The sequence below is a fragment of the Malania oleifera genome, chromosome 10, assembly GCF_029873635.1.
Source record: "Malania oleifera isolate guangnan ecotype guangnan chromosome 10, ASM2987363v1, whole genome shotgun sequence".
Taxonomy (NCBI): Eukaryota; Viridiplantae; Streptophyta; class Magnoliopsida; order Santalales; family Ximeniaceae; genus Malania; species Malania oleifera.
Window position 1 is genome coordinate 43189273 of NC_080426.1, and position 72089 is coordinate 43261361.

The following is a 72089-nucleotide window of genomic DNA, read 5'->3' on the forward strand; positions in this document are numbered from 1 at the left end:
GGTTAATATCATCAAAACATATAAACCATGATTATGTATCCTTCCAAGGCTAACAATCTCCCACTTTTTAATGATATCTAACCTATTACTATTTTACTTAATTTTTGCATTCGTATTTATATTTATCATAACTTATTATGTAAAGATAAGTTTATCTAAAACCACAAATGAGTTGTTATCATCAAAACAAGACAATAAAGTTCATGTAGCCACTAAGGCTAACATCAACTTCTATTGCTTTCTCATAAATAACCATACAAGGATGATCTCTTACTTATTCAAATTTTGCAGTGGACTTAGGAGCTATTTAGTTAGGGAAAATGATTTTCATTTTCTAACTTTTGATTTTCAAAAGAACTATAAAATATTAGTTTATTTTTTAGTTTTCCAAAATTTGAATTAAAAGGTCAAAAAAAAAAAAAAATAGTTGCGGAATATAATTCATATTTTACTTTTAGATTTTTAAATAATTACAAAAATGACTTTTTTTTTTTCATTTTTCAAAAATTATAGAAGAAATTAGAAATCTAGAAAACAGTAAAAATGATGTTTTTCTATAAACCTATACAATTTTAGAAAATTGAAAAAAAGAAGGTGGCAATGAGTAATTATTTGAAAAAAAAATCATAAATTTAAAATAAACTACTTTTCTCAAGTGAATAGTGCAAAAATAATTATTATTTTCTAGTCCTTTTTATAAAAATGTTTCAAAACTCAAAATATGCTGAATTTTTGATTTTTTAAAATAATTCTTTAGAAAACTAAAAAAAATTGAAAATCAAAATATTTTTCCACAACTAAATAGGTCCTTAGCATTTCTAGCCCCAAATGTATTTAGGCATATGTAAAGGCAATAAAACTTGTGTCTTTTAAAGTTTTCCACGTACAAATGGTGCCCAAATGCTTCTAGATGATGTGGCATTTGGGTGATTAGTTATGGAGGGGAAATGTGTAGATTTGTTTGTAATAAATGGGTACCCAAATACTTCTAGATAATGTGGCATTTGGGTGATTAGTTATGAAGGGGTAGAGAGAGAGAGAGAGAGAGAGAGAGAGAGAGAGAGAGAGAGAGAGAGAGAGAGAGGCCTAGCACTAGGCTAATTGTATTATGTGTAAAACAAAAAACTAGAAACAACAAACAACAATAAAAATCATGAACAACCAAGAAAAGAAAATTTTCAAGCTACTTTGGGTACACATTTTAGCACTCTGGTATTGTATATTTTCTTGATTATGTTTATATGAATTCTGCTTCTTGTTGCTTAGGTTGATGGATTGGTTTGATCAAGTAGGTATCAGAGCATTATAAATTTTGCAGTATATATATAACCCCAGTTAAATAGCAGGTCGTTATAATTTAGTATCAAAGCCTAGGTTGTTAGGTTCTGTAGACTTTAGAGTGCAGTAGAAGCAATACTAGAGTATAGGAAAGGATTTGAGGTTTGTTCAGTGGTCTGGGTATAGGATTACCATGGTGGTTTCTGTGTTTTTCCTAGGGTGACGATTTCAGGAAAACCATAGTAAACTATTGTCGGGTTGTGTGTGTAGGTGACAGAACTAGATATTGAGTTAAGGTCAGGGAAGACAACTAATTTTGAATTGGTATAAGATTGTTCAGTGTAGGAGATAAGGTGCTTAAGTGTGTTTCTTGTTTCAGGATGGACCTGGGAAGCAGTGGCATGAATGTTGGGGAAGACAGGTCAAGACCTTCTAGCATGGGTGGAGATACAGATGTTGTACTGCGCAGGGTCACTCAGCAGGTGATGGGTGAGATGGCCAAGAGCTCTGGGGAGCATGGTTGTTCGATTGAGCAGTTTACGCGGATGAAGCCCCCATCCTTTGCTGGAGGAGATGACCTGATTGTAGCTGAGAATTGGGTCTAGGACATCAAAGAGGCGTTGGTAGTGTTTCCCTGTTCGGATGAGCAGAAGGTAGTATTTGTAGCATTTAAGTTAATAGGAGAAGCGAAGCGCTAATGGAGATTAGTGTGATTAATAGAGGAGCAAAGTCCGGTTCCAATACCAATGATGTGGGACCGATTCAAGGAGCTATTCTTCGAGCGGTATTTCCCTGCTATCGTTCGGAGTGCAAAGACAGTAGAGTTTATACATATGGTACATGGGTAGATGACTGTATCCCAATACGCTGCTCGATTTATCGAGTTGTCACGTTTTGCTCCATATCTAGCACTTGATGAAGAGAAAAATGCCAGGAAATTTGAAAAGGGATTAAGGCAGAACTTGTTGAGCAGGTGATTGGCTTTAGAGCTCAGACATTACGGAGGTTGTAGATAGAGCTGCGGTCATTGAGAGTGGTATATAGAGGAGTATAGAGGCTCAGAGCCAGAGGAAGAGGCCTGCACCTCAAGGCTTTCAGGCTGGCTCCAGTATGGGTCCATGGAGAGAAGGTCATGATAGGGGAGATCAGAGGCAAATGACAAGACCTCGTGGGAATCAGGGTGCGTCGAATGTGCCAGTATGTCAGACATGTGGAAGACGTCATTTGGGGGAGTGCTTGGTAAGGAGAGGTGTATGTTATAGTTGTGGGAGTCCCGACCACATGGAACCTACATGCTCAGGTCCGCCAGACCAGGTCCTAACTCTTAAGCCCTATCAGGGAGGACATCAGACACCTCGTGGAGGTCAGTAGAGGAATATGGCCCCGGCGAAGGTTTACGCGTTGACGTCGGGTGATGCTGAGGCTGTTACGAATATGGTGACTGGTACTTTTACTGTTTTATCACATTCCATTATTGTTTTATTTGATTCAGGTGCTACTCATTCCTTTGTCTCTACATCATACGTTAAATTATCTGGAAGTGAGACTCAGTTATTAGATTGAGAACTGTCAGTGGCTACATCATCTGGGTCAGTGTTGAGGTGTCAGAGGGTGCTTAGAGGGTATCCTATAGAAATTCAGGGGAAAATGCTACCAGCAGACCTAATTGTGTTTGAGATGTGTGGGTTTGATGTAATACTAGGTATGGAATGGTTGGCAACTAATCACGCTAGTATTGATTGTAATCAGAAAGAAGTAGTTTTCAAACCCCCTAGTGAGCAAGAATTCAGGTTTATTGGTTCGCGTGTACATGCTCCGTTGCAAATAGTATCAGCTGTACAGGTAAGCAGATTACTCAGAGATGGAAGTCAGGGGTTCGTGGCTTTTGTAAAGGAAGCGTCAGAGAATGAATCGAAGCTTGACAGTACCCCAATTGTACGAGAATTTCTAGATGTTTTTCCAAAGGAGCTACCAGGGTTGCCTCCCGAACGCGAGGTGGATTTTCCTATAAATTTGCCTCTAGGGATAGCGTCAATCTCTAAGGTTCCTTATCGTATGGCTCTAGCGGAATTAGGAGAATTGAAGAATCAGTTACAAGACTTGCTGAATAGGGGATTTATATGACCCAGTGTATCATCATAGGGAGCTCCAATGGTGTTCCTAAAGAAGAAAGACGGGTCTATGAGGATGTGCATTGATTACAGAGAAATCAACAAGGTTACTATTAAGAATAAATATCCTCTATCCTGTATAGACGATCTGTTTGATCAGCTCCAGGGTACACGGGTATATTCTAAGATCGACCTCAGATCAGGGTATCATCAGGTGAGAGTAAAGGCAGAGGATGCTACAAAGCCAGCTTTCAGGACTAGGTATGGGCACTACGAATTTCTCGTTATGCCTTTTGGTCTGACGAATGCCCCAACTGTGTTCATGGATTTGATGAATAGAGTTTTTCACCAATATCTAGATAAGTTTGTAGTAGTTTTTATTGATGATATACTAGTGTACTCGAGAAGTTTTGAGAATCATGAGGTACATTTGAGACAAGTTCTTCAGACTCTTAGGGAGGAAAAGCTCTATGCCAATTTTAGCAAGTGTGAGTTCTAGCTTGAGAAAGTTGCATTTTTAGGTCACATGATCTTAGTAGACAACATTTCAGTGGATCCCAGCAAGATTGATGTGGTAGTGAATTGGGTCAGGCCGAAAAACGTGCAGGGAGTCAGAAGTTTCTTGGGAGTAGCTAGTTATTACCATTGATTTGTTGAGGGATTTTTAGCTTTGTCAGGGCCTCTTACACGTTTGATTAGAAAAAATGCCAAATTTGTGTGGGATGAAGAATGCGAGCAGGGTTTCCAGGAATTAAAGTAGCGGCTCGTCACTGCACCAGTACTTACGATTCCATTAGGAGATGATGGGTATGTAATTTACAGTGACGCGTCTTTGAAAGTACTTGGTTGTGTATTGATGTAGCATGGTAAGGTGGTGGCATATGCATCTAGGCAGTTGAAAGAATATGAAAAGAACTACCCTACTCACGATCTAGAATTGGCTGCGGTTGTACATGTACTAAAGATCCGGAGACATTACTTATATGGTGAGAGGTGTTAAATATTTTCTTATCACAAGAGCCTAAAGTACATCTTTACACAGAAAGAGTTGAACATGCATTAGAGGAGATGGTTGGAACTCATCAAGGATTACGACTGCACCATCAGTTACCACCCAGGTAAAGCCAATGTGGTGGCTGATGCTTTGAGTCGTAAATCAGAAGATACAGCACAACTAGCAGCAGTAGTTCAGCATCCAATTTAGATGGACTTGGAAAGGCTCGGTGTGGAATTAATAGAAGATGATCCTCAGGCGCTTATTTCCAGTTTGGTTGTACAACCTATACTATATGAAAGGATTAAATCCGCTCAGGGGAATGATCCAGAATTGACAGAAGTGATAGCTAGAATATAGGACAGTCAGGGAGAAGAATTCAACATTTCTGACGATAGGGCTTTGAGATTTTGCACCAGATTGTGTGTGCTTGTAGATGACAACATGTGGAGGATGATTTTAGAGGAGGCACACAGATCTCTATACACTGTTCATCCTAGTAGTACGAAAATGTATAGGGATCTGTAGGAGTACTTCTGGTGGAGTGGCATAAAGAGGGAGATAACAAAATTTATGCAGCAGTGCTTGATGTGCCAACAGGTTAAGGCTGAGCACCAGATACCGGCTGGTTAGTTACAGCCACTTTTCATTCCCGAATGGAAGTGGGACCATGTATCCATGAATTTTGTTACTGGGTTACCGCCGGTGCCGCATGGTCAGAATTCCATCTAGATAATTGTTGATAGGTTGACAAAGACAGTGCACTTTCTGCCCATTAAGGTTAGCTACCCTATGAACAAGTTAGCAGAGATTTACATACAGGAGATTGTTCGACCCCATGGAGTGCCAATATCCATAGTCTTGGACCGTGATCCACGTTTTACATCGCGGTTCTAAAGGAGTTTACAGGAGGCAGTGGGGACTCAGTTAGCGTTCAACACCGCTTTCCACCCTCAGACAGACGGTCAGACAGAGAGTGTAGCACCTCAACCCAACTTGGGTCTGCTAGGGAGCACTGCATCTCTCCTCCTCCTCCTAGATGAGACAATAGGGGGGCAGGCCTTATCGGACTAATGACTGGCCCCACAGATCAACACGTGCCCTTTTCAGTGTGTTTTGTCCTCACTCACACACTTCCTAAGAAAACTTCCCAAGAGGTCACCCATCCCAAGATTGCTCCAAGCCAAACATGCTTAACTCTGGAGTTCTCATGGGAAGACTCCCGAAAAGAAAGGTGCACCTTGTTGATATGGGTAGTAACATCTTGTCTTTTAAGCCTTTCATCCATGGGGTATCATATTCTCCCTCACTTATAAAATGCAGCGTCCTCGTTGCGAACCCACATTTCCAAACCCAGGCGATGTGAATCTCATCACACTTCCGACTGGGTGTTGGCTCAGATACCATTTGTAACACCCCAACCTGGGTCTACCAGGAAGCACTGCATCTCTCCTCCTCCACCTGGACGAGACAACAGGGGGCAGGCCTTATCGGACTAATGACTGGCCCCACAAATCAACACGTGCCATTTTTAGTGTGTTTTGTCCTCACTCACACACAACCTGAGAAAGCTTCACAGGAGGTCACCCATCCCAAGATTGCTCCAAGCCAAGCATGCTTAACTATGGAGTTTTGATGAGAAGACTCCCGAAAAGAAAGGTGCACCTTGTTGATATAGGTAGTAACATCTAGTCTTTTAAGCCTTTCATCCATGGGGTATCACAGAGAGAACTATTCAGGCACATGAGGATACGTTGCGAGCGTGTGTATTGGAATTTGGGGGTAGCTGGACTCAGTATATGCCATTGGTGGAATTTTCTTACAACAATAGCTACCAGGTTAGCATTGGCATGGCTCCTTATGAAGCACTTTATGGTAGGAAGTGCCGTTCTCCTTTATATTGAAGTGAGCTAGGTGAGAGGCGAGTTTTGGGGCCAGAGATAGTTCAGCAGGCTTACGAAAAAGTTCGACTCATTCGAGATAGAATCAGTGCAGTATAGAGTCAGCATAAAAATTACGCAGATACTCGCCGCCGGGAACTGGAATTCGAAGTGGGTGATCATGTATTTATGAAAATAGCACCGTTGAAGGGAATCATGAGGTTTGGGAAGAAGGGTAAGTTGAGCTTTAGGTTTATTGGCCCATTTGAGATACACGAGAAGATTGGGTCAGTTGTCTATCGGCTGGCTTTACCGCCATCTCTATTCAGGATTCACGACGTGTTTCATGTTTCCATGTTAAGGAAATACGTCCCAGATCCTTCCCATATCATCAACTATGCAGAATTGAAACTTAGTGGTGATCATCATACGAAGAAGCTCCAATACAAATCTTAGATAGAAAAGAACAAGAATTGCACAGTAAGAAAATACCACTAGTAAAAGTCCTGTGGAGGAATCACACAGTAGAAGAAGCTATGTGGGAGCTTGAAGATGAAATTAGACAGAAATACCCCCACTTGTTTAGTTGGTAATAGTAGTAATGTGTAATTAAAGTAGTGATAATTTTGTTTTGTACAATGTAATTGTAATGTAGAATATATGATAGGTAGTATTTTGGTTTTGGGGGAATTTTCTTTTATAATTGTTATCTCCCAGAACTACCCATGTAACCACGATATTCCTTCACCATTAGTGAGGGCAGGTAATAAAATAAGTAGACCGTTTTGCCTTTAAGGGATGATGAGCTATATAAATAGTAAATTTCGAGGATGAAATTTTATAAGGAGAGGAGAATGTAACGACCCGAAAAATAATGGTATTTAAATAATAAAGAGGGAGGACAAACGAGATTGCATTTTAGAGGTAATAATCCCAAGAAATTTTTCAGGCCTCGTCGACGAACACAAGGGTTTCGTCGACGAGGGTTCTTCAGGATCTCGTTGACAAGGTCCCATCTCGTCGACGAGAAGATACCGAGAGAGGATTTTTGGGAAGTCTGAAATTCATCCACGAGAGTGCAGATTTGTCGACAAACTTTCTACAGGACTCGTCGACGAGGTGACGTGGCTCGTCGACGAATCCCACAGTACAAATAGCCTAAATCCGGGTTAGATGCATAAATTTTTAGCAAAATTCACTTACTCTCTCTCTCTCTCTCTCTCTCCTACGGCTCCACCTCCATCTCTCTTCGATTTCGGCCCCGTCGTTCTCCGGATCGACGATCTGAGGCCACCATGACGCTCCTGGGGAAGTTCTCCCTAAGTCTGCCGAAGCGGATCGTCAGTGGAACGAAGTTGGATTTCATCCCTGATTTAGGGTAAGGTCTTTTATTCAAAAATAGGTTTTTCGACAGTTATAGGAAGTGTAGAAGACGTAAAAATAATGATCTTTTGTTATGAGATTTGTGATTTTCAAGGTGTTGAGTGGAGAACCCTGTGGGTGTAAGACCCGCTATAGTAAGGGGATTTTAGTAGAAATCAGGTAAGAGAAATATGCTATGCTAGGTAATACTAGTATGATTTTAGTATGAAATATATGTTTTTATTAGATTATTATGTCATAGAAGGAATTTATACAGTTTATCAAATATGTTTAAAATGTTTTAAATTACTGTGTGACATGAGAATATGGATATAGTACGGAAACATGTTTTTTATAGTATTTTCAGGTTTATATTTTACGGATTATACATACAGGAAATATGTTTTATAGTATTTTCAAAATACCATGATTATACAGTTGATACAGATACAGTTTATCACAACATCATGGTTAATACAGATATTACATAATCATGGTAAAACAGATAGATTGTATATAGTAAGGTATTATTTAGTATCAGACGCTGATGGATCAGATTCAGCAAAGCAATGTAATAACCTGAATAATAATGGTATTTAAATAATAAAGAGAGAAGAAAATGGAAATAGTAACAGAAGGAGGCAGTCGAGCGTTCATCGACGACGTTGCACTTTGGGATACAATAACCCAAGAAAATCTATCAGGTCCTCGTTGACGAACGTAGGGGATTCTTCGACGAGGGTACAAGAGTTCCTCGTTGACAAAGACAAGTTTCGTCGATGAGAAGATATCGAGAGAGAACTTTTGGAAGTCTGAAATTCATCGACGAGGGTGTAGGTTCGTCGACGAACTTTATACTGGACTTGTCGATGAGGTGGTGTGTCTCGTCGACGAATCCGACCCTATAAATAGCTGAAACTCATATTTTTAATGCGGAAAATCAAAATCTCTCTCTCTTTCTCTCCTCCCTAGGGTTTCTCTCTCCTCTCTCTTCGATTTCAGCTCCATCGTTCGTTGAATCAACGATCTGAGGCCACCACGACGCTCCTGGGGAAGTTCTCTCTAAATCTTTCGGAGCGGATAATTGGTGGAAGCGAGTTGAAATTCATCCCTAGGTTGAGGTAAGGCTTTTTATGCCAAATTTGATATTTTTACAGTTATAGGAATTGATACTTACGTGAAAATGTTGAAGTTTAGTTCTGTGAGTTGTTGGTTTTAGGGTGTTACTTAGGGAACCCTGCGGGTGCTAAACAAGTAGGTTATTAAGGGGTTTTTTTCTCAGTGTCAGGTAAGGGAATAAAGTAAAGCAGTTATTTTTCCATGCAAAATAGTATTATTTATCACTAATTAATTTTGAGGAAAGCATGTGTTATATTGAATATTATTGAGAAAATGCATATTTGGGAAAATACTGCTGTTATACAGGAAATGTAATTTTAGAGTGAAATGTATGAATTTGCTCAGCTATGTGTGGTACGAATATTATTTTTCATGAAAAGTATTATGATATGGTTATTTTACGAGTAAAGCATGTTTTCAGGAATATGAAATAATACAGTACTTGATGATGTTGAAAATACATGATAATTGATTTATTATTCAGAATGATATGTATGAGATATTCGGTGCAAGGCCGCGATTGATAGCCGGCGCGAGGCCGTGTTTTGCATATGACTTCGGTGCGAGGCCGTATTTATGAAATGTTTGGCGCGAGGCCGTGTTTATGAAATTATAGAAATGCTATCAATCTATTTATGTTAAATGTTATATTATCATGTACTATATGTTATCAGAACCTGGATGTTAGTTTAGATAAGTTTCAGAAGCATGATACCGTAGCTTATAGATCAGATATTTATGTTCAGATTGATGCTAACCACCCCACGAGGAGGTGGGAGATGACTAGTCGATGTGGCTTTCAGTGTAGAGTTGTAGACGTCCACCTGGTAGTCCGGACCAGGATGTGGCGGACCCATTGTACTTACAGACATTTTTGACTCGGCAGTGGTCGACCAGCCATTGTCGGGTCCCGCCTTCGGGCAGCACAACCCGTCATGGGGCGTAATACATGACACTAACTAGCTATTCATCCTAGGTATGTTTTCAATATTATTAGCTATACCAGACAGTTATTATTAGTATGATTTATTAGAAATATGAAAGTATACGTTTTTGTAGTTATTAAATGATGAATGTTTTCTGGTATAAAGATTGTACTGTATAACTATATTATCATTAAGTATTCATGTCGCCACACAGCTGTATTTAGTTTATTTTTCCTTATTGAGAAGTGTCTCACCCCCGAACATTAAATGATTTTCAAGGAACCCAGAAAGACCGGCGGATTGAGGCCGCCGTTGAGATAGAGTGGTACTACCCTATTAAGAGGGTAAGTTCTGATCTAGGGGTGGGAAATTCATGTTGTAGGTCCCTAGATATGAGTATATTTTTGGTATTTTTGGAGATTGTATATAAATACAGTGTTTTGGGATTATAGTTAACTCTAGTATTATGTATTTTGTGGTAACGAGGTTGATGATTTACATTTACTGCTGCTTAGGTTCCGCTGTATATGACAGGTGTCCCTGCTACCCACGGGTTCGGGTTGACTATTTTAATTATTATTTTTTATTATATATTAAGATAAGCATGTCGTTACAAGCACGGTATCGTTGCTATATACAAATATTCAGTATAGAGTTCAACCACCTATTTAGATAATATGTGGTAAGTAGGTCGATCAAATGCCCAGGAGCGGATAGGCTCCCCATCATATATGGGTTGAGGAGGGCTGCTCAGACTGATGAAGTATAGTGGTTTATCCTCATCGACTAACCAGGGTAGATCCCTCCTTCGGGCCGCACAACCCTGTCATGAGGGGTTAAATCATGACATACAGCCATCTAGGGAAGTTTTTAGTTATTATTATGTATGTATAGTTTCATAGAAATAGGGAATATATGTTAATGTATATTAAAAGTATTATGGATAGAAACCTAAAATACATATATATTAAGCAACATGGGAAGGTGGTTGGTTTATTATTTGTACTATATTTTTAGATCCTCTTAGTATTGTAACTCATTTGCCATATACTAGCAATAACACATTTCATCTTACTCAGCGTCGTCTCATCCCATTACCTTAACATTTTTCAGGTGATCTAGGTAGGCGAGCAGAACAGGCTCGCGGATAGAGGGGGCTTCAGTACTACCCTGTTAGTAGAGTGAGTATTTTTGGGGATATTTATGTATAGCCCTAGCCAGTTGAGGGTATTTTGGGAAACAATCTTATATATATACTTTGGGGACACATTTTAGCTCTCTAGTATTGTATATTTTCTTAATTGTGTTTATATGACTTCAGTTTCTTGCTCTTTAGGTTGATGGATTGGTTTGATCGAGTAGGCATCAGAGCATTATAAATTTTGCAGTATATATATATAAACCCCAGTTAAATAGTAGGTCGTTACAGATTGAGCATAGATTTATGGGAAGATAAATGGGTGCTCATAGCTTGAGCAATAATAGAGAGTTCCCCTTAAGTTAATGATGAATGAATGAGTGATCACAAATTGGGCATAAATGTTAGGGTGCCAAAGATTAAGCACAGATGCAGGGGTGCCCCCTAGGTTAAGGATAGATGGATGCTCACAGAATGAGCATGAATAAGAGCATGTCCTACACTAAGGATGGATGGTAGATGCTTAGATTGAACACTCACATCTAGATGCTCAAGGTTTGAGAAGATGGATAAAAGCTTTGGGATTGAAGTACAGATGCTCATAGATTGAGCATGGGTCATGGCTTGATGTTCATAAGCTAATCACAAATGGGTTAGTGCTTCAAAATGAGCATGGATATATATAACCTCAAAGATTAAGCATAAACAATGGGATGATCGAAAATTGAACAAGGATGTGATGCTCTCAAATTGAGCATGAATGGGCAGACAGCTAGTGATTGAGAATGATCAAATAGATGCTCATATATTTGAACATTAATGACACAGATGATCAAAATGGAGGTATGCGTAATCATAGAGATGGAATGCTCTCAAGTTGAGCATAAATATATAGATATTTAAAAATAAATAATTGTAAGAAAATAAAATTTTAATCAGTTTAACATTAATTGTACCAAAAAAACATTAATTTACAACTTTAGTTAAATCCTATTTAGGAAATGTTTTAACTTTATTAATTATCCTATGGTTAACGCAGAACACCTGCTTTATTAATTGTAGTCTTTATTTCCATCTTGAAAGGTGTTCTTAGAAAGACTGCACTGCAAGTTTGACCTAGGATAAAAAATCTAGTCTTTCAAGAAGACTAATGTGGAAGAGCAAAGGAGAGGATCAGTGTAGTTCTCCCATCAAGCCCCCTGGTCCAATGAAATCATTCTAAAAAGTGGGTCTCATATAGGTCCCACATGTAGTTTGCTCGGACACATTGTTCATAGTGATTTCATTGGAGGAGGAGCTTAACGAAGGACTCTTTTTTTCCAATCAAGGGTGATAACTTTCATGACATTTTCCTAAAGAGTGAGATTTTTAATAATTATATTTTTTATTCATCAAGAAGCTAGTATGTGAATTTAATTATGTCACCAAATAATCAATACATCATTGAATGATATATATGATTTTAGAAAAATCTAACTTGAACTAATAATCATCAATTGAAAATCTCTCAAATCTAAGGACATATTTGGTTGGTCTAAATGTGACGTGTTTAAGTAGCCTAACATAATATTTTCTCCAATAGTTTACTGTAATTCACTCTGACCCATTTATTTTTTTTTTCTTTTTTTACTTTGCTTATTTGTTTGTTTCTTCTTTTTCTTTTTTCTTTTTTTACACAAATCCATTTTGATTTCCTTCCTAATGCCTTTTCTTTTCAATTTTTTTAGATTAAAAATAAAAGATGATAAATTCCACATGAAAATATTTTCCTAAATAAGATGTTGCTTTTTAATGTTTGAAGAGGAGGATGGTCCCATAGATTGTAGCTAATTACCATACCTCATGTATAAATTAAAAATAAAAAAATTATTTATTTAGTAATATTATTTTTCTTAGTTTCTATTTTGTAGCATTCAAAAGAAAAATGAAACAAGATTCTCATCTACTAAAAATATTATTTTTATTAATTTTTTCAATATGGACTCATACATGTGTCAATTTTTCTCCAAACACCTTTATTAGGTGTTTCCTTGTAATGATTATTTTCAACTCTCACTACCTTTTTTATTTATTTATTTTTTATTTTTTATTACATAGGAACTCCAACCACCAATAAGTTTTTCAGACCCCTTAGCGTGACACCAAACTTACGGATCAGAGTCCTCCTCTTAGGTTTCACTGATCAGGTAAAGTCCAAAATGCAGATACGACTTCCGTGCATCAGTTGGACGTTCGGTCAACTTGACTCCCGGAACATATCTCCATTACCATGCACGGTTCCCACTGACTCACAGAGTAAATTCTCACAATCCGCAGGTACTGTTGGTTTCGTGAGTATATCTACCTGAAATTGAACTCCCGATTCTTTTTCTTACGTGCTGATGCCTTTCCACCACGTCATACCCGTGACTACTATATTTCTATTAAAAGGACTTGCCTAATAATTAGAAATGAGAGAAAGTAGTTGTGCAATTGTTGGTTCTTGGGTACGACTAGCTTCAATGTGGAGTCATTGTTTAGGGACTAAACACCCTTCGAAAGGGCGTATAAGAATTAATGCCCTCTGCATCGCCCTCTCTTTCATTATCTTCATTTGCCTCCTATGGATTACTTTTGTAAGTTTCTATCATCCTCTTCAACTTGTTCCCTTTACTTTTTTTAGTTCTTTAATTTTTAGCTTCTTAAGAGATGCTTTAGATCTAAATATATGGTAAGCATTTTCCTGGAAGAAATGAAAGTATTATAATATTTTTTGTTTGGTTCGCAGTTTGTGATCAGAGGTGATTCAATTCGCCAAGTGATTCCAAGAAACAGGAATCCTAGAAAGTCCCTAGAGAATGTCAACCGAAAATACCCACCGATCAGGTGCGCCCTCGAAAACTCCACCCAAACATGCCCTGTAGAAAACTATCAAGTGAGATTCGAGACCCGACAGGAGGCGTCGGGCGGGGCGTGCCCGGAATACTGCCGATGGATCCACGAAGACCTCTGGCCGTGGAAGAGCACGGGAATAACCAGCGACATGGTGGAGCGGGCCGTAAACGGGTCGGACTTCAGGCTGGTGATAGTGGACGGGAAGGCGTACGTGGAGAAGTACCAGGATGCGTACCAGACGAGGGACGTGTTCACCATATGGGGAATTTTGCAGTTGCTAAGGTTGTACCCCGGAAAGTTGCCGGACTTAGACTTGGTGTTTCACTGCGGCGACGAGCCGTTGATCCTAAAGAGCGACTACGACGGACCGGAAGCCCTGACGCCGCCGCCCATCTTTGATTATTGCAGCAATGAGTCCAGCATCACCATTGTTTTCCCTGATTGGTCCTTCTGGGGCTGGTAATGTCTTCTCCCTTCCTTTCCCAAAAAGATCTAGCCGTTTAGATTAAAGATTTTGATTGATAAAAAATTAATAAGAAGGAAATTTAATTTTTACTATAGTTTTCTTAAATATCATTTTTAGCTAAGAATAAAATTTGTTTAAATATGATTAAAAGTTAAAAAAAATTAAATCTAAAAAATGTGTAAAGTTGTATTGTATTGATTACTTTTCTTGATAACCAAATATAAAAAAGTAAATTTTTTCATATTTTTCATACCTTTCACAAAGATTTTTCAAGTTTCAAACAAGCACTAAATTTTTTTTCGGGTTTGATAGAAGTGTTGGATGTCCCTCCTTGTGGGGCCCTTGACTTGAAAGTTGTACCATTCTTTAATGTTGTTGGCTTTTGAGAAAGGAAAACGGCCGCAACATGTTTGTTGATTTAGGCTCCAAGGCCTCACGCGCTGGGGCAACATGCTGCCCCTTCATCTCCTTTTTTTTTTTTTTCTTTCATCTGCATTTCTTTCTGCTAGCTGCGACTTCACTCTCAGTTTTTCAAAATACAACTTCCTCTGCCTGTAGCCAGTATTAGAGCCACTCATCCTCTCCATTTTTCTGCAGCAGCTCCGCCGGTCACTCCTGCAATTCATGCTATTTTTATTAACAACATATTGGTATTTTTGCTGGATGTGCTCATTTTGGTTAGTTCTTTGGAACTTTGTTCAGAATATTTGGTGAGGCATTTCCATCTTGTTACATTTGTTTATACACTCTTGTGTATTTGTAAGGCTTATGTCTTTTGTATCCACTTTATACAACATATTTGATGATAGTGGATTTGGACCGTCGTGCCCCGTGGACGTATCTTAATATTTGAGGAAACCACGTTAAATTTTGTGTATCTCATTTTATTTATTCATTTTTGCATTACTCCATTGATTTACTTGTGGGAATTTGTTCGTATATATATATATATATATATATATATATATATATATAATATTTCCCTAACAAGTGGTATCAGAGCCGTATTATTTGTACGTATTAAATTTATATAAATCATGGATGGTAATGTTCGCCGTATGATTAGCTTCAATGGAAGCAATTGGGTAACTTGGAAAACAAAAATGCAAGATCTTTTATTTTACAAAGATTTGGATGGGCCTATTGATGGTGATAGCCGAAAGCCTAAAGACATGAGTGATGATGAGTGGAATAGGCTTAATAGGAAAACTGTTGGTGTTATTCGACAATGGATTGATGATAGTTTTTTTCATCATGTTTCTACCGAAACTTTGGCACATGAATTGTGGAAAAAATTAGAGGGTCTTTATGATAGAAAGTTGGTTACAAATAAAGTTTTTTTTTTTTTTTGCGAAAATTGGTAAATTTGAAATATAAAGATGGTGGTCTTATTACCGAACATTTGAATGAGATGAAAAATATTATCAATCAGCTTGCTACTATGAAAATAGTTTTTGATGATGAATTGCAGGCCTTAATGCTTCTTAGCTCTTGCCAGAAAGTTGGGAAACTTTGGTTGTGACAGTTAGTAATTCGGCTCCCGATGGAATTGTTACTATGAACCAAGTAACTAGCAGCTTGTTGAATGAAAAAAATTAGAAGAAAATCAGTTGGCTCTTCTCATTCAGAGGCACTTGTGACAGAAAACCGGGGGAGAGGCAGAAGTAAAAGCAAATATTCTCACCCTAATGATAAATTAAGAGGTCGGTCCAATTCAGTTTCGAAAAAAGATATTGAGTGCCACTATTGTCATAAAAAGGGGCATATGAAGCGGGAGTGTAGAAAATTGAAATTTAAGGAGCAAAACAAGGAGAAATTTTTTGAGAAAAAGCATGAAGACACAACTTCAGTTGCATCTGATGGTGATCTCATGGTTGTTTGTGATGCAAGTTGCATTAATTTGACAAGTCAAGAGACTGATTGGGTTATTGATTCTGGTGCGTCATTCCATGTCACTTCTCACGGAGATTTCTTCACTTCTTATTCCAAAGGAAATTATGGAGTTGTTCGGATGGGAAATAAAGGTTTGTCAAACATTGTTGGCATGGAAAATGTTTGTTTGGAAACAAATTTGGGATGCAAGTTGGTGCTCAAAGATGTGAGACATGTACCCGATATTCGACTAAATTTGATATCTACCGGAAAGCTTGATGATGAAGGGTTTGACAACCATTTTGGTGATGGAAAATGGAAACTCACAAAGGGCAATTTGGTGGTGGCTAAAGGCAAGAAAACTGGTACACTTTATATGATGTAAGGTAAAATTGGTAATAGTGTTGTTAATGCAATTGAAAGTCACTTTTCCACCGATTTGTGGCATAAGCGGCTTGGGCACATGAGTGAAAAAGGAATGCAGTTTTTGTTCAAAAAGAAGCTCCTGCCCCGGATGAAAGGTACCTCTCTGAAAGCTTGTGTTCATTGTTTGGCCGGTAAGCAACATAGAGCTCCTTTTTGTACAAAGTTCGTTACTAAAAAATCTAATATTTTAGATTTGATACATTCAGATGTATGTGGTCCTTTGAAAGTTAAATCTCATGGTGGTGCACTTTATTTTGTTACCTTTATTTATGATTGTTCAAGAAAAGTTTGGGCTTACACTTTGAAGACTAAAGATAAAGTCTTAGATGTGTTTAAGTATTTTCAGGGTAAAGTTGAAAGGGAGACTGGAAAAAAGGTGAAATGTGTGCACCCAGATAATGGTGGAGAGTACATTGGCCCATTTGATGCATATTGTTACGGTTAAGGAATTAGACATCAAAAGACCATCAAGAAAACCCCTCAACAAAATGGTATTGCTGAAAGGATGAACCGCACTATACTGGAGAGAATGAGATGTATGCTCTCTTAAGCGAAGTTGCCAAAATCATTTTGGGGTGAAGCAATGAGGACGGCGGTGGACTTGATTATTTGTCTCCTTCAACTCCTTTACTTGGTGAAGTTCCTGAAAAAATTTAGAAAGGTAAGGATGTCACTTATGATCACTTGAAAGTGTTTGGTTGTTGTGCATTTGTTCACATTCCAAAAGATGAAAGATCCAAAGTTGATGACAAGACAATGCAATGTATTTTTCTTGGCTATGGGCATAATGAATTTGGATACAGATTGTGGGATCCGGTTGACAAGAAAATTGTTAAAAGCCAAGATGTTGTATTTTTTGAAGATCAAACAATTGAAGATTTTGGCACAGTTGAGCAACCACAATTTAATGGGAATGATTTTGTTGACTTAGACTTACCTTCTCCACCTTTGGCACATGGTGAAAATATGGAAGATGTTCTTCCACCTCTTGAAGATGTTGGAAATGATGAAAATCCTAATGATGTTGAAGATGAAAATGAGAGGGAGCAACAAGTTCAAGAGCAAGCTCAATTGAGAAGATCTTCAAGAGAGTCAAGACCTTCTTCTAAATATCCATCAAGTGACTATGTTACTCTAATGGATCAAGGGGAACCTGAAAGCTATCAAGAAGCCATGAACCATAAAAATAAAGTTGAATGGATGGAGGCTATGTAAGAGGAAATGAATTCCATAGTTGACAATCACACTTATGATTTTGTTAAACTTCCTCCTGGAAAGAAAGCTTTAAAAAATAAATGGGTGTTTAGGCTGAAAAATGATGAAAAGAATCTTCGGTACAAGGCTAGACTTGTGGTAAAAGGCTTTGGTCAGAAAAAGGGAATTGACTTTGATGAAATATTCTCACCGTTTGTAAAGATGTCATCTATTCGGGTTATTCTTGGCATGGCAGCATACTTGAATTTAGAAGTTGAGCAACTAGATGTGAAAACCATTTTCTTACATGGTGACTTAGAAAATGAAATTTACATGGAACAACCGGAAGGCTTCAAACCAAAAGGGAAAGATAATTTAGTGTGCAAATTAAAGAAAAGTTTGTATGGGTTGAAGCAAGTACCACGGAAATGGTACAAGAAATTTGATTCTTTCATAATTGATCATGGTTACTCAAAAACCTCTTCGAATGATTGTGTGTTTGTGAAAAAATTTTCGGATGGTACTTATGTTATTCTCTTACTCTATGTTGACGATATGCTCATTGTAGGACAGGACTTCTCCAAGATTGAAAAATTAAAGTTGGAGTTGAGCAAGTCTTTTGCCATGAAAGACTTGGGACCAGCAAAACAAATTCTTGGCATGAGAATTGTTCGTGATCGTGAAAAAGGGAAAATTTAGTTGTCTCAAGAAAGTTACATTGAAAAAGTGCTTGAGAAGTTAAATATGGATAAAGCAAAACCCGTTGGTTGCCCACTTGCTAGTCACTTCAAGCTTAGTTCAAAACAAAGTTCTACAAGTGAAAAAGACAAGGAAGAGATGAAGAAAATTCCTTATACTTCGGCCGTTGGTTCCTTAATGTATGCAATGGTTTGCACAAGACCAGATTTAGCTTATGCTATTGGAGTTGTTAGTCGGGTTCTCTCTAATCCAGGAAAGGAGCATTGTTTAGCGGTAAAATGGATTCTCTGATACCTTAGAGGCACTTCAAAGGCATGTTTGTGTTTTGGAAATTTTAAATCTATGCTCCATGGATTCACGGATACCAACATGGCTGGTGATGTTGATTCTAGAAAATCCACTTCGGATTATTTGAAGACTTTTGCAGGGGGAGCTGGGGCATGGCAATCTAAATTACAGAAATGTGTTGCCCTATCTACTACGGAAGTCGAGTTTGTTGCCATTATGGAAGCTTGCAAAGAATTACTTTGGTTGAAGAGATTCTTAAAAGAGTTGGGCATGGAACAAGAAAGGTAGGTTCTTTATTGTGATAGCCAAAGTGCAATTCATTTGAGTAAGAATTTTATCTTCCATTCAAAGTCAAAACATATTGATGTTAGATATCATTAGATTCGGGATGTGTTGGACAAGAAATTATTGCAGCTTGACAAAATTAACACTGATGATAATGGTTCAGATATGATAACTAAAGCATTGTCAAGAGACAAGCATGTGAAGTGTCGAGTTTTGGCCGGATTGGTGGAGTCGTCCCCATAAGTCGGGGGGGGGGGGAGATTTGTTGGGTGTCCCTCCTTGTGGGGCCCTTGACTTGAAAGCTGCACCATTCTTTAATGTTGTTGGCTTTCCCGGAAGGAAAATAGCTGCAGCATGTTTGTTGATTTAGGCTCCAAGGCCTCACCCGCAAGGGCAGCATGCTGCCCCTTTATCTCCTTTTTTTTTTTGTTTCATCTGCATTTCTTTCTGCTAGCCATGACTTCACTCTCATTTTTTCAAAATACAGCTTCCTCTGCCTGCAGCTAGTATTAGAGCCACTCGTCCTCTCCATTTTTCTATAGCAGCTCCGCCGATCACTCCTACAACTCAAGCTATTTTTATTAACAACATATTGGTATTTTTGCTGGATGTGCTCATTTTGGTTAGTTCTTTGGAGCTTTGTTCAGAATATTTGGTGAGGCATTTCCATCTTGTTACATTTGTTCATAAACTCTTGTGTATTTGTAAGGCTTATGCCTTTTGTATCCACTTTGTACAACATATTTGGTGATAGTGGATTTGGACCACCGTGCCCCGTGGACATACCTCAACATTTGAGGGAACCATGTTAAATTTTTTATGTCTCATTTTATTTATTCATTTTTGCATTACTCCATTGATTTACTTGAGGGAATTTGTTCGTGTATATATATATATAATATTTCCCTAACAAGAAGAAGAGTTCTTGCAAGGACATTTGAGAGTATGGTTGTTAAACCTTTAATTTTAATTTGTATAGATTTGAAAGAAAAAACACCAAAAATTCTTCCTTCTTAAATACTATTTAGGTATTTGACTTTTTAAGTACATAAATCTCCTTTTGCATTTGATGCTAATTATGAGCATTATGATTATAAATGTATATACTTCACAGGCCCGAGGTCCATATAAAGTCATGGGTGCCATTGAAGAAAGAGCTGGAAGAAGGAAACAAGAAACTAAAGTGGATGGAGAGGGAGCCACATGCTTACTAGAAAAGCAATCTTTTCACAAGTTATGTGTGATTCAACCTTTCCTTTTGCAACGTCAGGGAGGATTATGGTTCAAATGCAAGAATCTATCACTTGGTACATACCTTATCACAACTTAATTTCTTGCTAAAAGCTAGCTAACCCTCCCAACGAGTGCTCCCAACTTTTGAGAAAAACTTGTCGAGATCAATTCCCCGTGTAGGGTTTGAAATTCACCAATGTCTTATATTGCGTTTGGGAGTATTGAATTCGAATGCTGGGTTTGAATTTGGATAAAAGTATTACAAAATTGAATTGAACTTATTCAAAATCCACACAAATTCAAACCTATGCTGTAAAATTCATACTCCCAAATACTACCTTATAGTCATATGCATGAATTTGGAAGATGTGGGTCTTACACCTCTTTGGTAGGTCCAAACATCAATGTAACTTCTTGTAATTAGAAGGTTTCAAATATGGAAAACCAATTCATTGTAAATATTTTTTCTCTCAACTCCAAGGCACATATGTTTGGAGACTTATTGGGCAAGGTTAGATGAGAGTGAGCTAACTAGTCTCCCATCCATATATACCCCTTCTTAATTCCTATCAAACTTAGAATTCAAAACATTTAATGTTAAAGTTTTACATAGCCTTTGATAGAATGAAGCGTTAATCACTAAATGTTGAATATGATTATAAATTTGTGAACCAAGTTCACAAGATAACTGAACTAGTTATGAATTTGAATGTAGAGTTGTTTTAGTTGTTTAGTAAGGAACTATATATATATATATATATATATATATATATATATATATAAGATTTGGGAGATGAGGGAAATGTTTCATAGGTGAGATTTAGTCAGAGGTGATTTACCAATAATATTTGAGACGCTCACCAAATAAGGCTGGTTCATTGAATTTCACATGACTAAGAGTCGTGCTAACAATATCATCTGTTTAGGGGATGGGAGAGAAGAGCGCTTTGAAACTAACAATAGCTATGTATATAATTTACAGGATTGGCGGGCTGCATATTATTGTGGATACAAAGGCACTGATTTTGCAAGCCAGTGCACACATAGGTGGGCGTTATTTTAAAATCAAAATTTGAGTAATTTTCACATCTCTATTCCTTCATTATCTTCTCCTTTTATAGCTTCATGTCTTCTCATCCCCATTATTATTTTTTTTTTTCCTACTGATAATGTTTTGAGCATGTTTGATAAATCAATTCATATAGGTATAAGATTTATGTGGAAGGAATTACATGGTTAGTCAGCGAAAAATATATTCTAGCTTTTGATTCCGTCACCCTATTAGTCACACCTAGATATTATGATTTCTTCAGTGGAAGTTTGGTCCCATTGGTTCACTACTGGCCCATCAATGTTACAGACGAGTGCGAATCTATTCAGTTTGCTGTTGACTGGGGCAATCGCAATCCCCGAAAGGTTTGTCTTCCATTTGCTTTCAATTCATATAGTTGCATGTTTTAATAGTTCTAGAAATATTTTATTAGAAAATTATTATTATTTAAATTAGGGTTTCTTCAAATTTGAAAAATAACTTCAATTTTTTGTACAGAACTACCAAAGCCTTATTGTTATTTTTTTTTTTAATCTTTTTAGTACCAGTATAAAAAATTTTGAAGTTTTTTTAACATGTGTATAATAAAGATGGAAAATAATTAGTCCCATTAAGTTGGTGATATACAATCTTCATATTTTATTTTCACTTTTCTCAAAAAAAATATATTTCCATCATTCAAATTAAAAAGTTAGAAACCATGTTTTAATTTCTTCGAACTTTTCTGCACAAATATTTTCTGCAAGTTAGCAGGCCCTTAATATACTATACATACATACAGATGTGTATGATTGAATATTTCTGTACCAATTTCTCATGTAGGCACAAATGATTGGAAGGGCAGGGAGCAAGTTTATTACAGAGGAGCTAAAGATGAAGAATGTGTATGACTATATGTTTCATCTCTTAAATGGGTATGCGAAGCTGTTGAGGTGCAAACCAAGTGTACCTCTGGGAGCTGTGGAATTGTGCGCGGAGGCAATGGCTTGCACAGGGGAAAAGAGATAGAAAAAAAGTGCAAAAGGGAATCCATGGTGAAGGCTCCTGCAGATACAGGGCCATGTGAGATGCTGCCTCCTTGTGATCCTCCTACTCTTCGAGCTTTTCTTGATAGAAAGGAAAATTTATTGAAGCAAGTGGAGAGTTGGAAAGAGAGAGAGAATATTGCAGGGAAGATTCCATGAAGGGTATTCAGAGTAACAGAGGATGTATGCTTTTTGAATGAGTAAAAACATTTGGTTACTAAACATCGCGAGGAAGAAGTTGCTAAACCAATTCTTTTTCCTACAAGGGATAGTATTTGGGTCTCTCTTGGCCGGACGAATCCATGAGGTTAAGGAATTGTTTCTTGATTTTTACTGTCTTCGAGCTTGGTAGGAACATGTATGATTTAAGATTCTAACCATGCAGTAACTTAACAAATGTTTTCTTTGCCTTCATTAGTGAGCTCAGAGGGAGCTACATGGATCAGACTCCTATTTTCCACAATGAGTAGAGCAATTAATGGACTTGTTCTGCTTTTATAACATATCAGTAAGAGCTAGATCACAAAATGATCAAAGGCTTAGCAAGTTCATTGACTAATTTTTATTTATTTATTTATTTTTATTGGTGGGTAAAACATCCATTCTTCTACAAAATTACGTGGACATTAATGCACCAATTAATAATTTACTGCTTAAAACCAACTCTAATTTATCTAGCTTCAATAAATCAATAAAAAAAACTTAGGGAAATAAATCAATATTGCTTAAAACCAAGTCTAATTTATCTAACTTCAATAAACCAAGATTAATAGCTATGAAACACATACACATACACCTACACATATTTACTATTGAATATTATTTTACTTTTTGAAAATACATAAAACACATGTTAAGGTCGGTGGATCTGTTTCGTTATTAAAAATAACGAGGAAAAACTATTTAAATTATTGTCAATAAACAAATTGGTTGGGTGGACCTTAAAACAATGAAGTGATGAGTGATCATTCAATATAAAACTTCAAGAACAGAAACTGTAAAACTCCAAGAACAGAAGATCTAAATAAACTTGATCTTGTTTCTTGAATCCAATTGAGCTTACAAGCAAAAAACTGAAAATACAACCATTAAATCTCCTTATATACAGAATCTGTTACCCTAACTAAAATAACTAACTTTCTGAAGAAAAGAAAAATACAAAGTTTAACTAATCATAACAAATAACTAATCCTCCCAAAGCTGCTTATCAATTTTAACACCCCCCTTCAAGAGCAATGCTCTTGCATTTTGATCCTCCTTCACATAATCAGGATATTCAATCTTAGGAGCATATATGTTGATCAATCCCAACTTCTTGATTAATCTGATATGGCTATCTACACCAAGTGCCTTAGTAAAGACATCTGCCAATTGATTCCTGGAAGCAATATGAAATGTTTCGATAGTACCATCAAGAACTCTATTTCTCACAATATGACAATCTGCCTCTATGTGTTTTGATCTTTCATGAAACACAGGATTCGCAGCAATATGCAAAACGACTTGGTTATTACAGTACATTAGCACTGACTTATCACACTTCACTTGAAGATCTTTCAATAGATACAATAACCAAGTTACTTCACAATAGTACTTGCAATTGATTTATATTCAACTTCAGCCGAAGACCTTGACACCATTAACTGCTTTTTTGATCTCCATGAAATTAAAGCATTCCCAAGAAAAACATAATGACCAGTTAATGATATTCTAGTGTCTGGACATCCTGCCCAATCAGCATCACAATAGGCTTTCAATTGTAAATATGAATCACTAGGGAAAAATACCCCTTGCCCTAATGTTCCCTTGATATATTGCAATATTCTAGTAACTGCTTGCATGAGTGGATGCCTTGGTTTAGCCAAAAATTAACTCAATCTATTTACTATATATGTCAAATCAGGTATGCTCAAGGTTAAATACATTAGTTTGCCTATGAGTCTTTTGTATTTGCTCGAGTCTGTCAACAAGTCTCCAGAATCCTTGGACAACTTCAGCTGTTGTTCCATAGGAGAATTAACAGGCTTGCCATATCTGTTTATTTTAATATATCAAGAGCAAACTTCCTTTGATTCAAGCTGATACCCTTCTCACTTCTAGCAATCTCAAGCCCCAAGAAATATTTAAGTGAACCAAGGTCCTTAATCCCAAATTTGGCATCCAAAACTGTCTTCACTTCAACAACACAGTCTAGATTATTTCCTGTGATGACCATGTCATCCACATATACTAATAAAGCTGTAAACAAAGGACCTTTGACATGCACAAACAAGGAATGATCAACAGTAGATTGAATGAAACCAAGTTGTTGAATAGTGGTGGAAAGTTTAGTGTACCATTGTCTTGAAGCTTGCCTTAAACCATAAAGAGATTTGAGTAGCTTACACACAACAGGAGAAGAAGAACTCCCCCCTTTACTGTGATAATCAGGAGGTAGAGACATATATACTTCCTCATCCAAATCCCTATGCAGAAAAGCATTATTGATGTCCAATTGATGAAGAGGCCAAGCTTTGGCAGTTGCTAATGCAATCAAGACTCTAACAGTGACTGTTTTGGCTACTAGAGAGAATGTTTCTAGAAAATCTAAACCTTCTTGTTGAGTGTAACCCTTTGCAACTATTCTTGCCTTGTATCTTTCAATTGAACCATCAGAATTTAATTTAATTTTGTATACCCACTTACATCTAATAGGAGATTTACTAGGTGGTAAAGTAGAAAGCTCCCAAGTGTGAGTTTTCTCAAGTGCTTGAATTTCCTTATCCATTGCCTCTTTCCACAAAGGATCTTTAACTGCTTGAAAGAAAGATTAAGGTTCTTGAGGAGAAGAACTGACTGTCATCATGTATGACTAATAACTTGGTTCTAAATGTGAATAAGTAAGGTATTGAGATATATCATAAGGTGCACCTGGAATGTGAGTAACAATACAAGAATAATCCTGTAAGTAAGCAGGTTGTTTGGTGTGTCTTATTGATTTTCTAAGAGGTGCAGATGGTGGTTCTGCTGTTGTAGTATGAATAGGTGCTTTTGAGAGTATATTAGGAACTGTATGGTCGAATAAAGAATGAACCAAAGAATCAGTAGAATTATGATTAGCAGGGGTAGTAATAATAGGAATGACAGAAGAAGAAGAATGATTAGAATTATAATATGGAACCTCAACTGAAATAGAAATATTAAGTGAAGTTGAACAAGGAATATGATTTTTAGGAATGCAAATGGGAGTAACAAAAGTGCTATTACCTGAGCTGCAATGTCCTCAACTTTAGAACTAAAAAGAAAAGGATCTAAAACTAATTTATTAGCATCAACAAAAGGAAATATTTCTTCATGAAACACTACATCTCTCGAAATAAAAACAGTATTTGTAGTTATATCTAGGATTTTGTAACCTTTTACACCAAAAGGATATCCTAGAAACACACACTTTCTAAATCTAGCAGCAAACTTAGATCTATTATGTGTTAAGAGTGGAAGTAAAACAAAGACATCCAAAAACCCTTAAGTGACCATAGGAAGGAGCATGACCATAAAGTACTTCATAAGGAGTTTTATGAGACAAGGTTGAAGTTGGGATTCTATTAATCAAATAAACCGTTGTTAAGACACAATGTCCCCAAAGGTATAAAGGCAAATGAGAATGGAACAAAAGGGATCTTGCAACATTTAAGATATGTTGATGTTTCCTTTCTACTGTTGCATTTTGTTGAGGAGTTTCAACACAGCTTAATTGATGTAAAATTCTCTTTTGAGCAAAAAAATTGCTCATGATAAACTCTGTTCCATTATCAATCCTTATTATCTTTATTTTTCTAGAAAATTGAGTCTTAACCATATTATAAAATTGTTCCAAAACAGATTGTGTTTGAGACTTGTGTTTCAGCAAGTAAACCAAAGTAGACCTAGAACAATCATCTACAATGGTTAAGAAATATTTGCATGAATCTATTGTAGGAACAAAAAAGGTACCCCACAAGTCACAATGTATCAAATCAAAACAATTTTCAGAAATATGAGAACTTTATTAAAAGGTAATCTCTTTTTCTTGGCAATAGGACAAATATCACAAAGAAAATCTTTATTTGAAACAACAAGAGGTACATCATTGGATTTAATCAAAGCCAATTTGGCATTTGATAAATGTCCCAACTTGGAATGCCATACATATGACTGTGGCTTATTGATTGACAGAACTGAAGAAGAAAAAGAAACAGACTTGCTTCCTTCTAGTAGGTAAAGCCCATTGCACTCTTTACCCAGACCAATTGTGCTCTAATGAGCAAGGTCTTGAATAAAATAAAAATTTCCAAAGAAAATAAGGCAACAAGAAAATGATTTAACAAGTTGACTGACAGATATGAGATTAAAGTTGAAAGAAAGAGCACAAAGAACATTGTACAAGATCAAAGTTTTAGTGATTTGAAAAGTCTCAATGTGTGTAACCAAAGCAGTTTCACCATTAGGAAGGTTCACATGAGTATTCAAAATGGTTGTGATATGCGTGAATCAAGTACTTGAATGTACCATGTGGTCAGTAGCTCCTGTGTCTATGACCCAATCAGTAGATCCAAAACAATTCTTGTTTACCAATTTGGCTGAGAAAATAGAGTGTGTCAAAATGGGTGTGAAGGAAGAATTAGATATGAAACCTGACATGGTTTCAAGATAGTTATCATGTGCTTGAGGATGGGAAGAATTTATCGTCACATCAGAAGCACCGTGAACACCAGTAGATCCAGAGGTCAATCCAGACAAACCATTACCAACACTTGTATTAGCAACATGATGATTGTCACGAGAAATTGATCCTGTATTGAGAAAAGCCAACAATTGCTCACATTGAGTCTTGGTGATGGGACATTGAATCTGGATTTGAGAAGAATTCTCAATCATAGTTCCTTGAGGACAAGAAACTTGATTTGCACTTGATTTCCATTTTTGGCTTATAACTAGGTGGGTATCCATGTAGTTTGAAACACTTATCAATAGTATGCCCAAGCATATTACAATGAGTACGCATAGGTTTTTCATTCTTGTTGTTTCCTTTATTCCATCTTGAATTACCAGAACTGCTTCCCTTTGAATTTGCATACATTGCCATAGTATCAGGTTTAGCAGCATAGGAACCTCCATGTCCAGCATTCTTGTGAGACTCTTCTTGAAGAACTAATGCATAAACTGTAACGACCCGGAGAATAAGGGTATTTAAATAATAAAAGGGATAGAAATGGAAGCAGTAACAGAAGGAGGCAACCGACTTTGTCAACAAATGTGAAGATATAAGACTCAAAAGAATTTAGCAGGTCCTCACCGACGAACATAGGGGATTTGTTGACGAGGGTACAAAAGGGCCTCATCGACAAAGACAAGTTTCGTCGACGAGAAGATACCGAGAGTGGATTTTTTGGAAGTCTGAAATTCATCGACGAGGGTGTAAGTTCGTCAACGAACTTTCTACAGGACTTGTCGACGAGGTGACGTGACTCGTCGAAGAAGGCCGTAGTATAAATAGTGCTAAACTCATTTTCCCTACGCTGGAAATTCACCGACACGTATCTTCTCTCTCCTCTACAGTCCTTCCCTCTTCTCTCTTCGATTTTGGCCCCCTCAGTCACCGAATCAATGATCTAAGGCCACCACGACGTTCTTGGCGGAGTTCTCTTCAAGTTTACTGGGGCAGATCGTCGGTGAGATCGAGTCGAATTTCTTCCCAGAATTAGGGTAAGGCCTTTTAGTCAATTTTTGGCTTCTGGCAGTTGTAGGAAATGATGTAGGCAAACAAATATTGATATTCTATTCTGGTGAATGTTATTTTCAGGGTGTCGGGCAGGAAGCCCTGCGAGGGTAGGACCGATATACGATAATGGGCTTTTTAATACTCAGGTAAGGGAAATATGCTATGCTAGGCAAATTTAGTATGATTTTTAGTATAGTATATATATTTATACCAAATTATTATTCACAGCGGGAATTAATATAGTTTATCCATTATGCATAATATGTTTTAAATTACTGTGTGGCTCGAGAATATAGATATACTATAGAGACATGCTTTATAGTATTTTTCAGAGGTATGTTTTACAGATTATACAAACAGTGAATATATTTTATAGTAATTACAGAATACCATGATTATACAGTTGATACAGATACAGTTTACGGTACCATGACATACAGTTTATAGTTCATTTCAGAAATACAGTTGATACAGATATAGTTTATTACCGTGTCATGATTTATACAGTTTTTACAGAATCATGGTAAAACAGATAGTTGTATATAGAACTGTACTATATAGTATTAGACCCTCTTGGACCATATAGTTTACAGAGCATGGTACCATTGCTACATACAGTATAGAGTGCAACCACCTATTTAGATAATACGTGGTATGAAATTCGATCGTATAGAGCCCACGAGTGGACATGCTCCCCATCAGATATGGGTTGAGGAGGGTTGATCAGACTAATAGAGTATAGTGGTTTATCCTGGTCGGCCAGCCAGGGTAGATCCCACCTACGGGCCGCACAATCCTGTTATAAGGGGTTAAATTTAGACATATAGTTATCCATAGGGAAGTTTTCAGCTATTAGATGTATATACAGTTTTACAGTAACAGTGAGGGGGGGGGGGGGTACTTATGTATAGTAGAAGTATTACGTATAGAAACTTATAAAAACATATACGTTAAGTAGCATGGGTACAGGTGGTGGTTTTATATCATATTCAGTTATACATGATTATATAGGAATATATCTTTAAAGTATTCCAACTCATTTGCCATACACTAGCAATAACATGTTTCGTCTTACTGAGTGTTGGCTCATTCCATTACTTTAACATTTTCAGATGATCTAGGTAGGCGAGCAGACCAGGCTCGCAGATAGAGGGGCCTCAGTACTATCTTGTCAGTAGAGTAAGTATTTATTTGTGGCCCTACCCCAGTTGAGGGTATTTTTGGGAAATAATTTTATTTGTATATTTTGGGGACACATTCTAGCACTTTGGTATTATATATTTTCTTGATGATGTTTATATGAATTCCGATTCTTGCTGTTTAGGTTGATGGATTGCTTTGATCTATTAGGTATTAGAGCATTGTAAATTTTGCAGTATATAAAAAAAAACCTAGTTAAATAGTAGGTTGTTATAATTTGGTATCAGAACCTAGGTTGCTAGGTTCTGTAGACTTTAGAGTGTAGCAAAAGCAATACCAGAGTATAGGGAATGTTTTGAGGTTTGTTCTGTGATCTGGGTACAAGATTACCATGGTGGTTTCTGTATTTTTCCTAGGATGACGATTTCAGGAAAATCATAGTAAACTATTGTCGGGTCGTGTGTCTAGGTGACAGAACTGGATATTGAGTTAAGGTCAGGGAAGATAGTCAATTTTGAATTGGAATATGATAGGTTTGTATATATAGGAGATAAGGTGCTTAAGTGTGTTTCTCGTTTCAGGATGGACCCGGGAAGCAGTGGTACGAATGCTGTGGAGGATAGGCCAGGGCCTTCCAGCATAGGTGGAGGAGAGACAGATGTTGTGCTGTGCAGTGTCACTCAGCAGTTGATGACTAAGATGACCAAGAGCTCTAGGGAGCAATGCTGCTTGATCGAAAAATTTATGTAGATGAAGCCCCTATCCTTTGCTGGAGGAGATGATCCAATTGTAGCTGAGAATTGGGTCCAGAACATCGAAGAGACATTGGCAGTGCTTCCTTGTTCGGATGAGCAGAAGGTAGTATTTGCAGCATTTAAGTTGACAGGGGAGGCGAAGCGCTGGTGGAGATCAGCGCAATTGATAGAGGAGCAGAGGCCGGTTGTAGTGCCAGTGGTGTGGGATTGGTTCAAGGAGTTGTTCTTCGGGCGGTATTTCCCTGCTATCATTTAGAGCACGAAGGCAGCAGAGTTTATGTATCTGATACAGGGGAAGATGACCGTATCTCAGTACGCAGCTCGGTTTATCGAGTTTTCGCGTTTTGCTCCACATCTAGCACCTGATGAAGAGAAAAAAGCAAGGAAGTTTGAAGAGGGACTGAGGCAGAATTTGTTTGAGCAGGTGATTGGTTTTAGGGTTCAGACATTTACGGAGGTTGTGGATAGAGTTGCGATCATTGAGAGTGGTATATAGAGGGGTATAACGACTCAGAGTTAGGGGAAGAGGCCTACGCCTCAGGGCTTTTAGGCTGGCTCCAGGAGGGGTCCATGGAGAGGAGGTCATGATAAGGGAGATCAGAGACAGATGGCAAGACCTTGTGGGAATCAGGGTGCACCGATTTTCCCAGTATGTCAGATGTGTAGTAGACATCATTTAGGGGAGTGCCAGGTTGGGAGAGATGTATGCTATTGCTGTGGGAGACCCGGTCACATGGCACGTGCATGCCTCGGTCCGCCAGACCAGTGCCTAGCTCTCAGGCCCTATCAGGGAGGATATCATGCACCTCATGGAGGACAACAGAGGAATGTGGCCCCGACGAGGGTTTAAGCATTGACGCCAGGTGATGTAGAGGCTGCCGCGGATATGGTGATAGGTACTTTTACTGTTTTATCATATTCCTTTATTGTTTTATTTGATTCAGGTGCTACTCATTCCTTTGTCTATACATCATATGTTAAATTATGTAGAAGTGAGACTCAGTTATTAGATAGAGAACTGTCCGTAGCTACACCGTCAGGGTCAGTGATACGGTGTCAGAGAGTGCTCAGAGGGTATCCTATAGAAATTCAGGGAAAAGTTCTACCAACAGACCTAATTGTGTTTGTGTACGAGTTTGATGTAATACTGGGTAGGATTGGTTGGCTGTTAATCATGTCAGTATTGATTGCAATCAGAAAAAAGTAATTTTCAAACCCCCTAGTGAACAAGAATTTCGGTTTGTTGGCTCTCGTGTGCATGCTCCCTTGCAGATGGTATCAGCTATACAGGCGAGCAGACTACTCCGAGAAGGAAGTCAGGGGTTTGTGGCTTTTGTAAAAGAAATGGCAAGGAATGAATCGAACCTTGATAGTACCCCAGTTGTACGAGAATTTCTAGATGTTTTTCCATAGTAGCTACCAAGGTTGCTCCCGAATGCGAGGTGGATTTTCCTATAGATTTGCCTCCAGGAACAATACTGGTCTCTAAGGTTCCCTGCCATATGGCTCCAGCTGAATTAGGAGAATTGAAGAATCAGTTACAAGACTTGCTGAATAGGGGATTTATATGACCCAATGTATCGCAGTGGGGAGCTCCAGTGTTGTTTGTAAAGAAGAAGGACGGGATCATAAGGATGTGTATTGATATAGGGAGATAAACAAGGTTACTATTAAGAACTAGTATCCTCTACCTCGTATCGATGATCTGTTTGATCAGCTCCAGGGTACACGGGTGTATTCCAAGATTGACCTCAGATCAGGTTATCATCAGGTGAGAGTAAAGGCAAAGGACGTTACAAAGACAACCTTTAGGACCAAATATGGGCATTACGAATTCCTTATTATGCCATTTGGTTTGACGAATGCCCCAGTTGTGTTCATGGACTTGATGAATAGAGTTTTTCACTAGTATATAGATCAATTTGTAGTAGTTTTTATTGATGATATACTGGTGTACTCGAGGAGTTTTGAGGATCATGAGGGGCATTTGAGATAGGTTCTACAGACACTCAGGGAAGAGAAGCTCTATGCCAAGTTTAGCAAGTGTGAGTTCTGGCTTGAGAAAGTTACATTTTTAGGCCACGTGATCTCAGGAGATGGTATATTAGTGGATCCCGGCAAGATTGATGCAGTAGTGAATTGGGTCAGGCCGAAGAATGTGTAAGAAGTCAAAAGTTTCTTGGGACTGGCAGGTTATAACCGTCGATTTGTGGAGGGATTTTCAACCTTGTTAGGACCTCTCACATGTTTAACCAAGAAGAATGCCAGATTTGCGTGGGATGAAGAATGCGAACAGAGTTTCTAGGAATTAAAGCAGCGGCTCGTCACTGCACCAGTACTGACGATTCCATTAGGAGGTGATGGTTATGTGATTTACAGTGACGCATCTTTCAAAGGGCTTGGTTGTGTACTGATGTAGCATGGTAGGGTGGTGACATATGCGTTTAGGAAGTTAAAAGAATATGAAAAGAACTACCCTACTCATGATCTGGAATTTGTTGCGTTTGTACATGCACTTGAGATATAAAGATATTACTAATATGGTGAGAGGTGTGAAATATTTTCTGATCACAAGAGCTTAAAGTATTTCTTTACATAGAAAGAGTTGAATATGCGTCAGAGAAGGTGGTTAGAGCTCATCAAGGATTACGACTACACCATCAATTACGACCCAGGTAAAGCAAATGTGGTGGCTGATGCTTTGAGCCGTAAATCAAAATATACAGCACAACTAGTCGCAAGAGTTCAGCACCCATTTCAGATAGACTTGGAAAGACTCAGCATGGAGTTAGTGGAAGATGATCCCCAGGCGCTTATTGCCAGTCTGGTTGTATAGCCTACACTTTATGAAAGAATTAAAGCTACTCAGAGGGATGATCCGAAATTGGAAAAAGTGATAGTCGGAATACAGGATGGTCAGGGGGAAGAATTTAGCATTTATGATGATGGGGCTCTAAGATTTTGCACTAAATTGTGTGTGCCTAGAGATGACAGTATCAGGAGGACGATTCTAGAAGAGGCACACAGATCTCTATACACTGTCCATCTTGGCAGTACAAAACTGTATAGGGATCTGCGGGAGTATTTCTGGTGGAGTGACATGAAGAGGGAAATAGAAAAATTTGTGTGACAATGTTTGACGTGCCAACAGGTTAAGGCTGAGCACTAGAGGCCAGCTGGTCAGTTGCAGCCACTTTTTATTCCCGAATGGAAGTGGGACCATGTATCCATGGATTTTGTTACTGGGTTACCGCCGGCGCCACATGGTCAAAATGCCATCTAGGTAATTGTTGATAGGTTGACGAAGACAACGCCCTTTTTGCCTATTAAGGTTAGCTACCCTATGAACAGGTTAATAGAGATTTACATACAAGAGATTGTTCGACCCCATGGAGTGCTGGTATCCATAGTCTCGGACCGTGATCCACGTTTTACATCGCAATTTTAAAGAAGTTTGCAAGAGGCATTGGGGACTCAGCTAGCATTTAGCACCGCTTTCGATCCTCAAACGGACTGTCAGATAGAGAGAACGATTCACATACTTAAGGATATGTTGCGAGCGTGTGTATTGGATTTTGGGGGTAGCTGGATTCAGTATATGCCCTTGGTAGAATTTGCCTACAACAACAGCTACCAGGCTAGCATAGGCATGGCTCCTTATGAAGCACTATATGGTAGGAGATGCCGATCTCCTCTTTTATGGAATGAAGTCAGTGAGAGGCGAGTTTTGGGACCAGAGATAGTACAGTAGGCATATGATAATGTCCGACTCATTCGAGATAGAATCAATACAGCACAGAGTCGGCAGAAAAGTAACGTGGATACTCGCCATCGGGAACTGGAATTTGAAGTAGGTGATCATGTATTTCTGAAAATCACACCATTGAAGGGAATCATGAGGTTTGGGAAGAGGGAAAGTTGAGCCCTAGGTTCATTGGCCCATTTGAGATACTTGAGAAGATTGGGTCAGTTGCCTATCGGCTGGCTTTACCGTCATCTCTATTTAGGATTAATGACGTGTTTCATGTTTCTATGTTAAGGAAATACGTCTTAAATCCTTCCCATATCGTTATTTATGCATAATTAGAACTCAATGGTGGTTTAGCATACAAAGAAGCTCCAGTGTGAATTATAGATAGAAAAGAACAGGTATTGTGCAGCAAAAGGATACCGTTAGTGAAAGTCTTGTGGATGAATCACGTGGTAGAAGAAGCCTAGTGGGAGCTTGAAGATGAAATTAGACAGAAATACCCCCACTTATTTAGTGGGTAATAGTAGTGATGTGTAATTAAAGTAGTGATGATTTTTGTTTTGTACAATGTAATTGTAATGTAAAGTATATGATAGGTAGTATTTTAGTTTTGGGGGAATTTTCTTTTATACTTGTAATCTCCCATAACTACCCATGTAACCACGGTATTCCTCCGCCATAAGTGAGGGCAGGTAATAAAATAAGTAGACCATTTTACATTTAAGGGATGATGAGCTACATGAATAGTCAATTTCGAGGACGAAATTTTATAAGGAGGGGAGAATGTAACAACTTGAAGAATAAGGGTATTTAAATAATAAAAGGGATAGAAATGGAAGCAGTAACATAAGGAGGCAGCTGACTTCATTGACGAATGCTTCGCGTTTGTCGATGACATTGCACTTTGGGATGTAAGACTCAAAAGATTTTAGCAAGTCCTCGTCAACGAATACAGGGGATTCATCGACGAGGGTACAAGAGTGCCTCGTCGACAAAGACAGGTTTCACCAACGAGAAGATATCGAGAGTGGATTTTTTGAAGTTTGAAATTCATCGATGAGGGTGCAGGTTCATCGACGAACTTTCTACAGAACTCGTTGACGAGGTGACGTGGCTCGTCGACGATGGCCACAGTATAAATAGTGCTAAACTCATTTTTCCTGCATAGGAAATTCACCAAAACCTCTCTTCTCTTTCCTCTACGGTCCTTCCTTCTTCTCTCTTCAATTTCGGTCCCGTCAGTCACCGGATCAATGATCTGAAGCCACCATGACGCTCCTGGCGGAGTTCTCTTTAAGTCTGCTGAGGCAGATCGTCGGTGGGATCGAGTCAAATTTCTCCCCAGAATTAGAGTAAGGCCTTTTAGTCAATTTGTTGCCTTCTGGCAGTTGTAGGAAATGATGTAGGCAAAGAAATATTGATATTTTGTTTTGGTGAATGTTGTTTTTAGGGTATATATATATACCAGATTATTACTCACAGCAAGAATTAATACAGTTTATCCATTATATATAATATGTTTTAAATTACTGTGTGGCTTGAAAATATAGATATAGTACAAAGACATGCTTTACAGTATTTTTCAGAACTATGTTTTACAGATTATACAGATAGTGAATATATTTTATAGTAATTACATAATACCATGATTATAAAATTGATGCAGATACAGTTTACAATACCATGACATACAATTTTATAGTTCATTTCAGAAATATAGTTGATACAGATACAGTTTATCACCGTGTCATGATTCATACAATTTTTACAGAATCATGGTAAAACAGATAATTGTATATAGAACTGTACTATATAGTATCAGACCCTGTTGGACCATACAGTTTACAGAGCACAGTACCGTTGCTACATACAGTATAGAATGCAACCATCTATTCAGATAATACATGGTATGAAAGTTGATCGTATAGAGCCCACGAGTGGATAGGCTCCCCATCAGATATGAGTTGAGGAGGGCTGATCAAACTGATGGAGTATAGTGGTTTATCCTGATCGGCCAGTTAGGGTAGATCCTGCCTACGGGTCGCACAACCCTGTCATGAGGAGTTAAATCATGACATACAGTTATCCATATGGAAGTTTTCAGCTATTGGATGTATATACAGTTTTACAGTAACAGTGGAGGGGGGAGGGGTACTTATGTATAGTAGAAGTATTACGTATAGAAACTTATAAGATGCGTTAAGCAACATGGGTACAGATGGTGGTTTTATATGTTATTTGTACTTATATTATCATATTTAGTTATACTTGATTATATAGGAACAAATCTTTAAAGTATTCTAACTCATTTGCCACACACTAGCAATAACATATTTCGTCTTATTGAGCGTTTCCTCATCACATTACTTTAACATTTTCAGGTGATCCAGGTAGGCAAGCAGATCAGGCTCACAGATAGAGGGGCCTCAGTACTACCCTGTCAGTAGAGTGAGTATTTATTTGTCGCCCTACCCCGGTTGAGGGTATTTTTGGGAAACAGTTTTATTTGTATATTTTGGGGACACATTCTAGCACTTTGGTATTGTATATTTTCTTGATGATGTTTATATGAATTCCGCTTCTCGATGTTTAGGTTGATGGATTGGTTTGATCTGGTAGGTATCAGAGCATTATGAATTTTACAGTATATATATATAAACCTAGTTAAATAGCAGGTCGTTACATAAACCTTGTTTATTGAAGGAAGAGGCTTATACATAAGAATTCGAGTCCTAATGGTTTCAAAATTTTCATTCAATCCCATAAGAAACCTCATGACATAGACTTTATCATGATTATTACTTAAGGTTTTATTTGCACCACATGTACACTCCGGTAATGGTTCCAGATTTTGCAATTGATCTCATAACCTTTTGAATTTTGTAAAGTAGTGAGTTACTGAAATCTGATTTTGAGTAATATAACAAAGTTCCTTTTGAAAATTGTATATTTTGGGACCATTGCCTTGAAAAAAAACATTTTGCAATTCCAGCCACATCTCTCTAGCAATTTTACAATACATAACACTGCCATATACATCTACGTGCGTTGAATTAATCAACCAAGAAATTACCATCGTGTTGCAACTCTGCTAGTCTTCATAGAGAGGAGACTCTGGATCTGGTTCAACAATTTTTCCATTGATAAAACCTATCTTTTTCTTGGCAGTGAGAGCAAGAATCATGGCTCTTAACCAAGAATGATAGTTTTTCATGCCAAGTAGTGATTGTGTAACCAGAATGCTCCCTGGATTTTTGTTCGAATGGAGGAAGAATGGATTTGAGAGGTTCGGTTGTGAGGAAGGATCAAATTGATTGCTTGAATCTAGAGATGCCATGGATACACCTTCAGACTCTCTATGTACTTCCTATCTCCTCCAGACTTGTGCGTGAGAAACAGAAGCAATTTCAGTCTCTGACGGAATTCGCAGATCCAAATATACCTCTGATCATCGTTTCATTTGTATAGTATGCTCTGATACCATATAAAAATTCAAGAACAGAAACTGTAAAACTCTAAGAACAGAAGATCTAAATAAACTTGACCTTATTTCTTGAATCCAATTGAGCTTACAAGCAAAAAACTGAAAATACAATCATTAAATCTCCTCATATACAGAATTTGTTAAGCTAACTAAAATAACTAACTTTATGAAGAAAAGAAAAATACAAAGTTTAACTAATCATAACAAATAACTAATCCTCCCAGAGCTGCTTCTCAATTTTCACATTCAGTAAGCAATTAGCTAGCTAGGGTAGGATTTGAAAAACCAAACAAACTAATTAACAATGGTGTGGTGTGGTGTGGAGGCCGACAGACGGATTCGATCTAAAATTGATATGAACGGAAAAGACACATATTGCACGATGCATGTGCACTGGGATTTTCCCTAACAAACAGTGAAAGAAACAATGTTCAGCACAGCCTGCTGCTAAGAAACGTCTTTCTGGCAATTACTCATCGATTTGGAAATATGGGAAAGAGCAGCAGTCTTGTAGTCTTGGTGAGTCGATCACTGTCGCCTCACTCTGAATCACATGCATCTCATTTGTCAAGTCACTAAAGATATATTTGTGGTTCAGAAAAATACAGCAAAATAAAGGTTAAAAGTTGTTTGTGTCTGGCCAAACACATGGTCCTCCTACCCTTCGAGCTTTTCTTGATAGAAAGGAAAATTTATTGAAGCAAGTGGAGAGTTGGTATTAGCCCACGGATTGGTTTCAACTGTTTTAGCCAAATGATAATGCATATCAATAACTTTTTTTTTTTTTACTTTGGAAGAATTTTCAATTTTATTTTTTCAAGCTTAATGGTATCTTTGTTGAAAATTAAACTTGATGATGGCAGTAAAATTTAACGGTGGCAACTCCACCAACCCCAGCCTATTGTTGTTGAATTTGCAATGGAGAGTAAGCAGCCAACCTCTCTAACTTTAGCCACCTTTGTTGAATTGATTTCCACCCACTGTCAGATCCATTGCTATATATATGATATGTGTGTGTGTAATTGATATGTGGTGTTGAGGAAGAATAATCAATGAGAAGTATAAGTAATTTGTATTTTGAGATTTTATTGAAATCAATTGAATGTTTTCTGTGCAATTATGTGCAATTCCTCATTGAGTTCAATCACAACTAGTGATTGAGTGAGTTCCCTCCACTCATCAGTGGTATTAGAGCAACAAGGTTGTTAGAATTCGCCAAACAGATGCGAACATAAAGGGATTTAAATTTTTCCTTAGATTTGAAGTTACTCGAAATCAATTTTTGAGCATACCATTGTGTAGATTGCATCGAGATGAGTCCATAGGTGAAAACTGCGTCTCAAATGGAGTTTGGGAGCCTTCACACGCGCTCACACGCCCCACAGGCTGATACAGCGTCATCCAAACGCACTGGACACATTGGCAAGAGTGCTGACTGGCGACGTCACTCACTTCAGGCGCTGACACTTACCTTCCTCGCCCAAACTAGTGCAACCTGGCCTGGCGACCCACGACTCGATTCATGACCCAACCCGCCAACAGCAATCTGGTGCCTAGACCCGTGAGCACGACCCAACCCAACCCGGGAGATTGACTTGCATCTAGATCCGCGCATCGTCCCAACATGCAGCATGTCCAAAGAATGCCACATGGCCTAATGGGGTTACCTGATGCTGTTAATCTCCGTTAAGTCAAACCAGTCCATAATTTCTTTTAGCTGGTTCTGTGGTATTTATACCAATTATTTGCAACCCAAAATCGATTCGTAATTTTTTTCGACCTTCTAAACACACGAGTGGCATCAGATTTTCCAAAATCCATCCCCAACATTTTGTTTTGTAATATATCAAACTCGATGGCGAACGGTACTGCACAAACAATCATTCCAAATCTGACAATGGACAACTACGACAACTGGTGTATTCAAATGAGAGCCTTACTAGGTACTCAGGATGTCATGGACATCGTTGAAGATGGGTACCAAGAAGCCCCATCAAAAGAAGTTGAAACATCCACATTTGATGCTCAACAAACAACCCTCCACATTAATCAAAAAAGGGATTACAAAGCCATGTCCATAATCTCCTAGGGCCTTGATGAGGCCACCTTTGAAATTATTGCTTTCGCCAAGACGTCCCAAGAAGCCTAGAATACTTTCCATCGGACATACAAAGGAGCTGACAAAGTGAAGAGGATTCCCTTCCAAACTCTACAAGGTGTATTCAAATCCTTGCAAATGAAGTCGTACGAATCCATTGCCGAGTACTATACTCGGGTAATGGTTATCTCAAACCAGCTGAAGAGAAATGGAGAGAATCGCATAGACATGAGGATATGTGAGAATATTTTACAATGTTTGGATCCAAAATTTGACTACATAGCCGTCACGTTGAAAGAAACAAAAAATTTGGAGATCATGTCTGTAAAAGAGCTTGTAGGATCTTTGCAAACTCAAGAGCAGAAGGTGAACAGAAGAAGTGATGATAATTCACTAGAACAAGTCCTACAGTCAAAACTATCTTTGATTGATGGGAGACACGAGCAAGGAGGGACATCACCCTAAGGACGAACACGAGGTTAAGGATGTTGCAGAATTGGATCTGGATATACTGAATCCAGAGGAGAAGGCTGAGGCGGACAAGGAGGACGTGGACAATAGAACAATGTCTAACGGGGAAGAGGACGCGGAAGAAGAGGTGGCGGTTACAAAAATTGTCAGATAATTGATAAAAGAAACATTGAGTGCTATAACTGCCATAAGTTTGGCAACTATGGCAATGAGTGTTGAGGGCAACAACAAGAAAAGGTTAGCGAGGAGGCTAACCTTGTCGAAACTGAAGATGCAGCTAGAGAGTCATTGATGCTAATGTTGCACAACTTAACCTAGGACCAAAGTTTTTGGTACCTCGACTTTGGAGCCAGCAACCATATGACTGGAAGAAAAAACCTGTTCATTGAACTTGATGAGAAAGTTAAGGGGGAGATCTCTTTTGGCGATAACTCAAAATTTCAAGTCCGAGGGAGAGAAGATGTTCCGATCAAGCAGAAGGCCAGAGATTGTAACATCCTCAAAATTTTTCCTTTTTTTTTTAATATAAATCTAAATAACCATACCTAAATAACGGAAACATAAGTCATACAACCACATATATTACACAATACCGGAATTCTGTACATACAGACCATAGCCATATACAATAACTCCCTCCAGTATCGTCTACCCCAAAAAAAATGTACCAAACCCTGTCACAAACTTACCCTACAACCAGGGTAAGCAAGTCAACTCTTTATCCCTGAGTCTGATCTGCTTGCCTAGTTGGCTCACCTAAAAAATGGTAAAGTAATAGGGTTAGACAACACTCAGTAAGTGGAAATATGTTATTACTAGTGTGTGGCAACCGAGTCGTAAAACAATAACATTAATATATAAAACTACATGATCTAGAAAATCTGTCAAACACATGCATAGTAGCTTAAAACATTTGTATCATCTGAACTTTCTATCTTTCATAGTGCTATATCATACTATATACTACAAAAGCTGTAAAACTGTATATATATATATAAATAACTGTGCTCTTTCCCTAGGACTCTGTATGTCATGATTTAACCCCTCATGACAGGGTTGTGCGGCCTGTAAGCGAGACTTAACCTGGTCGGCCCTCGAGGTGAGTCATCATACTCTACACTACCTCTGCCCAGCCAAACTGCATCCACTCCTAAGCTCAGGACTGGCTGCTACCTCGTCTAACTGGCCCCCTTAACCTAGCGTTCTGGGGAGCTGCTTCCTCTCCGAGCACAGTTAGACGGTATCCACACACTATCTGATATATGTGGTTGCACTCAATCAGTATATAGCGACGGTACTGTGCTCTGTAAACTGTATCTGTCTATAATATTTCCACAAGAATCTGATACTGTATAAGTACATCTATATATATATATATATATATATATATATCTTTGATGTTCTCATCATGTTTCCAAAATAACCATAACGCTATAGTTCTGTACTGTAAATACTATAATATCTTAGTACTTGCATCTTGATGCTATAACTATATAATTTGTCTTTATAAACTATCTATATAAAATGTGTGTTATGACATTTAGGAATACATGGCATTCTGTAAATATTATAATATACTGAACTGAATAAAATCTGTATAAATCTTTCTGTTAAATATCTATGAATATATGTATATATATATATATATACTATATAACATGATATGCTTAAACACTGTATAAATTCTACATCGGTAAATATCTACTCAAGCCACATAAACATCAAAACTCTTATTTTGTAAGAATTGTATAGTAAACTAGTATATATGTATCTATGAAATCTCTGTTAACATTCTTAAAACTCCTAGCAAAGCATATTTCCCTTACCTAATTTCTGAAAAGCCCCCTGCTGAATTCTGGCTCTACACCCGCAGGGTTCTCCACTCAACACCTTGAAAACAACATCTCCCAAAACAAAACATCAGTATTTTCTTGTCTACAACATTTCTTATAACTACGAGGAAGGCATAATCTGAATAAAATAACTTACCCTAGATTTGGGATGAATTCCAAACCAACTTCTCCCACAATCAGCTCCGGCAGACTTGCAGAGAACTTCGCCAAGAGCATCGTGGTGGCCTCAGATCTTCAATCCAACAAGAAATGGGGCCAGGATCAAAGAGAGAGGGAGGGAGAGGCATTTTAGAGAGAGAGAGAGAGAGAGAGAGAGAGAGAGAGAGAGAGAGTTTGCACTGAAATTTCATCAAAAAATTTGGGTTTCAACTATTTATAGGGTCGGATTCATCGACAAAACATGTCATCTCGTTGATGAGTTCTTAAGTAATTTCGTCGATGAACCCTACCTCCTCGTCAATGAAATTCAGACTGTCCAAAAACCCCTCTCGGTATCTTCTCGTCGATGAGGTGAGGCTTCGTCGATGAGATCTACTTATGCGCCCGTCGACGAACTCCTTGTGTAAAAATTTTCTGGGTTATTATATTCAAAATGCAACATCGTCGACGAATGCGAAGCGTTTGTCGATGAAGCCTGCTACCTCCTTCGGTTTCTGTTTCCATTTCCCTCTTTCTTTATTATTTAAATACCATTATTCTTCGGGTCGTTACATTCTCCCCTCCTTATAAAATTTCGTCCTCAAAATTTACTACCTGGATTGAACACTATTATACACTCTATCATCCCATAAAGGTAAAGGGTCTAGTTATTTTATTACTTACCCTCACTTATGGCGGAGGAATACCGTTGTTACATTCTATGTTTTGGGAGATTACATATATAAAACTAAAGCTATCTACTCACTAAATCCATACATGTACCTGCAAAAGAAACTTATCTAACTATTATACTTTACCTGATTACCAGCTCTATACCTATTGAAACAACTGCGGGTATCTCTGTCTGATCTGCTCCTCGAGTTCCCAAGAAACTTCCTCTATAGCATGATTCTTCCACAAAACTTTCACTAACTGAATTTCTTTGGTGCGCAGTACTTGTGTCTTTCTGTCTAAAATTTATACTGGCGTTTCTTCATAAACTAGTGAATCCTTGAGTTCTATCTCTACATAGCTAATTATGTGGGACGAGTCTGGGACACACTTCCTTAACATAGCAACATAAAATACCTCATGAATTCGAGCCAAAGCTGGCGGCAACGCTAGCCTATAGGCAACTGACCCTATTCTCTCTAGTATCTCAAAAGAACCAATATACCTAGGGCTCAACTTGCCCTTCTTTTCAAACCTCATAACTCCTTTCAGAGGAGTAATCTTAAAAAATACTCGATCTCCCACATCAAACTTTAGTTCTCAGCAATGAGTGTCTGCGTAGCTCTTCTACTGACTTTGCGTGGTGCTGATTCTTTCTTTAATTAGTCGGACCTTATTGCACGCCTACTATACAATCTCTGGACCCAACACTCACCTTTCGCCTACCTCATCCCAAAAGAGAGGAGAATGAAATCTCCTGCCATATAATGCCTCCAATGGAGCCATGCTGATACTAGCCTGGTAGCTGTTATTGTAGGCAAACTCAACTAACGACATAAATTGAGTCCAGCCACCTCCAAAGTCAAGCACACAAGCACGAAGCATATCTTCTAGTGTATGGATTGTCCTCTCGGTCTGTCCATCTATCTGGGGATGGAAAGCAGTGTTGAATGCTAACTGTGTACCCATAGCCTCTTGAAAACTCGTCCAAAATCGTGAAATGAACCGAGGATCTCGGTCTGAAATTATGGATATCGGTACACCATGGACACAAACTATCTCTCGCATATATATATATATATATATATATATATATATATCTTCCAATCTATCCATGGAGTAACTAACTTTAATTGGAATGAAATAAGCGGTCTTCGTCAGACGATCAACAACCACCCAAATTGCATTCAACCCCTAACATACAGGCGGTAACCCTATAACAAAATCCGTCGAAATGTGATCCTATTTCCACTCTGGAATGAACAATGGCTGCAACTGTCCTACCGGTCTCTAGTGCTCAACTTTAACCTACTGACATGTCAAGCATTGCTGAACAAACTCGACTATCTCCCTCTTCATTCCACTCCACTAGAAATACTCTCGTAAATCCTTGTACATTTTAGTATTGCCGGGATGAACTGTGTATAGGGATCTGTGAGCCTCCTCTAATATAGTTCTCTTGATCTCAGTTTCTGTAGGAACACATAGCCTAGTACAGAATTGTAGGACTCTGTCATCTGATATGCTGAACTCCTCTCCCTAACCATCTCCCACTCTAGCCCTTACCTCTGCCAACTACATATCATCACCCTAAGTTGCTTTAATCCTCTTGTATAGCGTAGGCTAAATCACTAGACTGGCAATAACTACCTGAGGATTCTTCTCTACCAATTCTATGCTGAGCCTCTCCAAATCCATTAGGAATTGAGTGCTGAATCTCCATAACTGACAGTACGAGTCCTCCTGATTTCCTGCTCAAAGCATCTACCACTACATTCGCTTTTCCTGGATGGTAACTAATCCTGCAATCATAGTCTTTAATAAGCTCTAAGCACCTTCTTTGCCTCATATTCAACTCTTTCTAGGTAAAGAAATATTTCAGGCTCTTGTGATCCATGAAAATCTCACACTTTCCACCATATAGGTAGTGTCTTCAAATCTTAAGAGTACACACCACCGGAACAAGCTCTAAATCATGGACATAATAATTCTTCTCATATTCTTTAAGCTACCTATATGCATATGCAATAACCCTGTCGTGCTGCATCAACACGCATCCAAGACCCTTCAACGAGGCATCACTGTATATTACGAACCCGTCCTCCCTTGATGGAATAGCTAACACCAGAGCTAAAACTAACCGCCACTTTAACTCTTGAAAACTCTGCTCACAGTCATCAATCCATTCAAATTTTACATTTTTCCTCGTGAGTCGCGTCAACGGACTTGATAAACTGGAGAACCCATCTAAGAAGCGCCGGTAGTAGCCTGCTAATCCCAGAAAACTCCTAACTTCTTGGATACTTCCTGGCCTTTCCTAACTCACCACAGTCTCTATCTTACTCGGATCAACTGATACTCCTGCTTTTGAGATCACATGACCGAGAAAAGTAACATGCCTTAACCAGAACTCACATTTCTTGAATTTTCCATATAATTTCCTTTCCCTTAATACCTGCAACACCAGTCTCAAATGATGCTTGTGCTCCTCAAAACTTCTCGAATAGACCAATATATCATCGATGAACATAACCATAAACTGATCTAAGTATTTATGGAACACCCGATTCATTAAATCCATGAATACTGCTAGTGCATTAGTGAATCCATATGGCATTACAAAGAACTCATAATGCCGATATCTGGTTCAAAATATGGTCTTCGAAATGTCCTCTGTTCTAACTTTCACCTGATGGTAACTTAATCGTAGGTCAATTTTAGAGTAAACCTAGGTCCCCTGAAGCTGATCAAATAAATTGTCGATCTTAGGGAGAGGATATTTATTCTTGACTGTCAGTTTGTTTATCTCCCTATAATCGATGCACAATCTCATGGTTCCATATTTCTTTTTCAAGAACAAAACTGGCACACCCCAAGGCGACACACTAGGCCTGATGAAAGCTTTATCCAGAAATTCCTGTAACTGTTCTTTCAATTCTTTTAACTTTACTAGGGTCATATGGTATGGTGCTTTCAATATTGGTGCAGATCTCGACAACAAATCGACAGTAAACTCTATCTCACGATCAGGCGGCAAACCAAGCAATTCTTATAGAAATACATCTGGGAATTCCCTCACTACTGGTATGTCAGCTTGTCTCAATTCTTCTTTTGGCAATTCTTTTATGTATGTAACATACCCCTGACAACCACCCTGTAGCAGTCTCCTTACCTGAATAGCCGACACTAGTTGTGGTGACGCACGTACATGTGAACCCATGAATTTGTATTCCTGCTCGCCCAGGGGTTTGAAAATAACTTCTTTTTGATGGCAATTTATAATGGCATGATGAGTAGCTAGCAAGTCCATTCCCAATATTACATCAAACCCCTGCATATATAGAACTACTAGATCAACTGATAATACCCTATCCTAAATACTTACGGGAAAATTCTGAAGTATCCTCCTGCATCTTACCACCGACCCCATCAGAGTACCCACAGACAATTCTATATCTAATGGCTGTGTCTCTATTCTAGCTATTGTCACATATCACGCTAATATAAAGGAATGGGTGGCACCTGTATCAAACAAAACAATAATTGTATATTATAAAGTAGTAAGGATACCTATAATCACGTCTCTAGTTGTCTCAACGTCTCTCGGCGTCAGCGCATAAACCCTCGCTGGCACGCATTATCTTTGCTGACCTCCGTGGGGCGCTTTGTATCCTCCCCAAAATAGTCTAGGAGCTAATACATAATCTGGTGTCATCTGACAAGATCGAGCTATATGACCGGGTCTCCTGCAATGGTAGTAAACATTCTCCCCTAGCCGACATTCACCTGGGTGTCTCCGTCCACATCTGGTACAAATGGCGGGGGGTTGACCACCCTGAAATCCACTTGCTAGATCTACCTCTTCTCCAAGGGCCTCGGCTAGGACCCGTCTAAAAGCTCGAGGGTGCGGTCCTTTTTTTTCTGACTCTGTGTCTCAGTCTTTTTCGGCAGACTCTCCTCTTCTATAATGGCCTTGTCAACCAACTTTACAAAATCCTGGATCCTCAGTACCGCCACCTGCTTGTAAATATCTCGCCTCAAATTCCTCTCGAACATTCTGGCCTTCTTTACTTCATCGGGGACAATATATAGGCAGAAACATGAGAGCTTGATAAATCTCACCGCGTACTGCTAGACTGTCATCGACCCTTGGGACAGACTCAAAAACTCCTGTACTCGGGCCTCTCTGACTTAGGCAGGATAGTATCTATTAAAGAATATATCCCTGAAATGGGCTCAAGTCATCGGCACTGGAGTCGTCCTCTGCTCCTCCAATATTCTAGTGGTCGTCCCCCATCTCTCAACCTCCCCTGTCGGTCTATACGTGGCGTATAGAAATCTCTGCTCATCGATGCAGTGAAGTACTGTCAGGATCTTCTCTACTTCCTGCACCTAGTTCTCAGCAACTGCAGGATAAGTCGCTCCAGAAAAAGCTGGCGGATTCATCTTCATGAATTTATCTATGGTGCATCCCTAAATTGGAGATGGACCTCCCTGCTCTCTAGAGCTCCGCGCTATCTCAGCCATAACTTGCTGAGCCATACTACGTAGCATATCATCTGAATCCGCACCTCCTACATTAGAAGGCCTGACACCATCGTCCCCACTAGTGTGAGCGCTACTACCTCCTAGGTCCATCCTACAAATATAGAGAACATCATTTCAGAATCCTATTTCTCATACAGACCTAACTTATTCCATTTAACTAAAACTGCAAATTCTCTATTAACCATCCCTTATGATCCTAACCCCAAAATCCAATCCTGAAACCCAAACACATGACTCGTTGATAGTTTACTATGGTTTTCCTAAAATTGTCATCCTAGGAAAAACACAGAAACCACCACGAAAATCCTGTATCTAGACCACAGAACAAAACCTCAAATACTTTTTTTCCCCTATATTTTGGTATTGTTTTCTACTGCACTCTAGAGTTTGCAGAACCTAGCAACCTAGGCTCTGATACCAAAAATGTAACATCCTCAAAATTTCTCCATTTTTTTTTTATATAAATCTAAATGACCATACCTAAATAACGGAAACATAAGTCATACAACCCCATATATTACACAATACCAGAATTCTGTACATACAAACTATAGCCATATACAATAACTCCCTTTAGTATCGTTTACCCAAAAAAAAAATGTACAAAACCTTGTCACAAACTTACCCTACAACCAGGGTACGCAAGTCAACTCTCTATCTGCAAGCCTGATCTGCTCGCCTAGTTGGCTTACCTAAAAAATGGTAAAGTAATAGGGTGAGACAATGCTTAATAAGTGGAAATATGCTATTACTAGTGTGTGGCAACCGGGTCATAAAACTATAATGTTAATATATAAAACTACATGATCTGGAAAATCTATCAAACATATGCATAGTAGCTTAAAACATTTGTATCATCTGAACTTTCTATCTTTCATATTGCTATATCATACTATATACGACAAAAGCTATAAAACTGTATACATATAAATAACTGTGCTCTTTCCCTAGGACTCTGTATGTCATGATTTAACCACTCATGACAAAGTTGTGCGGCTCGTAGGCGGGACTTAACCTAGATGGCCCTCGAGGTGAGTCATCATACTCTACACTACCTCAGTCCAACCAAACTGCATCCACTCCTAAGCTCGGGACTGGCTACTACCTCGTCTAATCGGCTCCCTCAACCTAGCGTTCTCGGGAGCTGCATCCTCTCCGAGCACGGTTAGACGGTACCCATACACTACCTGAGATATGTGGTTGCACTCTATCTGTATATAGGAACGGTATCGTGCTCTGTAAACTGTATCTGTTTGTAAATTTCCACAGGTATCTGATACTATATAAGTATATATATATATATATATATCTTTGATGTTCTCATCATGTTTCCAAAATAACCATAACGCTATAATTTTGTACTGTAAATACTGTAATATCTGAGTAATTATAGCATCTTGATGCTATAACTATATAATTTGTCTTTATAAACTGTATATATAATCTGTCTGTATGAAATGTGTGTTATGGCATTTAGGAACACATGACATTCTATAAATATTATAATATACTGAACTGAATAAAATCTGTATAAATCTGTCTGTTAAATATCTGTGAATATATGTATATATATATATATATACTATATAACATGATATGCTGAAACACTGTATAAATTCAACATCGGTAAATATCTACTCAGACCACACAAACATTAAAACTCTTATTCTATACAAATTGTATAGTAAACTGGTATATATGTATCTATGAAATCTTTGTTAACATTCTTAAAACTCCTAGCATAGCATATTTCCCTTACCTAATTTCTAAAAAGCCCCCTACAGAATTCTGGCCCTACACCTACAGGGTTCTCCACTCAACACCCTGAAAACAACATCCCCCAAAAGAAAACATCAGTATTTTCTTGTCTACAACATTTCTTATAACTACGAGGAAGGCATAATCTGAATAAAATAACTTACCCTGGATTTGGGATGAATTCCAAACCAACTTATCCCACGATCAGCTTCGGCAGACTTACAGAGAACTTCGCCAGGAGCATCGTGGTAGCCTCAGATCTTCAATTCGGTGAGAAATGGGGCCAGGATTGTAGAGAGAAGGAGGGAGAGGCATTTTAGAGAGAGAACTTGTGTTATGTGCCATACATGAAGACCAACATCTTGAGTCTCGGACAACTTGTGGAGAAAGGCTACCAAATTAGCCTTAGAGATAAGCAGATGGTGATATCAAATGCTTGAGGTAAGCTCGTCACTTGAGTCACTATGGCGAAGAATTGGATGTTCTCTTTTGCCATCTATCATGACATGTGAAGATGTTTAAGCGCGATCATCAGCAAAAAAGATTGGCTATGGCATTTGAGGTTTAGACACCTCAACTTTGAAAGCTTGAAGTAGTTGGGAAGCAAGAAGATGGTGAATGACTTACCCCACATGCAGCATCCGAATGAGATATGTGAAGGTTGTGTTTTGAGCAAAAAACACGGAAATAGATTTGGAAAGCAAGCCAACTGGAGATCTACCATGCCACTCCAACTAGTACACACAGACGTGTGTGGTACATTGAAGCCATTTTCAAATGGATAGAACTGATACTTCCTCACCTTCACTGATGATTACAATAAGAAGACTTGGGTTTACTTCCCAAAAAGGAAGTCAAAAGTATTCAACAAATTCAAAGAGTTCAAAGCTCTAGGGGAAAAGTAGAGTGGCTATCGCATCAAGTCACTCCGATCAGACCAAGGAGGAGAGTACAAGGAAGAAACTTTCCTAGAATTCCTTAGGCAACAAGAGATTCAAAAACAGTTCACACCAGCCTACACTCCCCAGTTGAATGGTGTAGCTGAGAGGAAGAACTGCATGATTCTTAACATGGCCTAGATCATGTTAAAGGATAAGAATGTGCCCAAAAGTTTTTGGGTAGAAGTAGTCTTATGTGCAGTCTATCTACTCAACAAGTATCCTATGAAGAGTCTTGATACAAAGACACCATATTAAGCTTGGAGTACTCACAAACCCAGCGTGAGACATCTTAGAGTGTTTGGCTCCATAGCATATGCCAAAATCCCAGAAGTAAGAAGGACAAAATTAGAAGACAAATGAGAAAGTGTATCCTTGTTGGATACGATGATAATACCATCGGATAATGACTCTATAATCCCGTCAACAAGAAAATCATTCACAATCGAGTTGTCATTTTTGAAGAAAATGAATCCTAGAAGTAGGACCAGGAAGAATCTTCCAAAGATGCAAAATTGACGCTTGAAGGAGAAGAACCCACATCGACAAGAGAAGTGACTATCAAGTCACTGGTTACTGAACTGCAAACACCTCCACATAGTTTCCATTCACCATAGAGGAATGGAGTGCCATCACCAATTGGGCGTGAAATCTCGTATATGAGGACTAGAGGAGCTCGTACCCTAACTGATTTGTATGAAACTACTTAACCTATATAAGAGTATGTTATTCTATACTAGCTTTGAAGAGGCTAATGAAGAAGACAAATGGTAAAAATTGATGGATAAGGAGATTCAATCCATCGAGAAGAAAAAGACTTCGAAGCTGACAAATCTCCCTAAGGGACGCAAGACTATTAGTGTGAAATGGGTCTACAAGACCAAGAAGAACGCTCAAGGAGAAATCTAGAGATAGAAAGCAAGACTTATTGTCAAGGGCTACAGGCAGAAAGAAAGGATTGATTTTGGAAAAATCTCTACCCCAATTGCCAGGCTTGAGACTATCAGATTACTAATTTCACTATTAGTACAAAATAGATGGAAGATTTACCAGCTGAACCTAAAATTAGCATTTCTGAACGGTTTTCTAAAAGAAGAGATCTATATTGCTCAGCTACTTGGATATATGAAGAAGGGCAAAGAAGATAGAGTGTACAAGTTGAAGAAAGCACTTTATGTCTTGAAGCAAACACCTCGTGTGTGGAACATAAGGATTGATGACTATTTTTAGAAGAATGGATTAAAAAAAGTGTCCCTAAGAGCATGCACTATACATGAATATGGAAACAAACAGAAGCATACCGATTGCCTACCTATATATTGGTAATTTGATCTTCATCGGCAACAATCTAGAGATGTTTGCCAACATTTATAAGGGAGCATGTCAAGAAGAAAGAAGTGGAGTTGATATCTTGCAGAATGTATGATCAGATAACTAATATTTTCACAAAGCCACTCGAGCATGATATTTTTGCAAGACTGAGGACAATGCTTGGAATGACGAAGCTAGGAGAGTCAAGTTTAAGGGTGGATGTTAAAAATTAAACTTGATGGTGGCAGAAAAATTTGATGATGGCAGGTTCACCAACCCCAACCCACTGTTGTTTAATCTACAATGGAGAGTAGACAGCCAACCTCACTAACTCCAGCCACCTTTGTTGAATTGATTTTCACCGACCGTAAGATCCATTGCTAGATATATGATATGTATATATAATTAATATGTGGTGCAGAGGGAGAATAACCTGTGAGAAGAAGAAGTAATTTGTATTTTGAGAGTTCCTCTATATTTTCCAGATTTTATTAAAATCAATTGAGTGTTTTATGTGCAATTCTTCACTGAGTTTAATCACAACCAATGATTGAGTAAGTCACCTCCGCCCATCAATATTGATTGGTAAAATTTGTTGGAGCACATTTGACCATTTAGGAGTTAAGAACATAATGAAATCATCCTATACATAACTTGCACCAAGCCAAGGAGTGAATATTCTTGTCCAAATCAATAGTTTCCTTGATAAACGAGCTCACATCAACATTGAATCTTTCTTTAAAATATCCAAAGTTTTAAACTAAACTCAAACATATACCATTGACATATTTAAGATTCTTATGAGCTTAGAACTATTAATCTTCACTCTTAAGATCATTAGAACCATCATCCTTGATGGGTTTTGAATCCATGGAAATTGGCAAAGAGTTTTCAAATTCTTTATGCTTGACAAGATCTGAATCCTCCTCCTCAGTATAATTAGTTCACTAAAGGGTCTCTTGGATAAGTGGAGGGCTTGATTTCCTATTCCTTTTATTTTTATGCAATTTGAAAACTAAGGTGTAGTCCCAAGAGGGGGGTGAATTGGATTTAAAAATTTCTTTAATTCTCTTCAACAAATTCTTGACTTCTTGTTGATTTATCAAATACACAATGAATACTTAAAACAAAATTCAATTCACATCCACAACATAAGTATTTAAACAATCAAGTAACCAATCAATCAACCAAGCCAATCAATTTTTCAATCAACCACAATATCCAAACTAAGATATAAGATTCAACTTTTGTTTGTTTACAGCCCTATAAATATGAAAGTTTGATTCAAGCCCTATGGTAATGAAATTTGCTTTCTCAAAATGATTTTCAACAAAACATCCACACTTTTCCCAAATTTAGAATTCAAATAAACTCTTAGTTAATTTATCTTTGGGTGTTAACCAATTAACGTACTCCCTTATGGTTTTTGCAAAGTATGGTTTAACCAACGTACTCCCTTTCGGTTTCTACAACCCAAATCAAAATTAAACTTTAAGTTTATTTAATTTCCAAATTTACGTAGCATATATGATTAAGAAATTAAATCATCCATGCAGTTTATATATGCTGAAAGTAAAGAGTAAGGGAAAGAGAGAGTGAGACCACGACTTTTATGAAGTTTGGCTTATCCTTAGCCTACATCCTCGCCTTTGGCAATCCACCAAAGGATTCACTAAAACCAGGTCGTTTGCCAGGAAGAACAACACCGTTTACACACTCCTTTAGTAGGCCAGAGCCCGCTTCTCCCAATGATATCCCCTCACTCGGTCACTCCTTCAATAGGATAGAGCAACACCACTCTAAGCGATATCTCATGCTTAGCCAACAATCCAAATACCTTCGAATGTCAAAGAACTACAAGAACCACAAGATACAAGTTGGTACAAGTGTACTCTTTCAAAGAGCAGAATAGTACAATTTCAAAACTATATATTTCAATGTAATTCAAAATATGAAATTTAGATTGAAGCTCTAAAAGTATATCACTGAATAGTTCTTTCAATGGATGAAAGAATTAGAACTTGTAGCACAGTATCAGTGAGTGAGAATTAGAAAAAACTCAGTAAGCTTCGTGCAAGTTGAGAGCAAGAGGGAGCTTTGAGAGTTTGAGAGCAAATGAAAGAAATCTGTATGCTGAATTTAATTCTTGGTAGTTAAATCACTTGAACTTGGGTGTATTTATAGAAGTGGAAAAGTATCAAGCTTGTTCCCCAAGTTAACTTGGAGTAGGGTCTAAGTTTTAAATAAGTTTGAGCCCCAAGTAATTGAATTTTTCAAAATATATCCGTTATGTATTTTAAATTCTGCCACGTGGCAGTTGACTATAAGGTTTCTGTCAGTCGCCTGTCAATGAATTACTCATATAAAATACACAGGCAGTAGGGTGGCAGTCGCTTGTCAACATGGGGTCAGGCACCTATCACTAAATAACTCAGTTTTTAAAGACAAACAGAAGGGTGACAGTTGACTGAAAAAACTTAGTCTGTCGTCTCAAATTACACCATCAGTTGCCTGTCAAGTCCTAGATAGTTGACTGACATGTTTCTATCTATACATTTTAAAATCTTTAACATGACAGTAGACTGTCCATCTGGAGTCAGTCATTTGGCAAGTAAAAAATTTGGTTTTAAACTTAGTTTTGTTTTCTCTCTCTTTGCCTACTTATTTCTGGGAATATCAATTTGTTTTCTTTTAAAAATATATTCCAATATCTAAAACTAAGGTCTCTAAGTCTTGTTTGCCTAATGAGCTTCAAAATGAAAATTCATACTCGAATCATACTTGAAGTACTTACAAAGCTTGTCCTAAAGACTCATTTGACTCTTCTTTGCTTTGAATTCTTTTTATTGCTGCACTTCAATAATCCTGAATTTGATGTGAGCTTTCAAGATTGATCTCTTTTGATATTTCAATATTGCTTTAGATTTTGAGTTTCATTGATCTTTGAGCTTTCCATGTTGATTACTTGAGCTTTCATTCTTGAAGCTTTTTCTTTAATATCAATGCTTTCATGATCTTCAAGTTTTAATCCATGCCTTAAGCTTGATATAATCATCCTTCTTTAAAGTACAAGCTTTCATGAATTCTTTAACCTTGCATTCATCATTGAGTCATGAAAAGACATCACTAAACAAAGTATGTTAAGTTCTACTTGTTTGTTAGCATCAAAAAAGGATGTTAAGCCTTGTAAGGCCAACACAACTGATCAATAGGGAATGTTCATAATCTTTACCATTGATGATGTTGGTAGGGCAATTATTCAATTGTTCCCTTGGCCATTGATTTTGGTTGAATGATTGAATATATCCATTATATGTGATGTTTCATCCAAAAGGAGATTGTGACTTGAATGACTCTTCCCCCAATGTTACTCATAAAGAATCAAGTGGATGAACCCAAATAGATCTAATTGTGAGTGATGGCTTGGCCAAATGGAAAGACTATGGGATAAGGGACATTTTCCCACCAATTTCTACTTAATGGCTAAATTCACATGGTTTGACATAATAGAAGGTTAGCTAAGGTCGATGATTTGGCATAATAGAAGGATGGGTTAGTCAATTGTTTCCAAACCCATTGGGTTGTCATGCCAATGATTAAGGGTGATCAAGGAGAAGTTAGGACCATCTCTTGGTCATTGGAAATATTGACGTGCTCACACCTTGAATCTGGGTGAGCTACAGTGGATGCTTTCGCATTTTATTTCGTTTGAAGGTGGCATTCTTGAAATATTATCCATCCAAGATCACATCTCCTCCTTCATTTCTTCAACAATTGGCTTCATTACCTTGATAACCACTTGACATGTGTGGGAATCACATCTTGACTTTCTTTAGTTGGCTATTGTTGAGAACTCCACTTGTGAGTTTTTCTCACATTGAAAAAAAAATGAGTGGATGATGGGTGCTTATACGGTTGGGCCCAAGACCCAATAAACTTAAGCTTTTGGGTCAAGTTGGTGTTCACCCATATGTATCAAGCCCATACTATATGCATATAAGGTGTAAAAATATTTAACTATATTTTCCATGTCTATTAGGTTTTTAAACATGCATACCATAAAATAGAAAGTTCATGTAAGATAAAACAAGTAAGCAATTAGAACTTTCATATTATCTTTGAATTACCACATGCATACCGTACATGCATTTTCCATGCATTTCACTTCTCTCCCACACATAACACCACACAACATTCTCTTAACAAGGAGGACATCAAAATATCTTCTCCCCTTTGATCATCATCAAAAAGAGAGAGGCACAATTCATTTTACCTAAAAATAATTTCTCCCCCTTAATCTAAGATTCCATGGTGGTGAGATGAGTGTGTGCTAAACATATATACCAAAATTTTGGGTGCTAAACCATAATATTAGAAAAGCCTAGATTGGCTTCCTTCCAAACTTAAGAATGATGATTCAGAAGTTAAACCATTTGTTGTAGATCGATCATTCCATGATCATTCAAGAATGGACATTTTCAAAATAAGCACAAAATATTCATGCTTGTAATTTAAGCATGGTAAATGTGTCCAAACAACGTGGTAAAGAGCATGTCTATAATTTAAAGCATTCTAGGAAAATTCATAGGATTATTGAAAATTTTGCATGTTTTTCAATATAGCATACAATGTTTAGGATTCAACATGCACCACTACCTATTCAATTATTCAGCATGCATTATAAAAAAATTATGAAGTTCAACCCACATGTAATGGATTTCAAGCCATGATCATTCAACATGCAAAGACTTATAATTACCAATGAATTGTCATGCAAATGATCTTTTTTATCATGCATCATTTATAAATATTCATTAATGGCAATGTGTATGAACTAGTCTAAGTAACCACTTAAGGTTGAAACACTAAGTTCAACTTGGTCACCATACTAATATTGCATAAGACTTTCAAAAATATTTAGAATTTTAAAATAAGTCTTATGAAGTTATAACTTCAATTGACTAGCTAGCATGTATGTCTAAAAGAGATAGTCAAATACCAGCATGCAATGCACAAATCTGAATCAGCCAAGCAGATGACGTTCAAATTAGGCATGCAGTTCAGTATATCCAATCAATATAAACTATTCATCAAATAATATAACATTTAGAAAGTAATGGATAGTAAGCATTTAGTTCACACAAAGCATCCAATATAAAAAAAAATAAGATATTTATAAAATAAGCACAATACACTGAAGTATTTATTGGATGAACTTTAGATTTGTTGCTTCCCCTCAATTATACAGCCCAAGCACAAAAATTTTATGATCTTCTAAATATATTAATCATTTAAGCTTCAAGATGAGTTTAGGGCTATATGTGCAAAGTCTATAATTAATTCGCAAAAGCTCATTTTTGTATGATGGACAAAATATGCTATATTTTAAGATATTCATACAAAAGCATATGTATATAGCATTTGAAAAATTATTTAACTAGTTAAGATCCTTTGTCCATATTTAGGGGGTTTACTTAATTATGTAATAGCCAATACTATCATATAATAACCAATCATTATGATATACATATATACATATAAATATATATATATATATATATATATATATATATATATATATATGTTAAGAGAAATAGATTGGATGTTTCACTAAAGTTCTCATATTGGCTTGATTCTCCTAAGGTTCTTAGTATAATAATAATGAACACTAAAATTTAAAATTTTAAGCACAAAACACTATTTAAGCATTTAAAACATTTTTACCTCTTATAACCTAACAAGAATCTTATGTATAAAAAAAAATTCTTTTAAGATATCTCATTAGATTGCATGCAAATATAACCCATGATTCGATAATGAATTTAACACAAGATGTAAATCATGAATCATGGCATGAGATAAAGTAGAAGGAAGATATACCTTTTCAATTAACTTGACTTTATTTGACAATGCTCTTAGAAAATAAGAGACATGTTCTCCTAATTTGTCACTAATGGGAAGGTATTCCTCAAATATATGATATCACAAATAAATGCTTCATTTTAGAATGCCACTTGTTGTCATGATTATTTTTTCTAAAATTCAATTCATGAATGCTATGTTTATATATTCTACTATGTATTCAAACAAGAGCATATATCATCAAAACGAATTATGTGACTAAGAAATACATCTCTTTTCCATAAGAGATGGATTTACCTATCATAGCATGCCTTTGGACTTAAATTCAAAACCTTAGTAACTTATATGAGAAAAACAAGGTATTTCCATTTAATAAGCTTAGAGCACATGCTATTTATCCCATAAATAATAGCCAACATTTTCAAAAAGAAACCAATTGATAATGACATATACAAATAAAGCATCACATTGGTTTTATAATTTGAACTCATCAATATTGACATGATTTTCAAAAGTTCCCAACAAAGTAATTTAAACAATTCAAAATCTAGGATTTTTCACTTTGAGCTCATCTAGTACTTTTACCTAAGTGGGGTTTAAATCTACCTAAACCTAATTCCTAATCCTAGGTCCCAGGGAAATAGTTCAAAGAGCTAATGTGTTTCCTTTTGGTACCCATTCCTCCTTAGGTCCCCAGGGGTTGGTTTTCTTTACAACTCATTCCATTTTTCTTTCTTTGCCTCTAACTCCTCTTAATGGGCAAAACTACCTAATATGACTCCTTTTTTTCACAATATAAAAAAATCTTGTTTTCATGTGAGAGTCTTGACTTAATTGCATTATTTTTACTTGTTGAGGCATGACCGTGTGATTTACAAGAGGATTTCAAATTCTTTTTTGAAAAGGTATATCTTGTAACTCCCAAGAATTTATTTGGGTTTTCTTTTCCTCTTATGATTTTACCATGATTTTCAACTTTGTTTTTCAAGAGAGTATTTTCTTTCAAAATATTTGCATTTTTATTTTTCAAAATTCCTACTTCCCCTTGAAGAATTTCATGGTGTTTTTTAACTTTTTCCATAAGCTTGTTGACCCTATGAGTCATTCCCAATTTTGATAATGACAAACACTCAAGTATATGATGACTATTTAGTTTGTGTGCAGGTTTATATTAAAAGATCAAGTAATGACACATCAAAGCAGAGCATGAAGACCCTGAAGACTATTTTTATGATCGTAATTCATTTTATGTAATGTGGGTCTGTAATAGTAATTAGGAGAAAAATGTATTGTAATAATTATCTGCATATTACTCATGTAAGATATATGGTAAGCTTAGTAAACCTTAGTGAGACCTTTTTTTTTTTTTTAAAGAAGGACGACACCTCCATTTATTTATTGATAAACCCTCACTTTTGGTGGAGGAATACCGTGGTTACAAGACAATCAATGGGAAAAATAGAAGACAAAACTTTAAAGGCCTCCTAAAAAACAATACCAACATCCAGTTAAAACAAGATTACAAATTCAAGTAAAACAAAACAAAACAAGGACCTACAAAACAAAACTCATGCAAAAAAACAAACAACAGATAAACAACATAAAGCATAAACCAAAACTAATAGGAAATCAGCTAAACATATCTTATATAAGTCGTACCCATCTTCTTTAGTTTATACAATCTATTGATAACTCTAGGGAGTTGACTACTATTTGTAAACAAACTATTCCTCCCCATAGAACATTGTCGAGCCAAGACATCTGCCACTTTATTCCCTTCTCTATACCAATGCTTTATCGAAAAGTCTACTCCCTCCAATAAACCAATCAGCTGCTCCCAAAAATCCCACAAATACCACAAGGAGCACCTACTGGATCTTATCCAATTTATAACAATATTCGAATCACATTCAATATCAATACTGGTATGACCCAAATGTTTGCAAATCTTTATTCCCTCTAACACAGCTCTCAATTCAGCTTCATTATTTGAACAAGAACCAAAATATTTTGAAAAACCAAAAACAAAAGTACCTGTATGGTCTCTAAGGATGCCACCACCACCCGCCAGCCTTGGGTTCCCTAAGCTACTCCCGTTCAAATTTAGTTTCAACTTCTCTTGCCCTGGTTTTAGCCATCTCACACATTGCATAGTTTTAGTTCTTTTATTCACAATTTGTACTTCCAGATTCTACAATATCCAAAAATCAGCATCCTTTAACTGAGTCATTCCTGTCATATTTTTGCTCAAAACCCCCACCCAATACTTAATGGATAGTCACACATCTGTACTACTCTCCAATTTTCCCTCCATTCTAGCCGCATATCTCCTTCTCCACAGCCTCCAAACTACTAAACAAGGAATCAAACCCATCAATGATCCCTATTGAGAAAATCTGGAAGCCCTATTAAACCACATTTGGACTTTTCTTTCCAACTTTGTTGTTTAAGGAAAGGAACACCTACCTCCACCGAAACCTTCCTTCAAACCTCAGTTGCAAGGTCACCCTTATTTAACACATGCTCCATATCTTCTGGTTGTCTCATCTCACAACAATTACATGCCGAAGCAAGCGAAACCCCCACCCTTCTCACCTTTTCATCAACACTTAAACACTCAAAAGCGGCCTTCCACATGCAGATATTAATTTTCTTTGGTAACCATTTATTCCAAACCCACTTTGCCTAATCAAACTTTGAAGTTCTAACTCTGATAACATCCCATGCGAACTTTGTATTAAAGCAGCCATCCTTTTTCGGGAGCCATAGCAATATGTTCGAAGAGTTTCTAAGATTTCCCACCTTTTCCATCACTTCTTCCACTTTATTATACCCCAGAATCCTCTGTAAATTTTCCACATCCCATGAATTATTGATAAATAAATCTTTTAATCTGATATGTGAATGTGCACCATTTGGACACTCTGCAAACAAACGTCTCGAATCTAGAAAATTATCATACCAAAATTTTACATCTCCTTCTCTAACCTTCCATTTAAATTTACTTAACAGTTCAGGCATACCCTGTAGAACTTTCCTCCAAAAGGAAGAATCCGATCCATGAGTTCTGCAAAGAGTAATATGTCCTCCTTTCCCATATTTAGCTTTAAAAAATCTAGCCCATAAAGAATTTTGAGTTAATAAATGCCAACCAAACTTCATGAACAAAGACCGTTGCACTTCCGAAATGTCTCTTACTCCTATGCCCCCCTCCTCCACAAGAACACACAATTTCTTCCAAGCCCTCCATTTCATTTTTTCTTTTCGATCCTTAAATCCCTAGAAAAAAGAAGCAAACATACCTTGTATCTTTTTTATCACCAGTTTCGGGACATTTAGAATAGCTAGTAGATGCAATGACATACTCGAAAGCATATGTCTTAACAAAACTAGATGGCCTCCTTGAGATAATAGTCTACTTTTCCAGCCCTTAACTCTTTTACTTATTTTTTGAATCAACGGGTCAAAATGATAGCCCTTTAATTTACCATCTACTATCGGCACACCCAAATAAGTAAAAGGAAATTTACCTTCACTAAAACCAGTTTCTTGAAGAATTTCTCCCTTCCTCTGAACACTCAACTTTTTTGAGAAAAAAATAGCAAATTTATCTTTATTCACCCTTTGGTCAGTCCAGTTTTCATACTTTTTAATCACCTCCATTATCTGTCTAACATATTTTTTCCAGCATTAGAAAATACAACAACATCATCTACGTACATTAAATGCAATATAATAGATGCACCACACGGATGTGCAAACGGTAAAATCTGCTTCTTAGATAACTTTTTTGAATTAATTTAGAAAGAACTTCTTCTATGATGATGAAAATATACGGCGACAATGGATCCCCTTGCCTCAAGCCCCGTTTTGACTTGAAGAAACTTCTATAAGTGACATGCATCATGACAAAAAACCATGGAGTAGAAATACAATTCTAAATCAACTTACAAAACCAATATGGAAACCAAGAGCATGGAAAATTTGATCTGCCACCTGCCACTCCACTCGATCATACGCTTTGCTCATATCAAGCTTTAGCATTATATTACCTCCTCTCATCCGCCTATGTAATAATTTTGTCATCTCTTGAGCAAGCGTTATATTTTCAAAAATATTCCTCCCTTTCACAAAAGCACCTTGTTCTAAAGATATTAAATCACCCATCACCAACGAAAGTTTACCAACAAGGATTTTGGAGAAAATTTTATAGATTACGTTTTAAAGGCTTATCGGTCGAAATTTATTAAAAGACTGAGGATCCTTTACTTTAGGAATAAGCACTATGTAAGAGAAACAAAAATATCGAGGCAACATATCACCTATGAAGAATTCTCTTATCGCATCCATCATATCATTTTTAATAATCTTCCAACAGGTAATATAGAAAGAAGACCCAAGCCCATCAGGTCCCGAGCTACTATTCACAGAAATAGAAGAAATAGCTTCATAAACTTCCTCCTCAGTCGGTTCTTCTCTTAACTGACCTATAAACTCCTCAGAAACCACTGAATTGATAATACTATCCAGATTTGACCTTTGCACTAAACTATTTTGCCTCAAGAATTGCTCAAAATAATTCACAGCCTCATCATGGACCATCTGCATATTTTCCAACATCGAACCATCAAGAAGCACCATTGAATTCACACAAGAGTTACGCCTTTTTTGCATAATCACAACATGAAAAAACTTTGAATTATGATCACCTTCAATCAACCATTTCATCTTTGCTTGCTGTGCCAACCTAGCCTCTTCCCTTCTGTACCATACCTCCAATTCAGCCTTAGAAACAAGGAACTCTTCTTCAACTGATTCTGAGTACTCTGTTTGTAGTAAATTCTCATATTTTTCCACCATTTCCTCCAACTCTTGAATAAAACCACAAACACGGTCAAAAGTCTATTTATTCCACACCCTAAGCCTTTGTTTTATCTTTTTCAATTTACCCACCAATTTACACAATCCTGAATCCACCACAGTGTGTTCTCTTCAAGATGATTCAACCATTTCCAAAAAATCCCCATGCAACGTCCACATGTTTTGAAACCTAAAAGGCGCTGGCCCATACCTCTCTATGCTCGCACATAGTTGTAAAATGATAGGAGAATGATCTGAAGTATTTCTTTTCAACAAAGATATCTTAGCTTCACCATATTTTATAGAAAAAACATTATTAATCAGCACCCTGTCTAGTTTCACCCAACTTCTTATCAAACCTTGTTGGCCGTTACACCATGAAAATTGACTTCTTTCGAATTTGAGGTCCAATAATCCACATCTATTAATACAACCATTAAATTCAGCCATAGACGAACCCAAGCGAGGTCTACCTCCTACCCTTTCCTCATCTGACCAAATTATATTAAAATCCCCCATAACAACCCAAGCCACATCAAAACTCGACAGCCCCTGAAGCTGTTCCCATAAATCTCTTCTCTCAATATGATAACATTTAGCATATACAAAAGTAAGAAGCAAAGAACCTCTATCCTTTGTTAACAAAACTATCACACATTGACTTGAGGCACCCACCCAATCCACTTAAACATCATCTTTCTAGAATAGCCAAATCTTCCCACCTTTCTCTACATTAGGGCAAAAGTTAGTAAATTGAAAATACACCACCCACCTTCTTATATTTTCTATATCTTGAAAAGGTTCTAAAATTGCTAAAATCGAAACTTTCTAATCTTTCACAATTTGTTTTAATATTCTCTTTGACGTTCCCAAACCTCTTATATTCCAAAACATAATTTTGTCAATCATAAGTTCAACTTTTTAGGCACTACCTTAGCCCTCTTAGAATTTCTCACTTGATCATCATCTTTATTTCTTCCTTCTGATACACCCACTATCACATTACCTGGATCAGAGTGATATTCGTTTTTAGTATCGATGCAAACCTTCATATCTCCCTCAGACAACACATCATAATTATCCCTACATACTATACCCTCCACATCCCCCTCTCTCCCATCCGCCAACTCCACCAAAATCACCTCCCCATCCTTGTCCTTTTCAACTTTTCCCCTCCCACCTTCATAAACAACTCCGGTTTCCTGAGCAGACCTAGAATAACCTCTCAGTTATACCTGCACCCCTGCCACCCCTGACTTTTGGTCTTGACAATGATCGGCTTTCTCTCCACTATTTTTCTCTAGCAAATTAAACTCATCCACTTTTTGAGTACCTATATTATTAACCTCATTCACAATTTCTTTATTTTTCTCAATCCCATTCGACTGACCACTCACGTTTCCATCCTTCTTCTCCTCCACCCTCTGATCCTGAATCTTCAAAACAAGACCTTCCTCTTCAACTATCATATTCTCTTTTCTACCCACTTCTTTCCAAGCCATCTCATCTCCCTCCTTCCTCATACCTACCTTCCTTTTATCCTTAAGCTTAACTCCAAACCGGCATACTACTTCAGTGTGACCTTGCCTACAACATCTATTATAATAGAGACCCCTCTTCTCATATATTATCCTTTACCAATTCTACTTTTGTCCTACCACCAATGGAAAACCTTCCATAGGATCCTTCTGCAAGTCCACTTCAACACATAATCTTGCACCAATGGCTTGTGTTCTATATAATATGGCATTATCCGTCCCCAGGAATCTACCAAATCTAGTGGCCAAACTTTACAAACAGTCCATTCTATATAAATGTAAAGGCAAACCTGGTAGGAAAATCCGCTGAGGTGCGATTGATGGCTCCTTGTTTACATCAAAATTCATGGACTAGTTAAAAAGCCGAAATTGGCACCCTACCACCCGTCGTCCTTCTCGTGCCCATGCATGAATGTAATCCTTCTTGTTTACCAAATGCAACAGAACATGATTGTTGTTCATAAAACTTATCATTGAGACTTTAGAGAGACCCCAAGATTGGATAATATGCCTCTAAAGGACATCGATAGACGGCCTTGCAGAAATAAATTTAAGCACCAACGCAAACTTCAGATCCTCAATAGCCTTTTCCATCTCCACATCCAAGAAAAAAAAACCTAATTCCCCATTAATTAGTTCCAGTTTCCTTAACAGGATTTTGAATTTTGAGGATGGAATTGGCCTCTTCAAGGCTTCCGCAAACGATTTCCCCCTAGCGAAACCTTCCCCCTTTTCGACCTTATTATCCCCTGAACCACTCCCTGCAGCCTCTTCAAAGCTTCCGCAAACGATTTTCCTCTAGCGAAACCTTCCCCCTTTTTGACCTTATTATCCCCCGAACCACTCCCCCTTTACGGGTATTAGTGAGACCTTAGGTCCCAACATTTATGCATAAATAAGTCCTCATTATCATTCAAAAATCAAGGGATCAAAATTGAGACAAACTGGACTTAAAATGAAAATCCTGTGAGAGGTTAGGCAACCAAACCTGTGGTCTTCAAAACACCTAGGGAGCCCGAATAGTTGGAAAGTCAATGGGTTGACCTAGTTTTGGGCGACCAAACCAAATGATCCTATCTCCCTCGGGCGACCAAACCCTTAAAAGGACATTTTTCACCAACTCGACCTGCGGAACATTTTAGTTAGGGGTGTACAAAAATTACCAAAAAATAAAAAATTAGACTAAAACCGAACTGAAACCATAAATGGTTCGGTTTTTTGGTTTTCGATTTTGGTTTCGGTTTCCAAAAATAAAAATGTTCGGTTTCAATTTCGGTTTTATGTTGAAACCGAACCGAAAAAAATTGAAAAACCAATTTATATAAGACATATATATAATATGGCTAGTAAAAATATAGCATGCAATATAGCCATATAGCTACTATAGAAAATAAAAATGCTCAATAAATTTTTAAGAACTTTATGAAAAATAAAGGTTATTTTTGTTAAAAGTGCCAAACAGATTTTATTGTGTTAAAATTATGAGTCCCTATAAAAAATTAAAATTCTCAATAAATTTTCAACAACTTTATGAAAAATAAAGGTTATTTTTTTGTAAAAAATATTGGTTTAAAATCAAAAAATCGTAACCGAACCGCCACATTTTCGATTTTCAATTAAAGCATAATTTTGGTTTGGTTTTGATTTCGATTCGGAAATCCCAAAACCAAAAATTTCGGTTCGGTTTTTGGTTCTGGCCAAAACTGAATCGCACTGAACCGTGTATAGTTCTAATTTAGTTCAAAACAGGTCTCAAGCGACTAAAGACCTATATTTGGGTAACTAAACTTTTATTCAGAAAGATTCTGACTTTTATTCAGCCAACCGAGCTTGAACTCAAGCACCCGAACCATTAAAAATAGATTTTTTAAGCTGAGTCTATTCGGGTGACTGAACTAAAGTTCAGCCACCCGAAACCTCTTGGGCTGCAAATTATTTACCAAGGTTAAAATGCTTTAAACATGGTTAATTTTTCAAATGTGTTTTAAAACATTCCTAATAATACCCTACATGTCCTAAACAGTTATATTTTGGTCTTTGTCTATATATAGGACCTCATTTGGGTGGATTAGCAACAAGATTAAGAAAATCATTAGCAAAAATCCTCTCTGTTTCAAAATCCTATTTTACCCAAATACTCTCATATCTTCATTCTCTTGATACATCTTAGCATTGTGAGAGCTTATTGATTCTACTAGTACTTATTAGATATTACTAATACTCCTTTTGCTTTGGTTGATTATTGATATTGATTTTGGGGAGTTTAGTTAAGGTTATCCCATAGATTGAATATTGTAAGTCTTGTGTTGGGATAAACTAACAAGCGTAAGGATCTTTGCATTGTCATTGCAAGAGTCCTATAGCTTTGATTTTGTTGTGTAAATATTTTTCCAAGCTATAGTATTTTCAAACTACTCTTGTGCTTATTTCATTGAAGGAAAATATTTTGAGTTGGTTTGAATATTGATTAGCATCTTTGAAACTCTAATTTGTTATTGATATTTGATATAATTTGTTTCAAAGATATAGCTTGATTAAAACACTCTTGAACATACTTGTTATCACATCTTGTTAAGTGTTACTTGCACAAAGATACACATCACTGAGCTTACTGTTCCTATATTATTGATGTGCATTGATTGATTGATTAAACTGTGCTTAGTGGTACATATTCGCTTGTGTAAGAAGCATTTTCGTGTATGTAAATTTTCATATATTTGTTGTATTCCAGGTGTGGGCCTGAATAGGGAGACTAGCTCTTTGGAATTGTCCCGGATTGACTTAGACCCGATTAGGGAAGATAGGTGTACCATCCTAGTAAAGTGTAGGTTAAGGTCAACCCCACTAATTGACCTGGTTGTAAATAGTGCCGCTCCATTCGTTAATTGAGCCGTAGTGGATTCCTTGTACTGGTGAGCCAAGGTGGGGACGTAAGCACAGTTGGCCGAACCCCGATGACATATTGTGTGTGCACTGTTCATATTTCCGCACGTGGATGTTATATTTTGAATGTTGCGCATGATTTAATTTTTGCACGTTATACTTATCCGCGCATATTGGAACTGCATGGACAGACCCTAGGTTTGTGTAATACTGTTCGTTGGATTAGTTGAACCTAGGAAGAAAGTTTAAAATTCCAATTCACCCACCTCTTGGGAATACACCAAAGCTAACAATTGGTATCAGAGCCTCGTTGCACTAGGCTTAACAGTTTTTGTAAAAGATCGCAATGGTTTTCATTGGTGTATCCCCATTCGGAGAGGTACAATGCCCTACTAGTCCTTCGTAGTTTTGTGGTGTTGATTACACCACCTAAAAAATTAGGATGAGTGTATTTATAAAATCTATGAGTTGGAGGGCCTAGCAGGTGATTGTCAAAGGAATTTGTATGCCTATAAATAAAATGAAATTACTTTGATGCATGCAACTTCATATGCTATGGAATTATTATATTTTGCTTTAGATTCTAACATCTTTCTTGAGATCATGGCTTGTAGAAGTGCACAAGAAATCTGGGATGAACTTGAAAGAAAATATGGAGAATCTCGGGAGAATGAAATCACCACTCAGGAAGTGGTAAATGATAGGATTAGTGCATTAACAAAACATGAGGTATATGATTTTATCTCTACTTCGAATGATGGTTCATATGTTGAATGGTGTGTTGCTACATATGCTAAATCATCTGCTGAACATTGTTTTAATCTTATTATTGATGTGATTCATGATTCTTATGTAAAATATGTGAATATATTATGTGTTCAATCATCTAGTGAATATTTTGATAATCCTGTTAATAGTGCATGCGATGATTTTTACGAAAAATTTTGTGATATAACTTATGATGAATCATCCATTGTGTTTGTTGATGTTGCTGCATGCAATGATTCATTTGTTAATGATTATAATAATTCTTGTAGTGAATCATGTGTTGAATTATATGATGAAAGCATGCCCATATATAGAAAACTAGAAAAGGCTTCATCTAAACTATATAAGCTTCTAGGTAGGATATCTAAACAGAAAATATTTTGGAAAAATGCAAATAGAAGGTTGGCAAAACATTTAAAAGATCTAAGAAAATATCATGCCACCTTAGAGAAGAAGAAGATTGTGAAAGTGTTGAAAATCACCTGCTTAGAAAGAAAAACTGAAGACTATTCTGAAATGATTTTCAAACCCTCTTGTGAAAAGAATAGCAATGATAAACCCTTGGAAGTTAAATAGGAAAATATTTTCATAAAGGGTTCATGGTCTGTTTATCAAACCCATAGTCATGCCTCATTAGGTAAAAATAGGATAAATAAGCATATCCCTTCACGAAAATCCATAGCCTGCTTATTTCGAAAAATGAAATGGCACATTCAATCTACTTGTCCATCTAGAAGTACCAGAGGCTTAGAGAAGGCGATGGTGTGGGTAGTTATGAAAGAAAACCCCGTAGGATCTAAAGTAAAATGGATCTAAATTAACATTACATAAATATTTTTAATCTTCCTTAGTTCCTAGGTTTAAGGGGTAGTGATGACTATAGGCTCAGGAAGTGGTGCATGCTTAAAATTCCAAATCAGTATATGTATTCACTATACACTATTGCTATACTATGATCATTTGAGAATCAAACCAATCTACAAGTCCAAGTATATAACCAATCTGAACTTAATGCATATATATCATAATGATTGGATAAAATATGAAAACATTGACTATAACATAATTAAATGAAATCCACTTCCAAACGGACAAGGCTTTCTTGCTTGGTAAATAATTCTAAATGCTTAACTCATGCTTAAAGATAAAATATCTTAAATTAAGAAAATGTTGTCCACTGCACAAAGATGAGCTTTAGGGGTCCATCATATTCTATATATCTTTAGCCCTGATCTCATTAATCAAAATTGAGTCATCACTATAGACATAAGCACCAATGATAATAAATTCCATATCTACTAGTGCTAATTAAAAGGTCATCCCGCTCGTAATCAAAATTAGAGGCATCCACTAAGGGAATCAAGTAAATGAAAATATTCCCTTTGAGCTTAAAATATAAAAATCCTCTAATCTTGGTTCACCTATCTCCTTCGTAGGAAATCTTTACCATACCACGATCACATCAGGTAAAGATCCATCCTCTTATTGGTTCGTATCCTTGCTCCATGATTATACTCAAAGGATACTTTCCAATCACCAAACAGCTATAGTCAAAATTCATATAATCTTTAGTGCTCTTTGTTAGAGCAGATAGGACAATGTCTTTAGACTTCTTATCCTGAAAAATGTCCTGTCTATCCTAAATACTCTTCTGTATCTATTAGTGATTTAATTTTCAAAGAGTATTTATTCAAAATCCCTTTATAAGCTCTCAAAACATTAAATCAAATCCATTAGAGTTTCATATCCTTATAGATAAGTTGAATGGCTAATATGATTGCACTAGGTCCCTATCCAGATGAATGGATAAAATTCAAGTAGACCTATGCTAATGCATTTAAAATTCAAAACCATTAGACCTTGTGCCTCTCACTCGTTATAATTCTCATAGTTCATTTAAAGAATTTTTCATTGTGACTTTTTGGTCCTTTAAGCCTAAGCATGATAAGCCAAGATTAAATCACAAAAAATATAAAACACTTGGCTAAGTAATTAGAAAATGAAAAAGGCATTAAATGAGTTGAGTGCATAACTCAAGGGGAGCTTTTATTCTTCATATCTATATAAATTAAAATGCTCTCATATCCTTATATTGTTTATGCCTTTATGCTTATCTGTGTGTAGCATTGCAGCACTATCCATGACTCAATGAATGGTTATAATCTCTTTGATGGATAGTTTATGTATTTTTATAGCACGAACTACTATTGAGCTATATTGAATATCTTGAGTTGATTATACTATTGGATTGCTTGCTTTTATCGAAAACCTCCTGCATGGAGGATGCAGTGATGTGTATTGCATGTTGGTAGTGGATATAGGTTCTCGCGTGCGTTCAATTGAATTATAAACTGCTTGATTGAACCTATCAGGTGCAGGTTTTATGGGAAAATATTCGATTTACAGATAGCATGCTGCCGAAATTTTGAGAGGATTTTTTTCTAAAATAAAACCTTGTACTAAAGATGATTATGATAAAATAAACGTTAAAATATTTTTGAAAGGATGAGTGAAAATCAATTAAATAATTAAACTTCATCCTAGTATAATCATCAAAGATTTAGAAAGGCTAAACTCCATCCCTATAGGAAGCGCATAAATGACTTATATGCATCAATTCACTTATCAAAATATTGAGGCTCTTCTAATATCCTTGAACATTATATCTTTCATTTGAAATTCCACAATTTGATATGGAATGTTCTTGGGTTATGAACATTATTGCATGCCTTGATGTATACTCTCTTATGCATCTATGGTCTATAGGGACAACTATACTAATCAAGTGACAAATGTAATTGACAAATATTTAGTATAGTTGATTTTAAAGATTTGGGTTGATGGCTTATACTACTTGGCATTCTTAATGAAATCAATCCTTATTAAGTATAAGCAATTTATTTCATCTAAGTTATAACTTAAATTGATAGGGGGAGCATCTGAAATTAAATTACTACTCTGTTTTGATCACTCATATGTTTCGCTTAGATCTCGAATGAATTCATTGTGTCATGTGCTTGAATAAAATGATTATATTGAAAATCCTAAGTTGAAATATGTAGTTGTGCCATAGTCATCCGTTTTGGCTATATGATCTTGTTTTTATCTTCGAATATATCTTTAAGTTTCACATGGTTATATTTTTCTGGTCATGAGATGTTTTATGCTTAAATATTCACCAGAAAATTTTTGCTTGTATGTGCTTTAAATTAAAGTTTCTCCTTCAGCAAGCAACCCCCACTACCTTTTGCAGACATTGTAAGGGGGATATATATTTATTATATACATACATACATGCATACATATATATATATATAAATATATATATATATATATATCTCTTAAAATTGCATAACTGGTTCGATAACTTCATATGTAAATGCATGCGAACTTGTTAGACTGTGTTTGTGCTCAAACCAACTATTTGCTATCATATGTCGTGTGCTTTAAACTCAAATCTTCCATGGGTCTTATGATATGTTTCAATTGCAATGGTTTGTGTATATTTATGGTCCAATTTTGTTTTTATGTCATCTAAATCATTTAAATGACCAGTTTTATTGTTTGTGTACTTAATTGTTGATGTTATCTTTGTCATTCATTTTACATTGTATGTCTATTATATTTCTTGAATGATTGAAATTTATACTTCTATTTTATATCTTGATCATACTGGACTATTTGAGTTAGTAGTTGTGGATAAACTGTTAATCTAAAACTCAATCACGTCATTTCTATACAGGTATTTTTGGGAAAATGCTCTATTATCAAACGACATGCTATCGAATTTTCTTAAAATTTTCCTAAACCATATCTTCTATATGAATGACATTTTCCTCTTATTTGCCTATATATACTTAAATGATTTATTTAGGCCCTTTTTGCTATTGCCAAAAGGAGGAGAAGTAGGCAAGTATTTGTCATCAACAAAAAGGGGGAGATTGTTGACCTTATGGGTCATTCCCGGTTTTGATAATGAAAAATACTCAAATATTTGATGGCTATCTAGTTTGTGTGCTGGTTTATATTAACAGATCAAGTAATGGAATATGAAAGCAAAGCATGAAGACCCTTGTTAAACCTATGGGTCATATTCCAGTTTTGATAATGACAAATACTCAGGTATTTAATGACTATCTAGTTCATGTGCAGGTTTATATTAGTAGATACACTAATGGCACATGAAGTAAAGCTTGAAGACCCTGAAGATCATTTTTATTGTATTTCATTATTATTTATTTTGGGTCTATAATATTTAAGTAGGAAAGGTCTGTAATATTGAATGCATATCATGCATGTAGGAACTACAAAACTCAAAGACCTTTAGAACGACTCTAGGTCCCTACATAAAATCAAGACCGTAGTTTGACCTTAGGGATCACCCTTCGGTCGACCTTTCATCGACCGACACCGAATTTTTTCGGTGTCCTCAAATGACCTAGACTAACCTTAGGACTCCCTATACTACATGAAAATATGTTCTATCTTCTTAAATTTAATCACCATATGAATAGGGTTAATATACATAGGGAATAGAACTGAAATGCACTTAAGTTACATGTTCGGTCGATCATACTTCTCAAGTACAATATCCCTTGCTCGACCAAACCGATGTCGGGTCAACAGTTTGACCACTGCTCAGTTGACCAAACTTCCTAGTTCATTCTTACCTGGTCGACTGAACTACCTCCAAGTCAACACTTTGTCCACCCGGTCGACCGAGCCCAAATTGCAAGATAATGCCTTGGTCGACCGAGTTCCCATATATGAGAACTCAACGGTCTGGTCGACCAAACTAGTTATTTCAAAAGGTTCCCGATTGACCGAATCGTGCTAAAAAGGAAAATCACCCTGGAACCTCCATGTACGGTCGACCGAACTTGTAGTTCAATTTATGCTCAGTTGACCAAACTTTGCACAACTCGGTCAACCAAACTTGCTTCGATCGATCAGTGCTGTTGGGTTGCCTCATTATTTTTACCGTGGTTAAAATATTTAAATGGGGTTAACTTGGTTCAATTGTATTAAAACAATTATAATAATACCCTATATGTCCCCAATGGCTATAATTCTTCCTATTTCTATATATAGCCCCTCATTAGCAAGGATTATCAAGAGATTAGCAAAAAGTGATTAGGAAAATTTCTCTAAAATATTTTATACCCATTCTTGCTATATACACTATATTCCAAGTAAATCTTCACACTCTCTTTGATTCTTTTTTGCAAAACCATCTTTGATAAAGAGAGCATTTATCTTATCCTCTTCATTTGCATTATTGTTGCAACTTGAAGAGTTAA

At 37.0% G+C, this 72089-nt stretch overlaps 1 pseudogene; it reads left to right on the plus strand.

Annotated features, from left to right (window-relative positions):
* Positions 1 to 13303: 13303 nt before the first annotated feature.
* Positions 13304 to 22628, plus strand: LOC131166027 (uncharacterized; annotated as a pseudogene).
* The last annotated feature ends 49461 nt before the right edge of the window (positions 22629 to 72089 follow it).